The 71,407-nt window shown below is 33.4% G+C and overlaps 6 protein-coding genes across 11 annotated transcripts; 2 read left to right on the forward strand and 4 right to left on the reverse strand.

Annotated features, from left to right (window-relative positions):
• Positions 1-3,422: 3,422 nt before the first annotated feature.
• LOC120212721 (S-protein homolog 24-like) lies at positions 3,423-3,868 on the reverse strand. Its single transcript, XM_039210938.1, has one exon. It carries the CDS (start codon positions 3,853-3,855, stop codon positions 3,424-3,426), a length of 432 nt encoding a protein of 143 aa, XP_039066869.1. The 5' UTR covers positions 3,856-3,868; the 3' UTR covers position 3,423.
• A 1,956-nt stretch (positions 3,869-5,824) lies between these two features.
• LOC120212719 (vacuole membrane protein KMS1-like) lies at positions 5,825-10,822 on the reverse strand. 2 transcript variants are annotated; one of them, XM_039210937.1, is made up of 8 exons: positions 10,547-10,822; positions 9,442-9,653; positions 8,911-8,989; positions 8,016-8,315; positions 7,372-7,529; positions 6,756-6,872; positions 6,323-6,505; positions 5,825-6,113 (listed from the first exon to the last, which is right to left on the reverse strand). In XM_039210937.1, exons 1-8 carry the CDS (start codon positions 10,599-10,601, stop codon positions 6,030-6,032), a joined length of 1,188 nt encoding a protein of 395 aa, XP_039066868.1. In that variant the 5' UTR covers positions 10,602-10,822; the 3' UTR covers positions 5,825-6,029. The 2 variants fall into 2 exon arrangements, with proteins under 2 accessions (XP_039066868.1, XP_039066867.1); XM_039210936.1 differs by having other exon boundaries at positions 5,826-6,188.
• Positions 10,823-24,533: 13,711 nt separating this feature from the next.
• On the reverse strand, positions 24,534-34,813 carry LOC120212722 (protein TIME FOR COFFEE-like). 3 transcript variants are annotated; one of them, XM_039210939.1, is made up of 13 exons: positions 34,803-34,813; positions 31,121-31,470; positions 30,531-31,016; positions 30,226-30,425; positions 29,851-30,145; positions 29,299-29,746; positions 29,158-29,218; positions 28,941-29,033; positions 28,593-28,863; positions 28,450-28,513; positions 28,269-28,335; positions 27,814-28,182; positions 24,534-27,290 (listed from the first exon to the last, which is right to left on the reverse strand). In XM_039210939.1, exons 2-13 carry the CDS (start codon positions 31,227-31,229, stop codon positions 24,882-24,884), a joined length of 4,872 nt encoding a protein of 1,623 aa, XP_039066870.1. In that variant the 5' UTR covers positions 31,230-31,470; positions 34,803-34,813; the 3' UTR covers positions 24,534-24,881. The 3 variants fall into 3 exon arrangements, with proteins under 3 accessions (XP_039066870.1, XP_039066872.1, XP_039066871.1); XM_039210941.1 differs by lacking the exon at positions 34,803-34,813 and having other exon boundaries at positions 28,593-28,667; positions 28,785-28,863; positions 31,121-31,518; XM_039210940.1 differs by lacking the exon at positions 34,803-34,813 and having other exon boundaries at positions 30,238-30,425; positions 31,121-31,518.
• A 12,563-nt stretch (positions 34,814-47,376) lies between these two features.
• On the reverse strand, positions 47,377-50,483 carry LOC120212723 (armadillo repeat-containing protein LFR). Of its 2 annotated transcripts, none has more exons than XM_039210943.1 (8): positions 50,282-50,483; positions 49,971-50,137; positions 49,708-49,850; positions 49,367-49,623; positions 48,744-48,849; positions 48,509-48,647; positions 48,297-48,424; positions 47,377-48,160 (listed from the first exon to the last, which is right to left on the reverse strand). In XM_039210943.1, the coding sequence occupies exons 1-8, from the start codon at positions 50,460-50,462 to the stop codon at positions 47,905-47,907; spliced, it is 1,377 nt and encodes a 458-aa protein (XP_039066874.1). In that variant the 5' UTR covers positions 50,463-50,483; the 3' UTR covers positions 47,377-47,904. The 2 variants fall into 2 exon arrangements, with proteins under 2 accessions (XP_039066874.1, XP_039066873.1); XM_039210942.1 differs by having other exon boundaries at positions 49,971-50,140.
• Positions 50,484-55,076: 4,593 nt separating this feature from the next.
• Positions 55,077-59,509, forward strand: LOC120212724 (protein TIFY 4B-like). 2 transcript variants are annotated; one of them, XM_039210944.1, is made up of 9 exons: positions 55,077-55,271; positions 55,398-55,561; positions 55,662-55,789; positions 56,279-56,369; positions 56,459-56,609; positions 57,091-57,150; positions 57,769-57,832; positions 58,775-58,989; positions 59,395-59,509. In XM_039210944.1, the coding sequence occupies exons 1-9, from the start codon at positions 55,133-55,135 to the stop codon at positions 59,442-59,444; spliced, it is 1,062 nt and encodes a 353-aa protein (XP_039066875.1). In that variant the 5' UTR covers positions 55,077-55,132; the 3' UTR covers positions 59,445-59,509. The 2 variants fall into 2 exon arrangements, with proteins under 2 accessions (XP_039066875.1, XP_039066876.1); XM_039210945.1 differs by having other exon boundaries at positions 57,775-57,832.
• Positions 59,510-62,776: 3,267 nt separating this feature from the next.
• On the forward strand, positions 62,777-64,893 carry LOC120212648 (transmembrane emp24 domain-containing protein p24beta3-like). The gene is made up of 4 exons (XM_039210879.1): positions 62,777-63,001; positions 63,732-63,918; positions 64,111-64,218; positions 64,759-64,893. The coding sequence occupies exons 1-4, from the start codon at positions 62,792-62,794 to the stop codon at positions 64,890-64,892; spliced, it is 639 nt and encodes a 212-aa protein (XP_039066810.1). The 5' UTR covers positions 62,777-62,791; the 3' UTR covers position 64,893.
• The last annotated feature ends 6,514 nt before the right edge of the window (positions 64,894-71,407 follow it).

Genomic DNA, 71,407 nt, shown 5'->3' on the forward strand with positions numbered 1-71,407 from the left:
TGGAGTTAAACTTTATCCTTGATAATCTTTCGGTTGCTCTAAATTCGAGGCTCTTGAATGATAAAGAGATTGTTGATTTTTCGTGGTCGAAATTGGTATGGCTTGGGGTGGCCCTCCTCGGGTGGAAGTTTTTGTTTGGCAGGTTTTTAAGAAGAAATTGGAAGTCAAAGTTAAGTTGGTAAAGCGTGGGGTCCCTGAGATCGTGTATAATTTTTCCCTCTTTGTGGTTTGGCCCCGGAATCCATCTCTCACTTGTTTGTTCCATCTACTGTAACTTGAAGGTTATGGTCTAAGTTCTTGAGCCTGTGGGGGCGTCGTTTGTTGTGCCTGAGAATCCTGCTGATCTAGTTTTTGTTTGGATGAGTTTGGTTCCTCGCTCGACCATTTAGTTGTTTATTCCAGGGGATATTTTATGGTCAGTTTGGAAATATAGAAACGATGTTGTTTTTTAGAGGAAGAGTTTAGATCAAACTCTATTTTTTCCTAACAAGGTATAGGGTGGTTGCATTGTATTCGGCAAAATTTCCAAACCTCCCTATTCCTTTTGATTGTTTGGTGGGAAATCCTTCTTTGGCTGACTCTTGGTCAAACAACAAGAAATCATCCTCCGGTTCTTTATCTTGGCGGCCTCCTCCTAAAGGTTTTTTTTCAAAATGAATGTGGATGGCGCAATGGACAAGCTATGGATTAAAGGAGGTATTGGTGGTTTATTACGTGATGAATAAGGTGTGGTACTAGGGAATTTTTCTGAGAGTGTTGGTTCGGGTCCCCCAATTATGGCAAAGCTTTTGGCAATCAAAGTGGGATTAGTGTTCTTCTTGGAATCTACTTGGAGATAAAAGGGAAGGCTTATCTTGGAGAGCGATTGTATCAAAGCCTTAGATTGGATCAAGAATATGAGTTCTTGTTCTACCTTATTTAAATCACTAGTGGAGGAAATAGTGTCTATCGTAGTGGATAGGAATGTTATTGTTAGGCATATTAAAAGAGTTGTGAACTGTGAGGCGGATGTTCTAGCTAAGTTAGGATTTGGATGAGGGAGTTTTTATTTCTGGTTTGTAGGAGGAAGTGATTTGGTGCGAATGCTTTTGTACGTTTTCCTGTACTGTGTATTTTTGTAATTTGGTAATAAAATTTTGAGGAACTCTTTTCCTTCTTCCAATGTCCGTCGAGATGCTTTTGTATTTTGACGGTTATGAAGGGGGTTTAATGAGACCTCTCTTTCTTATAAAAAAAAAACAGAAGGAAAAGAGGAAAGGAATTTATAAAAAAAAGAAACCTTTCATGCATATATTAGGGTTAAGTTTTTAAGTGGAAGCAATCTTTCCTGCCCTAAAAGAAAGCCTTGCTACCATTTTCTCTTGTTAGTAGTGACCGAAATGGTGATTCTATCCGTTTGCGAAACACTGAAAGATGTTGCGAGACTGTTGTAGGAGATTGTATATGTTCCATGTATCGTCGTACAGCATTAAAAGGTATAGTAAGTTGGTTGCAGGACCCCACCTTTTTCTTTGGAAATTTCTCTATCAATGAAATGCCAATGTAGAACAAGTCTTCGATGATCGTTATTCTAAACAACTGCTAAGACATAAAGTTCCCCTTATGTCGAGAGTTGTTTGGTTTCCGTCATTTACGTCCGTTCAATTAATTTTTAATGGTTTTATAAGTGATTGATTTAATCCCAGAAGATTACTTCCTTTGTTGTTTATTTATAAATGGTGTTGTCATACAAGATATCATATGCAATTCCTTTTGTTGAGATCACATCTTTTGCAGGTTCAATTTTCACAATGTTAACTCGTACTTTCATCGAGTTCTGCATCCTTGGTACAGACAACCTTCCTAGGACTTTGCTTATGTATTTGGCAAATATGCCTTATCCTTTCCCCAATTATTTCCCTACCATCCTTTGTAACACTGACAAGTTCAAGCGCACTGATATAAACCATAGCCTACAGTATGTAACCTCCAATGTATCCTCTTCGAAGAAGCCTTCCTTAACCAATTCTGCAGAATTTGATGCTATGATTCAGAGTGGAGATGCCTTTGCGACAGAGTTCCAGTTTGACGATCCGGTACTCGACCATATCGACAGAATTTTTGAAACGCAAACCCGGCAGAGTTGTACAAGGTGGATGGTGCGTAGGTGTTCCAAAAAACGACACATGTTCATTGTGGGGGGATGCTGATATCTTGAGGCCTGGTCCAGGAGCAAAAAGGCTTGAAAAGCGTATTGTCGGATTACTTTCGGATACTAGGTTTCGGTCCCGGCAATGTCCAGATGAATGATCTGAATGGGTTTGTATGGAGATATATGAAATTGGAGAAGTAAAAGGTAACTGAAAATGATGATGAATGGTCTTTCCCCCCTCACATCGTTTTTAGGTGCCTACATTTCATCAAGCACTCAGTTGTGCTATTATTTTTGTAAAGTAAATTACGATTCATTTATTATAGTACCGATGGAGCTAAAGTAATTTCTACCCTCTATCTATATTATCTATCACATACTTGTTTGGGAAATTAGGCCACTAAATAAACAATCATGACACCTGTCCAGTCCAGTCTTTGCTTGCTTTTGGGCCCTTGTGGCGGCATGGCCTCCCCCCGGTGGAAGCTGGGCATGCCAGTTGTCTTGAAAAGTCTTTATTTACTTGATGAAGTGATGAACCAAATCTATTGCAGACGGATCTTTCTTAGAATTTGAAATTTCTGTTGTGGGTGGATCTTTTAGAAGGAAGCAAGATCGGAGCAACTTCTATAGATCAACTGAATATTATGTGTTGTGAGAAACCCCTTAAGCCACTAACTGTGCATTTCTCTCAGCAAGGCACATGGTGATTAATTTATGAACATAAGACCTTGCATTCTAAACATAGACACAATTGTTGCTGTAAACTGTTATTGAAAGGTTATATTATTGGATAAATTTGTCGCATTGGTGGTTGATTTTGATGTAGATGGAAAATTGTAATTAATAAAATAATCTTAGACTTTGTTCTGACAAGTGTCAAAGGTTTTATCCTATGTACCGTAGTTGATTCGGATGTCATAATGCTCCTTAACTTGGAGGATATAAATTCCTCGAAGGGTCTGGTATTCGGAAATTTTAGTAAATGAAGAACTGATCGTTTCTGAAAATGACCTACAGAGGTATAACAGAGAAAAGTACAATGAAACTTGAAACGCAAACTTCATGGTAAGAACAATTGTTATATTAAACGTTGTTCTCAAAAGCAAAATCATATTTGTTTTCAGCTTCCACAAGGCATGCACATGCCCTAGAACTAAACCAAATTTCGTTCTTTTTTTTTCTTTCTCAATGGACAAAACTGTGGAGCTGTCATATCAACAGCGAAAAGTTGCGTTGGATATCGACAGACAGAGAAGATGTGGTTTTTTTTTATCAGCATTATGCAAAACTCAACACCAGGAAAAGTGTTTCTTCCAGTTAACTTCATCACTGCTGAAGTAGAAGCCATCCTCTTTAACCAACCAAGAACACTTGTTAAGAGGACCACACCTTCGACTGTCTCTCCCAACCCTAAACGCCTCGAAACTCCTCCTCTTCCCATCCCATTTCAACGTACACAAGTAGCCAAAATCGCCCCATATATTGGTCTTAACTCGCCACCCGTAATCGTCGCCTTCCTGTAGGGCACGGCCACCCATGTCCCCATCCTGCTGTGACACGCACCAGATCACCAATGGCAGCGATGAGTTGTTGGAGAAGCCGTTGATCACTCGAACCTCATACTCAGTGCCCAAAAACTGTCCTGCTGTATAATACACTGACATGAAGATGATGGCACAAGCAACGAAAAGCATTAGCAGAAAACGAGTGGAATTCTTCATGGTGGTCAAAATAATGATGATCAACCTTCTTCTTCTTCAACGATGACCACCTCAATTCTCAAGGAACAAGAGGTTTGATTGGAATCCCCATTAATACGGGCAAGTTTTATTCTCTTAACAAGTTACCAAGCTAAGATGAGCTTTCTATGGTAAGTCATATATATATATATATATATATATGGCCGACCATAATAAGGTAACCTTGGATTTGTTGCCTTTAATATCGCCTTGGTCACCACCTTTCCTTTCTATAATCTTTTCAATTATTTCAAAAAAGCATAGTTTTTCTCAACAAAAAAAAATCATACTAAATTTTATATATAATTTATTAATTTCAAATATTTATTTTAAGGTAAATTATATATTCAATCACTCGCCAATTACTTAGTTTATGTTTTGGTTACCCAACTATTAATTTTTAAAAAAATATATCTAACGTTACTTTTTTATTTTATTTTTGTCACATGTCGTTAAAAAAAAAGTAATGTTGTTGTGGTGTTTTTTATTCTTTTCAATGATGAAGTGTCATTACCTTATGATAACACATCAATATCACCATTACTTTTTTTAACATTTGATGATCAAAATAAAACATAAACTTAACGTCAAGCATGACCTAAAAAACATAATAGTTAAGTGATTAAAAAGAAACAAAATAATAGGTGGATGGAGAAATAAATTATTTATTTATTTTATTTAACATGCATATATATTTATTTTTCATGAATTCAAAAACAAATGATTGTTCATAAATTAATCAAAAATAAAATATAGTTTAAAACGAATAATTATAAATTTTATATTATTTGAAAACAAAATCAATAAACCAATTTTTTTCATCCTGATTGCCAATAAACCAAGAATGGAGTGAATACAAAGAGCCGGGTCAAGGTGCGAGGTGTCACATCAGGCATTAATCCAAGAGGGCGACGCAATCTTTTATAGTACTGTCTCCGGAAACTTTGCAATATTTTCCAAATATGTATTGTCATTATTTTTCCATCATACACCTTGTTTACAAGTGCATTGTTTTCTGCCGTTTATTGTACATTATTAGATATAGTCAGTGATGAAATTATGATCAAATATTAGAATAGTATTATTATTTATTTTTAAGATAAATCAAAATATAATTTTATTCTTGATAGGATATAGTTTAATTTATTAAAATTTAAGATCAAATTGATAAAACATATAAGTAGTATGTGTAATTATATTAGATCTTTTAACTATTATGTCATTTTTTTTGTTAAATATTATTCATTAGTAGTTCGATTGCAATACTTAAATAATCAGATAACCTAAATGACAAAATTTTAAAATCGATAGTCAAAGTGAAAAGGACTAATAGTTAAATAATAATAAATCATAATAATTAGAATAGTTGTTGAAGTCAAGGTAATAATTTAAGAAATGGTAAGCTACATAAATGACCACTTACATTTGAGAAAATTTTTCTTTACCCACTGATGTTTTAAAACTAACGCCTTGGTCACTAATGTTATCAATATATAACAAATCAATCACTTGTTACTAACAATTGTAATTGAGGGTAACAAAATGCTGATGTGATGTGTTAACTGACTGACCTGTAGACTTTTCTATATAAGCCACGTCAAACTTTGATCAACAATATTCCACCACCTCTAGTAACGACGGTTAAAGATGAGTGACCGATTTGTTATAAATAGATAACATTAATAACCAAATCGTTAGTTTTGAAACATCAGTGGGGAAAAGAAAAAATTTACTCGAACATCAGTGACTATTTATGTAATTTACCCTTTAAGAAAACATATGAAAAACAACATAGCAAATCATTCATTGCATGCAAAAGGTAACAAATAGCGGAAGATGAAAGCAAAGCCAATTGATTGAAGTCTTGCATTGCCAAAGAATAAATTTCCCAGTGTCAAAACAGTTGTCAACACCAGGGCAAAAACAATGATCACCACCTGCATTACACAGTAATTATAAAACCTGGAGATTCTATTTGTCTGTGTTCCTATTTTTTCTTTATACAAAGCTTCTAACAGGGCAGCGAGTTCTTTCGGAGTTGCTTCAATGGTAAATTATGAAAAAAGTAATAACATGTAGTTCACTAACACTATTCATAAACAAAGAAAGAAAAACGACAACGGGACGCGGTATATCTGCTTCGTGAATTCCTAACCTCAATGCGTTGAAGCAGATAACTTCCTTGGGAGCTGCTTATCTTGCTGCTTTTTCAGATGGTTCTGAGCAGCCGCATTGACGATCTTGACAAAGAAGTTCATAAGCATAAGCCACACAATGGTGTTCCAGATCGAAGAAAAAGAAAAATCCCACTTCCCCTGAAAAACATTTTGCAGAACAGATTTAAAAATCATTTTTACAGAGTTTATTTAGAATGATGTATTCCTAGAGCGGATGACGATTTAAATTCAGGTTAAAATAGATACGTTTTTTGTACCGACTCAAGGAGTACCTTGATATTTGAAGGAACTGGATGTGGGGCAGCCAAGTACTTTTCCTTAACTGCATTAAGTTTTGCAGTGAGTGTGGGCAAGTACGAGTCAAATCCAGGTACGAGGCTGCTGAGCACCCAGATCAATTCGTTCTCTATCCATTCCAGGAGCTGATTATTACAGACAGAGATGATAAAAACCGTCTGCAGTGAAGGAATCGAATACATACACATAAGATGTAGAAGTTTGCGTTTTTCTGATAATAGTCGAGTCCAACTGAATCATTCGAGAATGGATAGATTTTCATGAACACCATAATCAAACGATAAACAATTAAAGTATTATAAGAGCTTCAACTCAGGGGGTAGAAACAAATTGATTCGGTAGAAAAGATAACAATGGGGAACTGATGCTCTGCTTGTATGATAAAACACAAAGAAAAACAACACCAACCTGTATGTGAGTTTTAATAATCGCCTTCCCAATCAATGTTGCTAGAAAGAACTCCCAAAATGGAACCCCAAATTGTCCACACATGATGCCGGCAAGGTCAAATAAAGGATTTGGGACCTGAAACATGGTTCAGTCAATCAGCAGGTTTACATGATAAAATCTAAAAGCAGTGACATAAAAAGCATTTATAAACTGTGGTGAACTTTGATGATCTTAAGTGAAAATAACTAACAATACTTGGTCTTTAAATGCTTTTCAAGTTTCTCCATTATACTCTCACAACATAATGCCACACTTCATAATTGACTCGTTAAAATTTTCACATCAAATTTACATTTATCAAAAAAAAATTATAGGTTGAGAAAACTTTTACTGAGACGGTTATTGTCATAAAGTAGGGTACTACCCTGGAGAAAATGTATCCAAAGATTGATGTTTTTAGGCAACATTGTGGGTGTGGGTGCACATTTGCTTTTTCTCATGCACGTGCAAACAGAAAACAGAGATAACAGAGATAAAAGAAGCTGCAATTAAAATAAAATGTCTAAAGCAGCATCAATATTTTGCTTGTTCGAAACGTAGGGCTATGAAATGAAAAAGGTGAATTATAACTAACCGAGGCAAGCACTAAAATGGTGAAGAAGTTCATGTGTTTGGAGTGGGATAACAACCAGCGCTTGATCTGGTTCAGGCGAGTAGCTATGACTCCATTATTCTCACTTGAGGAAGCATCCAATTCTTCCATGGCGTTAAAATTGCTGCCTGATAGACTGGCTGCATAGAGAAGTAGATCAACTTGAGCTGGATGATTTAACAGTATGGACAAGTAGAAAATTTAAATAGAAAGTAGACAACCAACATTTAGACAAAGAACAGAGAAGGATTTTAACTTCATAATCACCTATCATTGTGGAGTCAAACATCAATAAAGGGAACTAAATTGCAAACTCAAGCGAACTAGATCAACAAACAACGTTTAAAAAAATTAAGGTACGGATCAAGACAAAAATTTAAGCAATAAATCCAATTTTCATGAGGGTTACAGACACAAAGCGCCTGGCTTCATCTTGGAACAGGTCTCAAGGAATTCCTTTGCATATTGCAATGTTAAACCCAAAACCACTATCGTAACCATCAAATTCAATGCTAAAAGGATTACGGCCTCTTCAAGAAATGCTCTCCCAGCCTACCATAAATAAATTCTTCTAACAAATCGTGTTATTCTAATAGAACAATAAAGTATAAAGACAATTCTCTTACCTGCCCTTGAGATGAAGTAAGGAGGAAGTTCTCCAATTGCGGTCCCAAGACCCCATAAGATAGCTTCCATCTGCACCTGTGGCAATATGCTGCTAATGGGAACCCTTGACCCATGTGATGGTGAAAACAATGGGGGCCCAAACTCACTGCAGGGTTTGTCTAGCCATGAAGGACCTCTCTTCAATTGTATTGTATCATAAGGAGCACTTTTCAGGTCTATTCGTCCACATTGCATTGCTTTTATTGTGAAGAAGGCAATATGAGGACCCAAATAAAGAACAAAAGTGTGTAGACCAGATCCTGGAATACCGAAGGTTATGTAGAAAGTTAAAATCTGATCAAGGAATATTTCTTCTGGTGTCCCAAAACTTGCAAGAAAAAAAATGTAGAATAAAAGTATAATCAGATTAGATTTCAGAAAAATTCCTTGGCACAAAAGCGGACATAGCAGAAACCACACAAATTGATATCCTCTCCTTCATCACAAAAGAAATTCGAAAACAAATGGGTAGACCATACATGTCAATTTTAGAAATAATAATTAAAGTTATTCCTAATGATTAAATTATCCCAGTTTATTTGATTAATACAGATCAAGAAAACCTAAGCCAATTTATTTTTTTAAAAAAAGAAAGAAAAAGCAGCAATAACTAGAAAGAACCACATCTGAAAGATAAGGTCTATCTTTCAATGCAGAAGAAATTGCATATTTCCATAAATACCATTTCACATCTGATATGTCAGCCATTGTTCTGAAGAAAGTGTTTCAACAGCCTACATCATACCAGTATAGTAATAACAGCAACAGAAAATCACCAAATCCTTCTAATCATGCTTTATTCATCAAACATACTCCAGGCAACATAAAAGATCTTCATGAAATCAATATTCTTACCAAGACCAATTGAAGATGCAACACCAAGTGCAATCCACCATAATCCAAATTGAATATACTGAGAAACTTCCTCAACATGCTGTGAAAAAATGTAATCGAGACACCAAATGTTGCTTATTGTTTCTGTTAATCTGATCATGATAAATGATGAAAACTACAAATGAAACAGAAACTGTTTCAACTGAACAATGTACAAAAACTCATCATAATCACCATAAAAGCAAAAAGGTACAAATGTATATTTCATTAAAAGGCAACAAGGCACAACCCATCCACCACAACCACCCTCACTCTCCCCACCACAACAGACACAAGAGAGAAGAAGAGGAGGAGGAGGAGGAGGACCAGGGAAACATATTAATAATGCTACTTGCATCTCTCAATTGCATGGTTAAATGGAGCAGACAGTGCACAACAATCACAAAATCTGAACAAAGAAAAACCTCAACCACATACAGATGTATGCTGTACATCGAAATAAATCCATGAGAAATACACATGAAAATACTAGGATAAGCTACAAAGCATTACCTTTCCATGAGGGCCCTCAATGGTCACAAGAAAAATTCCAAGAGCTGCTATTAGGGTGTTTAAAAACACAATCCAGCTGCCCTTTGCAAAAAGATAAAATACTGATTGCTTGAAATATTCAAAGATAGCCAGAATGAACAGCCTTAACGTTTTGAAAGGCTGTGTTGTCAATGTCAAATTCTCTAGTTCTTGTCTCTGTCTCTTACGAAGATCTGCAAAATTTAACAAGCCTATCGGCTATGGGTCAGAAAGAACTCCATGACTCATGATTCTCTCTTTATACAGCACGTGCACATAAAGCTACCTTCATAAAAGAAACTAATGTATCCACGTCTAATTCATTTAAGAAGGATAATATGACAAAAAAGAAGTTTGCGATAGAATTTTACTTGTTCGTGTAATAGGGAGCTCCATGTTAATAACCAAATCAATTCTTAGAAAATATACTACATTACCTTCATTGATAATAGCTAAAAGTGTTTCCCGTAAGTTATTATTTCAATTTCCTGAGTGGTATAAGGATTTAAAGGATTGGAATCAAGAGAAGATAGTTAAATGCACTTATAGTGGTGTTCAATTATTTGAAACAGAATTCCCAAAGAACTTATTAGACAGTATTCAGATGAAGAATATAAGAGAAACAAAGCATGAATACTTTCAACAACAAGGCAAGAGAAATTTTGACCTATCTTCATCAAATTGACAGCATCTCATAACCATAAAAACTTTAAAACAAAGTAAACAATTTCATTTTTCTTTACGCGGCTTTGCCAGAATATGGAAAAGCAATCTTTAATATATTCAACTCACATTGATCTTTCAAATAATCAATCAAACAATTTTTAGAGGTACTCAATTTAATCAATTATTGATTCTTACACCAATTAAATCCCAATTAATCTATTTAATAAACTAGAAAAATAATAAACAACAAGAGATATGGAAAAACCCAACATGATTCGAGTTCTTAAATAAAATTATGAGGAGAAAATAACCAAATGACAGAAAAAGGGGAAAATAATAACGAAAGATTCAAAAATTCAGGAGAGAAAAAAAAATCTATAGCCCAAGGAATAAAAGTTATAAAATGGTAAAAAATGCATGCCTTCAATCGTCCTACGCATCCGTTGAGAAGAAGTCCCGCGTTTGCTTGACCCCATCTCTGAACTTACAAACTACGATTAAATCGATTTACTTATTTCAAATTCTCAATAAATTTCGAAATTTTGGCCAATATATTCCGCTTTGGGGCCAGGAATCAGACGGGTATAATCGAACTAATTGAAAAGGAATCGAACATTTTTCCCTCTTTTCAATCACGAATAATAATAATATCAAAGAATGTTGTTTGTTATTTGAATGAAAATTGAGATTCAGATAAGATGAAATCAAGAGCGGGAGAGAGTAATTTTTGCGTTAATATCTCCTCTCTTCCTACTTTTAGCTTATTTCGCGCGTAATATCAATAATTAAACAAAGTAATAACATTAGGGTAAACTACTTCAATAACCATCAACCTATAGAATTGGTATCGAAATTATCAGCATTTTCAAATTTGCATCGATATGATCACTGAATTATTTAAATAGGTTCAAAATAATCACTAGCCGTTAAAATCTGATGGAGGGGCGACGTGACAGTTAACATAAATTTATATAATTATATATTTGATCCTCAAAATTGTATATTCTATCAATTTAGTCCAAGTTTTAATATAATTCAAAAAATTTAATAGTTACACATGTCATAACCTGATTGGAGAGTTTTTTAATTAATTTTAATATTTTAATTAAATTATTTTCATATTATTACTTTAAACAAGTTTAAATTATATATTATTTAAAAATAATATATAATTTAAACTTATTTAAAATAATTACTTTACAATTATTTTTAAATGATAAATGAATAAAAAAATTTGTGAGAAAGTATAAAATAATATATAATTTAAATTTGTTACAAATAATTATTTTTAAATGATAAATGAATAACAAACATTGTAAGAAAAAATAATATATAATATATTTATTTATTTATTAAATAATTATTTTACAGTTAATTTTAGATGATAAATGAAAAACAAATGTTATAAAAAATAAAAATATATAATTTAAACTTGTTTATAAATAATTATATAAAAATAATATAATTTTAAAATATAAAATTTGAAACTCATTTTTGCTTTTAAACCTTGCATTAATTAATAATTTATTTATTAGAATATTGTTTAAGTAGTCATTCAAATAGTTTATCTTATAATTTATTTATTAAAATATTTATTTTTTTATGTATATTTAAAACAAGACATGTAAAAGGTTTAACAAACTAGTCACAAATATTGGACTTGTTTCAATGGTTACGGCGTGTTCTCCTTATGCCTAAGGTCTCGGGTTTAATTCCTTTAGGTATTAATATTTCACTTATGTTTGTTTTCACTTTAAACAGATCGGGACACGTTTCACCATTGAGTTGTGGAAAATTTCATTTAATTAAAATATTAAAATTAATTAAAAGAAACTCTCCAATTAGGTTATGACATGTGTAACTATTAAAATATGTCTCAATAATCGATTGACACATAGAACATCCTGATTAGAGAATTAATTTTTCAAATTAAATTAAAATTAGGACTAAATTGATAGGATATATAAATATTGAGAATCAAATGTGTAATTATTCAAATATATGTTAACTGCCATGTCACCCTCCGTTAGATTTTAATGGCTAGTGGCTATATTGAATATATTTAAATAGTTCAGTGGATACATTGACGTCGATTTTTAAAATAATCCATAATTTAATTTTTTATTATAATGTATTAAAAATATTAATTATTATAAAAATGCAGAATTTTCTTAATCTAACTCGTAAATTATTATTAATTATGAAATGCATAAAATACCAACAATAATTATCCTAAATATAATTTAGTAAAATCCTATACCACAGGATAAAGTAAAACATGCATGTGTGTGTGTAACTGAAATTAAGATAAATATATGAAACTCAGATCCTTTAAATAACAACCAAATCTTATTATCCTTTAATATCTACAAAGAATAGACAAATGAATGGTCAACTAGAAAACTAAATATAATCTAACGGTGCAGAAAAAAAACACGTTAATTGCATCACATTTTATGTGCAAAACATTTTATATAGTGGTTGTGGTTTTAATATCTAACGTTCGTTATTAATAGTATAAAACTCATTTTGGATTGTCGACACTCATTTTTCATCCCATTTAATTATTATTAACTAATTTTTAGTCTATGTTTACAGACCAATTACAGCATCCCAAATTTGGCCCCAATTACATCATACTCAAACCAAGCCCAATCAACTGACCCATAATACAAACAACAACACGTTCGTTCAGCCCAGGGACGAAGCCCAATGTGAGAACCCAAACAGTTAGGGTTTTCCATATTAGCTCCAGTCGCCTCCTCATCACAGTCGTCCAATCAAGTTGGAGAAGGATGGCCCAAATCGCACCAAAATTAGGGTTTTACCTTAACTCTTTCACAGTCGCCTCCTCATCACAGTCGTCCGATCAAGTTGGAAATTATCCTTCATCATGTATGCATGTCAAACGTCAATATATACTCGGACAAGGGATAACGTTGCTTCTATTTGGTTTTTAGCTTACTCCTTGTGGTTTAGATTTCGTTACTTCAAGTTTTGACAAAGATATAGATAAAGCCAATTTGAATACGCTCAAGATCAACACAATCATTTCAACCTCATTGAAGAAAAGTGGTCAGAAGTTATCTGACATGGACAGATGTGTCAGAAGAAAACGAAACGAGCTTTAAAATTTTTGAAAGGGTGATCTGGTGATTGAAAAGATCTTGTCGATTCATAAGGGTTTCCGTGAGAAATAGATGTCTAAGGGAGAAAATACCATATGTTGTCAATAAGACCTTTTCTAGAGAAATATTATTTTTTATAGAGATTGATGAAGATAAATTGTGTGGCCATGTAATTTTGATTCTTGTTTAGAAATACCACACTCGAAAAAAAAAGGAAAAGAAAAAAAAGAATAAAGAATAAAGAAGAAGAAAAAGAAAAAAGAAAAAGAAAAAAGGATAGATAAGAAAAAGAATAAGGAAATTTGAAAAGGGGCTCAAGACGAGAATCCACAAAGATTGTTTTAAAGCCAAAAGAAGTATTTGAGGTGAAAATCTAAAAGGGCGATTACATTTTGATAGGCACCAGGCAAGTAAAACACCCACAAAAGTCTAATATTTTGAGAGGAGCTTCACATCTACAGATATTTTGGCAACATTTGCGTTCTTCTAGACAGAAGTTTACCTCAGTGCTCTAAATTATATCAAGTTGATAGGTTCAGAAACATTCATGCTGGTGATACTTGAGGCATTTGACTTTATTTATTGATTTTTATCCTTTCCATGATTGTCACGACTTTGTAAAAATTCCAACTTCCTTCGAAATGAAGACAGAACACAAAGACATAAGATGATCAGATGGCTCTTCAGAGTTGCAAGCTTGAAATCATAAGTTGTTACATTGATATCTCAGTAAACCATAGAGAGAAGTGATTAAGAGGGAGAAGTATTGGTTCTCCACTTTGGAGTCAAAGGAAAATTGAATCAACATTTGTGCATGCATGAGAACATCATTTGCATAAAAGAAATGCATTACATTGCATTCGCAGTTTACACATAAACATATGGTTTTTACAGATCTTCCAATGAAAAGAGAGGATTCTTGGTATTAAAATCCCAACAAGTGGAAGCTAGAATTCAAACCTCAAATACAAGGAATCATGTTTAAAGAGGCAGAATCTGAAAAACATGGTGGGCCTAATCCACAGAGGAATCATTACTTTAAAGTGGGGCATGTTACCCTACCACTAAGTCATTTTATAAGTAAAAAAATAAAATGAGAAATGTTTCTCATTTAAATCTAAAAATTGAAATTTTTGAAAAGTAAGAAAGGTTTCTTACCTAGTAAACTATTTCCAAATTTAAGTCTTTCGGGCCATCAGTAAGTCTTTCGAGCATGATGCTTAAATTCGTCGGGTTATCTGTAAGTCTTTCGAGCAAGATGATAAGTCCTTCAGGCAATCCATAAGTCCTTCGGGCAGGATGTTTTCACATGTCTCTCGAAAAATGAGAAAGGTTTCTTATTTAAATCTGAAATTTGAAATTTTTGAAAAGTAAGAAAGGTTTCTTACCTAGTAACTATTTCCAAAATTTATAAGTCCTTCGGGCCATCAGTAAGTCTTTCAAGCATGATCCTTAAATCTTTCGAGTCATCTGTAAGTCTTTTGAGCAAGATGATAAGTCCTTCAAGCCATCCATAAGTCCTTCGGGCAGGATGTTTTCACATGTCTCTCGAAAAATTAGAAATGTTTCTCATTTAAATCTGAAATTTGAAAATTTTGAAAGTAAGAAAGGTTTCTTACCCAGTAAACTATTTCCAAAATTTATAAGTCCTTAGGGCCATCAGTAAGTCTTTCGAAGCATGATGCTTAAATCCTTCGGGTAATCTGTAAGTTTTTCAAGCAAGATGATAAGTCCTTTGGGCCATCCATAAGACCTTCGGGCAAGATGTTTTCACATGAGTATCGAAAAATGAGAAAAGTTTCTCATTTAAATATGAAAATTGAAATTTTTGAAAAGTATGAAAGTTTTCCTACCTAGTAAACTATTTCCAAAATTTATAAGTCCTTCGGGCCATCAGTAAGTCTTTCGAGCATGATACTTAAATCCTTCGGGTCATTTGTAAGTATTTCAAGCAAGATGATAAGTCCTTCGAGCCATGCAAAAGTCCTTCGAGCAGGATGTTTTCACATGTCTCTCGAAAAATGAGAAAGATTTCTCATTTAAATCTGAAATTTGAAATTTTGAAAAGTAAGCAAGGCTTCTTATCTATTAAACTATTTCCAAAATTTATAAGTCCTTCAAGCCATCAATAAGTTTTTCGAGCATGATGCTTAAATCATTCGGGTCATCCATAAGACCTTCGGGCTGGATGTTTCCACATATCTATCGAAATATGAGAAAGGTTTCTCATTTAAATCTAAAATTTGAAATTTTTGAAAAGTAAGAAAGATTTCTTACCTAGTAAACTATTTCCAAAATATATAAGTCCTTCGGGCCATCAGTAAGTCTTTCGAGCATGATGCTTAAATCCTTCGGGTCATCAGTAAGTCTTTCAAGAAAGATGATAAGTCATTCGTGTAACACCCCCAACCCGTACCCGACCCGGATACGAGTCTGAGGTGTCACATTGACTTTTTAAACTTTGACTATTGACAAAATTCAAATAAAATTTAAATCTTTCATTAAAGTAAAAGTGGTTTAGATACATAAATTAACCACAATACCCAAAATCAATCAGAGCATAACTAATTCAACCAATTAGTACATGCCAACTATACTCAAAATAACCAAAAACATTTAAATCCTCTATTTTCTGATCTGAAATTTTGTAAGGGAGGTGCTGACATGTCTTACTCTTCTTCTCTTCTCTTCTCGCTTCTTTAACCTATGTGTGAAACAATGTCATGCTAAGTCGATGACTTAGTGAGGCATAAAAAAACACATATAATGAAATTCATACCCACTAATCATGCATGACTGTTTTATGCTATCAAATCATATAGCTCATTTATATATACATCAACATATATATACACTTGTACCATGTCACGAGAAACACACATATCATTATATCAAAACATACATATTTATGTACAATCATTTATATTATTATCAATTTGTACATTAGTCCTTATAATTTTATACTCTTATCCATAATATCCTTAATTATCACATCATAGCACATATATCAGTTCACAACGAAATAAACATATAATCATACCAAGTTTATTTATCTTATTATTTTTATTAGCCCATGAACACATGTGAGAACTATAGATATGTGAGTCTATAGAGGTTGTGCACTAATGCTGTCACCATAGCTCGTATAAATGCACCGAAGTGCCACGTAGAATTGCACCGTAGTGCCGCGTAGAAATGCACCGAAGTGCCATATAATAATGTCCATAAGGACCACATATCATTCCTTAAGAATCATATACATATACTAGGGATCAAGTATGTATCTCACAATACTTCACACATGTTCCAAAGAATATATATATGTCCCGAAGGACCGCGTAGACCCTCGACTCTTGGCATGCCAACTATACCCCTAGCTCTCATGACACATAACATGGGCATTATCATTTATGTCATTTCACATGTTCACATATTCATATTACCTGGGCATGTAGTCTCATAGTTTTTGAACATAGCTCATTATCATATTTTCATATAATCACATAGTCACATAGTTCACTTACACGTAGATCATTTCCATATAATTCACATGTTACATATCTCAGGTTCTTGTATTCATATAACATATAATCACATAGTTTACTTTCACATATACATGTTCTCATATAGTTTCTATCATTTCTCACACAATCACATTTATTCATGTTTAGTATTTCATCTAAACCGTATAATAATGGCATATACTCATATCACCGAATAACTTCACCTGAATATATCTTTTGTTCATTTCAATGCTTAAATCATATAACACATAAGTTTTCCTTATGTCATTTATACTACTTATTCATATAATCTTATGTTATCTCCGAGGTAAATGCTACCTAATTTATCTCATTTTCCATTTATACCAGTTTAATCTATTTATTTAGTTAAATTTTACTTAAATCCTATATCATAATTCTCTTTAAATATAATTCTTCTCTATAACACTTATCTTATAGTTTGGCATCATCATTTATACTCAATTCCCTTCACTAATATATTATTCTCATATTATTCTATAGTCTAATCTTATTTAACTCATCACCCTTCTCTTGTAGTCATATAAATCTATTATATTGATTCTTATAATTGATCACATTTACTATGTAACATGTATGGTCACCTATCATATAACCTATTTCACATTCTCATGTAATCATATAGATCATTCATATTAATTCCTATAACTTATCACACTGCATGCATTCACACAAATCATTTAATACATACTATAATATATATATATCACATATACCCAAATCAAACATATGCATATGATCATACATTCAGGCCTTCTAATATAGGAAATTGACTTGTTGCAAGTCTTATTTCCGTTAAACATCATAAACTAACTTGTATGCACTCACCTAGCCTCACTAGTCAATTCCAATCTCTTATCTTTCCCCTTGATCGATCTTACTTGTCAATGATTCCGGAACTTGATTAGGCTCTGAATCTACATAATTATACATTTTAAGACAATTATTAGATACCTATACCTTGTAATTTGATACTAACAACTTAAACGAACTTATTAAACCAATATTCACAATTTTCCTTTAGGGGAATCGGTTCCCTACTATGGGGGTATCGATTCCCTCATGACATTCTGGAAATTTTTGTTCGTTTGAAGGGGTATCGGTTCCCCTTGAATGGGTACCGATTCCCCTTACCCAGAAATCGTATTTTTAGCTCGAAAATCACTTCATTTTCAGATCAACACTTCATACTTCACTCCCTTTAATATTCATAACTTTCATACACATACTTAAACTCATTTATACTCCATAATCACTTCTTTAAACTCAAAATTCTATCATTTACATGGCATTCAAGAATCATACTAAATTTCCAACATGTTCTAAAACCCATTCTATCACTTCATATCTCTTAATTTAACCCTTGACAAGTCAAATTAAACTTCAAAATCTATTAACTCCTTCTATTTCAAAAATTCACTTAAAAACTCATTTTTCTTAATTTCTCATAACTTGCTAATCTTTGAGTTTTAAGCCACCTAAAGCTTTCCTTAATCTTTCTTAGCATCCCAATAATCAAAACAAGCTTTAAAACGAAAGAATTAACCAACTGAAGACCTACTTACCTTATACAAGGCTTCACGGTGGAGAGGAGGAAGAATAAGACTGGAGAATACTCTGGAGAAATTATCTCATTTCCCACGTTTTTATATCCCTTAAAAAGAGAATAAAAAAATCTTCTCTTAGAAAAGACCATAATACCCTTGTTATTTCCAAACTTTACCAATAAATCCAACATCAACTTTCCTCAATTAAATCCATGAACTTTTAACTTATTTCAAAATCGAGCACATAGTTTTTAAAATTTGTAATTTAGTCACTGACCCTGATTTAGGATGTTACAATTCGAGTCATCAATAAGTCCTTCGGGCATGATGTTTTCACATGTCTCCCGAAAAATGAGAAAGGTTTCTCATTTAAATATGAAAATTGAAATTTTTGAAAAGTAATAAAAGTTTCTTACCTAGTAAACTATTTCCAAATTTGGTAAGTCCTTCGGGCCATAAGTAAGTCTTTCGAGCAAGAAGATTAAGTCCTTCGGGTCATCTATAAGCCTCTCGAACAAGATGATAAGTCCTTCGGGTAGGATGTTTTTGAATGAGTTTCCAAAAAATGAGAAAATAATTTCCAAAGTTTCTCATTTAAATATTTTCTGAAAATGAATGTTTTGAAAAAGTAACTGATTCAGAATCCCAAAAAGCGAGAGATTCAACTGACACTCAAGTCTAGACATACTCCCATATTCGGTGGCTGCGAGACAAATTTGCACAAGAAAAATTGATTTTCAAAGATTATGTTGAAATCCAAATCTTCAAGTATGCTCTTTCAAAATTTTCAAACATATACTAATAATTGGTAATGTTTAATTTTCATATTTGATGTTCTTGAAGACAAGAGAAGCGAATCAAACTCGATTCAATCTTCCCTGAGTGATAGTGTAATTGATCAACTACCCATATCTGATATTCCCTCCAGAAGAAGCGGAACAGATCCATCTCTATCAAGATTTGATATTCCCTGAGTGATAGTGGAACAAGTCTACCTCGATTCAATCTTCCCTGAGTGATAGTTAAATGAATCAACTCCCCCATATCTAATTTTCCCTCAAGAAGAAGCGTAACAGAAACCTCTCTTTCAAGATTTGATATTCCCTGAGTGACAGTGAAACAAGTCTATCTCGATTCAATCTTCCTTGAGTGACAGTGGGATGGATCAACGTCCCCAGATTTGATTTTCCCTCAAGAAGAAGCGGAACAGATCCCTCATCATATTCCAAAGCATGAAGTTGACCGAACAAAAACTCATTGTCTCTTCGTCTTTTCCCTATTCCTGTTGACACAAGAATGGGCAAAGAGGGGTAACCGTCGACACTCATTTTTTGTCCCATTTAATTATTATTATTATTATTAACTAATTTTTATTCCATGTTTACAGACCAATTACAACTGCCCAAAATTGGGCCCCAATTACATTATACCCAAACCAAGCCCAATAAGTTGACTCATAATACAAACATCAGCCTGTTTGTTCGGCCCAGGGATGAAGCCCACCGTGAAAACCCAAACAGTTAGGGTTTTCCATATTAGCTCCAGCCATCTCCTCATCACAGCCGTCCGATCAAGTTGGAGATGGAGGGCCTAAATCACACCAAAATTAGGGTTTTAACCTAATAGCACTAAATCCAGCCGCCCTCGCTCACCAAAATCAGCCACCCAGTCGCGTGTATGGTGTACGTGCCAAAATTCTTGGCTTCCCGCCACGTGAATTGTCCGTTTCACCTATTCCCCCGCCACCGTCGTTTCTGCCAATCTGAAGCCCTGCAATGTCAGAAACTCAGATCAAATACACAAGCAACCAAACACCAACACAACACGCAAATGATAATTATTTCATTTGTAATCATTTCATTTCAGAAAAGCAAAAAAAGCAAAAAAGTTATAAATTTTGGGTTATATAAACCCTAACCAAATATGTAAAAGGGTACATACTCTCCAGATTCAAAAGTAATAAAAGCAGATATTTGAAATTTTTTTCAAGGTGTATTTTTATTTATTTTATAGTTTCGAAAAGAAAAGAAAAAGTAAATAATTAACTACTTTGCTTGTAAACAAAAACGTGAGGATAGAGTGGTTACCTGAGTCGTAAGGAGAAGCCTTCGTCGCGGTCGGAGTGCGAGAAAGCCGAGGGAGTTGAACATTTGGTGTTTTTTAGGTTCGGTTAGGGTATTTTTTAGGGAGTTTTAGTCCTAGCTCTAAGCCAGAGGCTGTTTGAGGCGGCCGACAGTATGTTGGCCAAAGCAGTTAAGAGAAAACAAAAAAGAAAGGATTTTTTTAGAAACTAGGTTCAAATGAATTAAAAAAAACAAGTTATTTAGATAGAGTAAATTTCGAGGGATATTGCACATAAGTCCTCCAATGTTTAGTGCCTTTTTGCATAAAGGTCATTGGTAGGGACCATTTACATAATTTACCATTTTATGTTTATGTTATATAAATTTTGGTTTAATATCAATTTAGTCCACTGTCTTTTAGCGCGTTTTTGCATATTAATCTTGTAGGGGATGAATTAGTAATTTTACCTTAATTGTTCAAATATGTATATTTTAGGCTAAAAATTGGAATATTTATGAAGTAGTCCCTAAAGTTTCTGTATATGTATACTTCAAACCTCAAATATGATTTTTTATTTATTTTAATTCAACAATGTATTTCTAATTTATTTTAATTTATGTTTTATTTATTTTTCATTCCTTTTAATTTTAGCACTTAATATTGAAAATGTTCATTTTAGTCAATTGTATATTGTATTTTGTTCTAAATTTGGAATGATAGTTTGATTATTTATGTTTTAGTCCTGCTTTTATTTTATTTTAATTTTTTGCATGTTGTTTGCATATTAATTCATTTTAGTCCTAATTAATTTTGTATGATACCCTCATAAGCATAACTTGAATTGATTCGAAATAAATTGACTAAGGGTAATATTCGATCATTTTAATATTGTCGTAAAGTGACTGTCTTAACGTATAAGAAAGTTACTTTCAGTAGTTTAAAATGCAAGTTTATCTCATTTAGTGACATGAATTAAATCGATTTTATTTATTAAAATTCAGGGTTGAGAAAAAGATCATATTCTTTTAATTAAATTCATCAAGAAAAGACTTTTAGATCGAATATAAGGTATCGTCTTGAGATACTTAAATAATTGAACATCCTTATTCTCATTAAATATTGATAAAGTAAATAATTAATTAATTACTTGTTTGTTATGCTTATAATTCGCTTTAGTTTTGCATGTGTTTTCTCGATAAGTTCTCAAAATAAAAACATTTGAATCGATATTGAGAATAATAATATTTTTTCATTTCTGTCAGAGTAATAAATGATTGCTTTAAGGCATGAAAGGTCATTTATTCTCGATTGGAAATAATTAGATATTATTGTTTTCACTTGAATCAATATTGAATTTTAAGACAAAATAGTAATATCTCTTTATTTAAATTGAGGTAATAAATGATTGTTTTAATGAACGAAAGGTCATTTATTCTCGATTGGAAATAATTAGATATTATCGTTTTCACTCTTAAAATTATTTTGGGTGTTATTATTTTGAAATTAATGGTGAAATGTAGAATGAAATTTTAATATTTCTTTATTTCGATTGGAGTAAGAATCGATTGCTTCAAGATATGAGAGATCGATTCTTCTCGATAGAAAATATTTAAATATTATCATGTTTCGTCTAAGAATTCAAAGAATGTTATTTTTAGGGGATCTTAAATTAAATTAGACTCAAACTTATAAATTTAATTGCAAATACAATTAATTAATGTACTAGGTACCGATTTAGGGCGTTGTGGGGTGCTAATCCTTCCCGACATGTAACCGACTCCCGAACTCGAATTTTGGTAACGCATACCACAAGTTTGTTGTTTTAATTAAAATTAATATTTTATTAAAATGACAAATATGTTTTTGGGTGCCCAATCACACCCTAATCAAATATTAGTGGCGACTCCTCGAACCACGTTTTTATCATTAACCGATCATTCAAAGAATTATTTTCGAAACGAGACTCCCTTTTCTCCCACTAGGAAAAAACCGTTTCGACATGGTGTATAGTTACCTCGTCGATGCTTGAGTTGACCAAAATACCAAAATTTACGATTCGTTATAAAAGCTATTAGGAAACTTATGCGTTTAGTACCTAAACTATAAATTTTAGTACGTTTAATACTTAAACTTTCATTTTTTTTAAAAATTATACTTAATGTTTAGTTTTTATTTTATTTTAGTATCCTTGTTAAAAATGTAACGTTAAGTTTTGAAAAAATAAAATAAAAGCTTAGGTACTAAAACAGACTAAAACTGATGGTGTAGATACTAAAACGTTAAGTTTTTAACAACCGGTATTAAAATGAAACAAAAATTCAATGTTAGGTATATTTTGAAAAAATTAAAAGTTGAAGTACTAAAATAAATCAAAACTGATAGTTTAGATACTAAACGTGTAATTTACCCAAACTCATAAAAATCGATCGAATGATTGTCGTCATATGTAGCATCTGTTACACTTTATACTAACAAAAAGCATGGGAATTTTACGAGACTTGCATGAACTACTGTTATCTGTACATTGAATCAAAATCATAAACATGAAGCATTTGATAACAATAAAACAGGAAACAAAAGTGTTTAAATATGAATAATATGAAAATTTAAAATGCATAAAATATGGGTAGGGATGTAAATCAACAGAATCTTCGATAAATAGTTCGTGAATCACTCATATAATATGTATTTTATCGAGCTAGATAAACAAGTATAAATAAATTTTTTATGTTCATTTAATAAATGAATGAACACAGACTAATGTGTGCTATGTTCGTGTATGTTCACAAATAACTTCGTTTATATGTTTTTTTTCGACTAGCTTATAAACTTGTTTACTCCATTCTCCTTTTCTTTTTATTTTTTATATTTTAAATATTGATGAAAGTATGAATTAAATTGAGCACATGGTGAATTTTAGAAGTCCAATATGTAAAACCTAAGGTGCTTAAGAACTAATGACAAAATTTAACTAATTTTTTAATAAACAAATACTAATTAACATGTCGATAAACGTTAAATGAACCGAACACGAACACCTTATAGATAGATAAACGGATATAAATATAATTTTAAAAATTTAAACGAACATAAACACATTCAAATACAAATAAGTAAATATTAATAAAATCTCTATGGTTCAAGTTCGATTCATTTACATCCCAAAACATTGGTAAAAAGTTTCAACCGTTTAATAATTTGTATATATTTTGCTTGCATCATTGGAAAAAATTCAAAACAAAAGGAATAATCAATTATTTGAAGTCAAAGAGAGTGATAAAATATCTGCATTGTATTTGTTTTCTTAAAAATATGTGGATACTATTTAATAGTGTTGTTCTTTTTATAGTTTAAAAATGATGAATTTAGTTAATCTTGGACCCACTTTTTCTAGAGGAGTGGGCCCATTCCACCACATAATACTATGTATATTATTAGGTTTATTTTTGGGGTTAAGAGTGGAAGAAAGTGCCTTCATTGGTGGGGTCCACACCCACACCAAAATTTGGAGAAAATTGAGATACCCCCACTTTGGATTTATGCACTCCAAACTCCCTTTTTGCTTTTTATTACAACGTATTGTTTCTTTCTTTTATTTTTATGCAAAGTTATTGCTCAAATTATATTTTTCATAAATCTAAGACGAGTAGAAGTTATCATCTATTCAATAATACACACATAGGCCATACAAAGGGTTGTGAGCAGCTGCATGTACATATACAGTTTGGGACCCACCCATCTGAGACAAAAGATAAAGGGTAAACTTGGAAACGTAAGAAAAATATAAACTATTAATACAGTTCTTTGAACAGGTTTGGGACCCACCAATCTTACATGACAGAGAAAGTTGTACAAAATTATTCTTCAATATTTATTCCATTGTGTTACTCAACATAATTGCAAAACAAGATTTGAAGTGCTTATTTAAAGTCATGTTCATAGTTATATTAAAATTAAATAAAAAATACTACCCTTCTATCTAATAGACTTTAGTGTTAAATCATTTAGGTCAGTCAAAAATTTTATTATAATAAATTATTGACTTCAGTAGTTCCTGCAAAAAAGAATGACGTTTGATCCCGGTAAAATGAGCAATCAGAATGGAAATGAAGACACGGTAGATGAGAGAAAAAATGGAGAGAATTACTCTCAAATGGCATGTGCAACACATATACATATACACATACATCCTTCAGTTGCATATATGTTCATGTCAAAATATTTGTCTACTCGTCTATTCTGGAAATTTCAAAAATCCCAAATGAGAAATAAAAATTAAACAAGGAAACGAGCCTCCATTACTCCCCACAATAGATGGGAAAGTAGGTGTTGCCCTCCTATTTCCCCCCTACAAAAACATTTTTTTACCACCACAATTAACAAGCAGCAGCAATACAAAAACCTCCACTGCTGTATCTTTTTCTTTTTTCCTGTACGGTACGTGATAGAGATACGAAGCACAAAGGGGTGCAATCCTACTCACCCGCAGGTTGTTTCTGCTCTGCCGGTTTCACCTGAACAGCACCGGGAACGGCATGGACATACGGCAAACCTGGAACAAGCTGATATGGCTTCCCAGATGACTTAGTAGCAAATTGAGCAGCATGGATAAGTCCCTGGGGTGTTATGCCAGTGGCAACTCCCTTCATATTGCCTGCAGCTGCTGCTGCCTTTGCAGGATCAGTGGTACCGGTGTTAGCAAGAGTAACTGGAGAACATAACGACAACATGGACGTTGAATTTGTTGATGATCCCGGAGGCTGTGCTTGCAGTTGCTCATTACGGTGTCTTTGAATGAAGTACCCACTTGGAGCTGTTGTACTTGCGGAGTGTTGAGCTTGGGCCTGCTGCATGTAAGCATTTGAGAAGAACAGCTGCGCAGGATGCATTGCATGCTTTTGATGCTGATGTTTCTGTAGCACCACCTGGGGTTTGGTACCCGTATTTGACGATGAACTTATGTGGGAATTTCCCAGGACCGAAGGCACACTCCTCCCACCAACAGGAGATGACATCTGACTAGGCACTGATGGCGAGTTCTTGGTCTGCTGAGATGATAAACTAGGTGCTTGACCAGCTTTGTTGGCGGTAGAAGCGGAACCTGTTGTCTTGGGGCTACCACCAGCACTCCTGGATATTGAAGTTGTGGGAGAGCCAACCATCATCAGAGGGGAGGGGGATGGATTGCTATTGGGAGGCTGTTGACTTTGTGTCGATTTAGGATTAGCTGCAAAAGAAATCTGTGTGTGGCATTGTTGTGACCGGGCTTGTTGCTTGGAAATATTTTTAAGGGTTGGTGAAGTTGAAGAAGATAGCGATGGAGATACTTGAGAAGCAGTTGTTCTTGCAGAATTCTTCCACTGAGAAGATTGAGCCGGACTGCTGCTTGTTTGTGCTATATTTTGAGGAAAAGCGGACAGAGCACTTGGAAATTTGGCAGCCATGGAAGATGAAGGGAGGTGATCAGAATAAGCACTTCCACTACTTGTTGCCGGCAGCTTACTTTGAGAAGCAGCAGCGGTCCCAAATTGGTGCGACTTCTGAAGCTGAAGCATTTGCTGCTGCTGCTGCTGTTGATTCCGCTGAAGTTGCTGCTGAGCATTAGGAGAATTTACACCACTAATCGAAGCTGGCATAACAGAACCTGAAGTTCTGGCAGAAGCAGAGCCAAGATTAATTGTACGGGCAGAACTATCAATAACATTGTTGCCTGGAAGAGTGGAAACAGACGAATCAGGAAGATCCGGCCTGGATAAGGCAATGGACTGCCCAGCAGTAGCTGAAATCTTTCCTGCTATTGCGTTCCTCCCTTCTTCAGCACTACATGCATTATTAGTTCCATGACTCCCTTCTTCAGAAGCATGATAATTCTTCATCTGTTGTGCTGTATGGGCAGCTACTGCCATGATCTGTTGATAGCCTTGCCTTGTACTCTCTGGAAGGCTTTGAAGAATTGCCTGATCTCGTGCAAAGGAAGAAATATCAAGGCCAGGAGCAGTAGTACCATTAATGGAGGCAAATGGCATGGCAAAAGATTGAGATGTAAGAGGCTCAACTCCAGGCTTCGAACCCAGCTGTTGGGTATGTTGCTTCTTTTCGCCATGGTTACCACCAGAACTGGTGGAACCACCCAATGACGCAGCAGTCATCAAAGTGAAGTTTGGAGATTGCAAGGGCATGGCAAAATTTTGACCATAAATATTCATCTTAGCACCAGATACTCTGCTATTGGCAGTGGATGGGCTTTCTTTGCCACCTAATTCACCCTCAAGGTGCCAAGCTTGGTGGGAAGCATGCTGACTTGGCTGTAGCTGCCGTTGCTGAAGCTTTGGGAGATGAGGTGACTGATTTTTTGGGGTAGGAAAAACTTGCAAGTTTCCACTGCCACTACCCACCACACTCCCATGAGGCCTCTGCAAATGCTTCTGGGAGGAGGATGCACCACTGGACATGCTAGGGTTCTGATGACCTTGTTGGCTTTGCTGTAACTGGATTGGCTGTTGTTGTTGTTGTTGCTGCTGCTGCTGAATTTGTGCCTGGTGAAGCATTTGGGAAGAATAGAAAGATCCGGGAATAAAAGGTATAGGCTGTGCATGATTCCCTCGATATCCGGCCGGTGCCCCAACATGTGCAGGAAATGGAAACGGATATGCATTATTATGCAGAATCGCCAAGTACTGGGTTTCGTTGCCTGGCATATTTGCATAGTTGAAGCTCATTGCCGGGGCTGCAGTTGCACCAGCTGGGGTGGTACTCACTGAGGCAGAATTAGATGTACTAAAAGTTGTGCTGCTAGCACCAGGAGATTTCACAGACGTGGGTCGGACAGATGCAGCAGCAGCAGCTTGTTGTTGGCTCAATGGGAAAATAAAAGCAGGGCCATGCTGAAATAGAACACATCGAAAAGAAAAAAATATCAAAACAAATCTTCAGCTGATATAATTATATCCTTAAAATATCAAAACAAGTAGTCAACCTAATTCGTGTTTACACCATTAATACCTTTAAATGATCCACTACATTGAAACTGTTTTAAAATTTTAAAATTTAAGATTTAATCCGCAGCATTCAATAAAGAAAAGTAAAATTAAATTTTTCATATAGTAAACCAAATTTTAAAGTAAACAGATTTGATCCATTAAACAGCCAGTGTGAACGGCAGTCAATAAGAATTTAAATTCTAAAATGTTTCCTATATTATTATATATAAAAAAAACCTTTACAAGTGTTGCGTCAGTTATACACATGTGCCTCCATAAAAACAAGATAAAGTTTAGATATAGAGTTTTTGCGCCACTTTTATTGTCTGATGTTAAGTGCAGGTATAATGGGATTTTATATGAAATAGGAATTTATTACTTAATAAATGACAGAGAAGGGAAGAGGTTTTCTCAGTCAAGAACATACCAGAATATTACTGGGGGACCCAGGGGGTAGAGCTGGCTGGAGCAGTATTTGCTTTCTCTGTGCAGCATCGACGGTATTGGTAGCAGCCTGCAAACTTTTATCTTTACCAACATGACCAGGGAATATTGCAAGACTCTGCCCCTTGTCCTGTACAGAGTTCACAGCTCTCCCAGGAATGTTCCCATTCATTTCTGAAGGGGGCACAATATTTAGATTTGTCTGTGGTCCATAGAGTGAAGCTGATCCAGATGCTGCTGACCAGAAAGGATTCATCTTCATGAATTGCTGGTGATAGTGTACATTACGGGCAATGTAGCAATGGGTTGCACATCTCTTTGGCCTTGGTTGATTAAAATGCAAATGCGGAGGCTGCAAAGACCAAAACTTTAAAGATAGATTAGAACCAAAAAAAAAAAAAAAAAAGACAGGCAAACATAAAGAATATAGTAACATGCCTGAATAGATGCTGAAGATACAGCATTCCCGTCCATGGATACAACACCTTGTTGAGGTGGCATGTATCTGTTCAGGAAAAGAAAAAACGCATTACTCCCACTATAACATATAAAGCAAAGGCTTATACCATCTAATGTCACAAGAAGCACAAAAAAACGATATTAAATCAACAATTTATACCCCATTGGAGGAAGTCCACCAGGCCAGCTAGCCAATGACATCGGCAAAGGTACACTAGATTGTGCTGATCCAATAACAGAAATCCAAATCAGAAACTAGAGAGGATAAGTTCAACAAGAAAATAAGGATAGGATAATTTATACCAGATTTCTCAATATCAGGCTGTTGATGCTGCAGCTTTTGAGCATGGTGATTGAACTTGTTCGCACAGACACTACCTGTGCCACTATCTCTATCAGGTTTCTTCAAATCATGCTGAAGATTAATATTACTTTCATTATTTAGAACTGGATTAGTTGATTCGGCATCTTCAGCAATCAGTTTGGGCTTCTTACAATCATCAGCTTCAATGAAGGTATCTTCCTTCCCGACTTTCACTCTTTTATCATCTTTCCTAACTGTAGACTTCATTTCCTGCACATGGAAGCAAACCAAAAACCATTAATGACAAGACATCATACAGATAGACATGTGACAGCTTGGTGACTCACTAATTCCATATCTCTGGTCATTGGTTTAGGATCTGAAGCCCCAAAATCAATCTCATCGTCCCTTTCTGGTGATGATCTAGATGAAGGAAGAGCCTAAAACCAAAGAAGAAAAAAACGGTGGAGAAACTAAGAATTCCATAGTCAAGAATCAATTAGATGGAGATTAAAATAAAAGAAACTTGGATCTTTTAAGTTTTAACAACAACAGTATTCATACCATCAGATCAATCTGAAATTTCTCTTCCCGCTGACTCTCAATCTCATAAACTGTTGAATTCCTGAAACACCAAAGCTTTCCAGACTTATAACACCCCCCATTAAAAAAATAAAATAAATGAGCAAAGGAAGCAATGCTCACGCTTTTGTCACAGTCACATCATCAAGCTCATCATCCAACCGGAGACCAGTGGAAGAAGGATTATTATTAGCAGGAGACGAAGTTCCCTTCATAGGAGATTGAGACCCCTCTTTTTTACAGATACCCAGATCTCTACTCTCAGATTCTTCAGTCAAAGGCTTAGAATCTGGTACCAAACTGATCTTCACGTCCTTCATTGGTTCAGCCTGATCCAGCTCTGATGAAACCGGTACGACTTGAGAAGAATTCATCAAATTTTCAGCCATGGATCCAGAGTTCTTCTCAAAATGGGGAGATGTAGCTTCAATTTTAGTAGGTTGATCAATTTCAACCTTAGTTGTAGTAGAAGAAACAGAATTGTTCATAATAGGGAAAATAGAAGGAGACGGTGCTATCGGCGTAGTTTCATCTTCGTACTTCACTGGTCTTGGTCTTTTCCTCTTTGGAGCTGCAAAAAATATACAAAACAGAACAATACCCAAATCAAAATCCGTCTCCCAATTGCTAAAAGAGGTACAAGCTTCCATTTCTTCTAATCTGGAAGTTACTAACCAATTGCAGACATTGGAATAGCGGAAGAGTTGGAATTTGAATGTAAAATGGAAGACGGTTGACGAATGGTTGATGTGGAGTTAGAGATAGGTGAAGAAACTCTTGATTTAGAATCATTACTGAGTTTATTCACTTCTCTTGAATCATTCCCATTTATATCTTGCTTCAATGGGACTTGTGGCTGCCTCATCAAACCATATAAAACCTCGGCAATCTCCATCTCAATCTCTTCTTGAGCTGAAGATGAGGATTTCGACGACAATTTAAGTGACCTTTGCTTTGCCCCGTTAGGCTTCTACATAAAAAAAAAACCAAGTTCTCGTCAATAATTTGAATCAATTGAAAACCCACAAAAGCACAGAACAAAAGATTAACCAGATAACTGACAATCTTCTTCCTCGCAGAAACATTGGAAGAAGATGGAGAAGCAGGAGCCAGCGACGGTGATGTTAGCATCGCAGCTACACCTGTTCTCACCGGCGAAGTTGAAGCTTGACGGTGAATATGTTCTCCACCTACTACACCAACAGCACCACCGCCACTTGATGCCCATTCATGAAACCTTTTAGTAGAAGCTGTAAAAAACAAAAATTAAAAGGAGAACACAACAAATCAGTGACTTCCGAAGTAGAATATGCTAACAAAAAGCTGAATTTCATTGATCTCTTCCATCTCTCTACCTGACCGAGCTTTTCTAGGAACCGACACGCCAATCATCTCATCGGCAGCCTTCCATGTAGACGTGGTAGTTGTTGTGGTAGTCATAGAAGGGCCTGTCGTTCTAATAACTTTCACCGGTACCGGAAAACTCTTCCGGTGCTGATGTTGCTGTTGATGGTGAATGGACAGAGACCCGGCGACGTTGTTTGGCGGAATCATCCGAACAGAACCTCCACCAGCGATGGTTCCCCCGCCTTCTAACTCGTCATCGTCTTCATCATCGTTTACACTTTCTTCGGAACTTTCATCAGCTCCATCTTCTCTGTTACTTATCAAACTATCCCCTCTTCTTCTCTTACTCGCTCTACTCAAGCGATCTCTTTCTCTTTCTCTTTCCCGTTCCATATCTCGCTCTCTATCCCGTTCCCGTTCCCTTTCTCGATCTCTATCCTTCTTTCGATCCCTTAAACGCGTCGTTTCTTGTAACTCCACCGGCCCATCATCCTCTGCACCGAACAAAAAGGGAAAAATAAACCAAACGAAATCAGAAAAACTCACTTTAATGACAGCAACAGAGATGAAAAGGGAGACCAGATCTGATTTAAATAACCTGGTGAGTCTCTAATAGAGCTACTTCTATGCCGCCGCCGAGAAAGGCCGTGTGTGGTGGATGCAACGGCAGCCATAGTGGCTCTCCTGGCTTCTCTGGTTCTATCCATCTCTGTAAATTACTTAATAACAAATCAGTTGAAACAGAAACACCAGCAATCGCATCACTCATCAGTGAATCGTCTCAAATCAACCATAGTACACCGGAAAACAGCGGTGCGGTGACTATCTCCGGCGAGAATCCGATTTAAATAGCTTTTTTCAAAGATCTGGTGTTGAAACAATCTGTCAGTCTCAGACTTGAAAGATTTTAGCTTTTTTTCTCTCTGCCCTTCTCTCCCTCTTCTTCTCCTTATCTCTCTCTTTCCTCTTTTTGTGCTCTAAATGTCATCTTCTTTTCGCTAGTTCACCCTTAATGAAACCCACTCCAAGCCTTAGTGAACGGCCACGATCACTGATTGCCAAATAATGACCGAATCTTAACCCTTCATTCCTCAACAGATCCAACGATTTCCATTGGGTTTAAACCAACATGGCAAGACCTCAACCGTTGATTAATTATCTCTTCTCTCCCTTAACCTTTTTTCTAAATTATTCCCTATTCGCAACGTGTCATTTTTTATTTGCCTTCCCACCTAAGCTTCCGTATTTTTCATCCCACTCGCTACTGATTTGGTAACAAATAATTATTTAATTTGTAATATATAAATATTACTATATATTTTTTATTTTATAGGGTAAATTACATATTTTTTATCTAACTATTTATACATTTTCTTTTTTATCATTCAACTATATTTTTCAAAAGTATACATAACATTACGCTTTAATTTTATTTTGATCACTCATTGTTAAAAAATTAAATGTAATATTAATGTATCATTATAAAATAATTACACATCATTATAAAAAAATAAAAAAAATATCACGTCAGTAGTTACGTTCATCTTTTAATGGTAAGTATTCAAAATAAAATTAAAATATAATATTATATATGATTTTAAAAAATAGATAATTTACCCTATTTTATATAAAGAATATAGTAGTAGGATTAGAGAGATGAATAATCTTGATCAACAAGGAATGGGCCCCTCTAGGATTTGCCGAAGCGAACGTCCTTGGTAGAAATGCTATTGAGTTTGACCATCTCAAGGTATGAGATGACGGGAAAAAATATATGCTTATAACCGGTCAATATTCATTACAGGTACATCGATTCTCGTTTGATATCATAAAACATTCTCCTTATTTAACTTTTTTAATATATATATTAATGTTAGATGTAATATATATTTTAATTACTTTTAAATTAAAAAATTTGGCTGTGGTGTTATTGTAAATAAAAGTACATGATCATTCTTATAATAGATTTATGTAGTATCGAATTTGAATTATTCGATAAATGAATCAAATATAAATAATTATATATATATATATTAGTATATTATTAACAATTTTTATAATATTTTTTTTTGAAATTACAAAAATAAGTCTAACATTTGACTAAATAGTTATTTTGACCTCATTCATTTGTTTTTTTAGTATTTTGGATTTATCATTTTTTGAGTGATTGGGTCTAACATTTTTTATATTGAGATAAAAAGATCATTCTGTGAATGAAAATAGTTATTTAATAAATGGTCTAGAATAGATATTTTTCCCCTAAAATGAAAACGTTACGGGTGAAAATACTCAAAAAATGGATTAAACTGAGTATTTAGTCAAATGTTATGGGTTGATTGAACTGAAATAAAATGTTGAGATCAAAATATCAATGAAATAAATATTAAAATAATTATTTAGACAAATATTAAGGATATTTTTTTATCGTTGTGCATATTTTTATTTAATTTTAATATATGGCTATAACTAATACATAGTACACATATATTATCGTTATAAATATTTATTTATGTAAATATGTATTATAACTGAAATATTATGTATTAAATAACAACAACAACAATAACAACAACAATAACAACAACAAAACCCTATTCCCATATGTAATGGGGTAAGGGGGAGGTAGGGTAGTAGGTTGTCCCCCAACGCCAGGTTGAGAGAAGCTTCCGTGGAGGACCTCCGGCAGTCAAAAAATTAAAAATAAAGATAAAATACAATGCATACTTAAATAAATAAATAAAATACGTAGTTGAACAATCTTCATATGCAGTCCTCATATGCACGTCTGTAATGGTAAGTAATCCCTGCAAATAAATCCCTGCATAAAAATATCTGCATATAGACAGAAACGTAAGACCCGGCCAAAATTATAAAGAGGAAACATGTTGAGCAGTATACACAAAATTCAACGATAGCAGGCTTCGAGAATGGATAAAGTCAAATGGGTTAGAACCTAAACTAAGGTAACACTACTCCGCTACCTTAGTTCTAGGCCTTCATAAATTCCAATGACAGAAACGTATAAAAAGTATAAGTAATGAAATTACTACAAAGGCATTAAAAGAAGACAAAGATGATACACGGATGTGACTCGCCCTACTCGGCTTCCCTGGTCTTAAGTCGCCATAATTTCCTATCAGAGGTCATGTCATCGGTAAGGGCTAAATCCTTCAAATCAGATCTCAAGCAGTCTTCCCATTTCCGCCTTGGTCTACCTCTCCTTCTGGTACCGTCGACTGTAATCGACTCTACCCTCCTAACCGCATCCGATGGTTGTCGTCTTTGGACATGCCCAAACCACCGTAGTCTTCCCTCCCTAAATTTTTCGGATACAGGCACCACCCCCAAGGACATTCTAATAGCAAAGTTTGGTGTCATGTCCCACAGCATCCTACCACATACCCATCGAAGCATTCTCATTTCTGCGGCCTCCATCTTCCTTACGTGATCCTTCTTGATAGCTCAACATTCTGATCCATACAGCAGCGCTGGTCTTATTGCCATTCTATAAAATTTTCCCTTAAGTTTTAGAGGTACCTTCTTGTCACACAAAACTCCAGTAGCAGCCCTCCACTTTAGCCATCCCGCCTTTATACGGTGAGAAACGTCTTCATCTACACCCCCATCTTTACGTATCATAGACCCTAGGTACTTGAAACAATCCTTTGAGGGGAGAACGTGTCCTTCTATGCATATTTTTACATCTTCATCGTTTTGGTTCCCACTGAAGTTTGAACATAAATACTCTGTCTTTTCAATATTGATCCTTAGACCTTTTTCTTCCAAAGCTGTTTTCCAAGTAGACAGTCTACTATTCAGCTCAGTTTTAGTTTCAGCCACTAAGACAATGTCGTCAGCGAAAAGCATACACCATGGCACACCGTCTGGTGTCGCACAATAGATGTCATCCATAATCAAAGCGAAGATGTAAGGGCTAAGAGCCGACCCTTGGTGGAGTCCGATTTCCACCGGGAATGCCTCGGTGTCACCAACTGTAGTCCTGACATAGGTAGTAGATCTACAGTACATATCACGAATCGCGCGGATATAAGCAGTTGGGATCCTTCTCGTTTCCAATGTCTTCCAGATCGTATCGCGGGGAACGCTATCATACGCCTTCTCAAGGTCAATGAACGCCATGTGAAGATCTCTATTTTTTCCCTATATTTCTCCATAAGCCGTCGAAGTAGATGAATCGCCTCCGTAGTAGACCTGCCTGGCATAAAGCCAAATTGGTTTTCTGAAACCCTAGTAATATGTCTCAACCTAGCCTCTATCACCCTTTCCCATAGCTTCATGGTATGGCTGAGTAGTTTAATACCTCTGTAGTTGCCACAACGTTGGGGATCGCCTTTATTCTTATAGATTGGTATCACCGTAGACTCTCTCCACTCCTCTGGCATCTTGGCAGTCTCTAGAATAAAATTAAAGATGTTGGTCAACCACTTAACTCCCTCTTCTCCTAGGGCCAACCACACAGTGATAGGAATTTGATCTAGACCGACAGCTTTGTCCCTTCCTATCTTTCTAAGAGCCATTTTGACTTCCTCAAACCCAATCTTACTTGTAGGGCAGTCAATGACCGTTGTATGATGGTCGGCTGACCCATCAACGGTACTATCTCTACAGGGAGAGGCACCGTCATTAAATAAGCCAAAGAAGTAACTACCCCAAACCCTCTTAATATCATGATCTTTCACTAAGAGGACACCATTGTTGTTCTTAATAAACCTAATGCTACCTAGATCCTTTTTCCTATTCTCCCTGGATTTTGCAAGCCTGAAGATGTCGTTTTGACCTTCCTTAGTGTCTAATCTCTTGTACATTTCCTCGTATGCCTTATCCTTTGCTTTAGCCACCATTTTCTTGGCTTCCCGCTTTGCCTCCTTGTATCTTTGTTTAGCTTTTGATCTTTCTTCGTCGTCAGTGCATTGTAACAACTCCTTGAAGCAAGTTTGCTTTGTCTTCACCTTAGTTTGGACTTCGTCGTTCCACCACCACGATTCTTTATGTTCCTTGACCTTCCCTATCGACAACCCAAGGGTGTTTTTGCCTACCTCTCTGATGGAATCTGCCATATTTTTCCATAACAAATCTGCATTTTTTGAGTTTGAAGTTTCAAAACTTGTATTAGACAAAACCTTACTCCTAAAGTCATCAGTTGTGGCTCCATGTAAGTTCTTCCAAAGGATCATAGGTTTACCAAGCTTAGCCCTCCTATGAGTGCTCTTCCCGTGGCGAACGCGGAACACCAAAACCAACAATCTATGTTGTGACGCGCATGCCTCTTCAGGGAACACCTTACAGTCAGTGCAAGCCCATCGATCCCGATTTCGAACCAGGATGTAGTCGATTTGGGTACAATGTCCACCGCTATAGAACATAATCAAGTTCATATCTCTCTTGTTAAAGAAGGAGTTTGTGACCACCATATCGTGTGCAACTGTAAATTCAAGCAACGTACGCCCCTCCTCGTTCCTACTACCAAACCCGAAACCCCCATGAACACCGTCATACCCGTCGGTTCCCCTACCTACATGGCCATTGAAGTCTCCCCCTATGAAAACTCTTTGGTCCTCCGGAATGCTCCTAAGGACATCATCTAACTGATCCCAGAAGCAACGTTTCTCCCCCTCCCCTAGGCCAACGTGTGGGGCGTACACTGAAAGGACATTCACCACTTCCGCTTCTATAATAACCTTAATCATCATAATCCTATCCCGATATCTATAAACTTCAACTACATTTTCCTTGAGCCTAGAGGATACCAAGATACCCACCCCATTTCTAGCGTTATCTACGCATGAATACCACAACTTGTACCCATTACACTCTCTGGCGCGAGCCCCTTTCCACCTAATCTCCTGAATACATGCCAAATCTATTTTCCTATTACTAAGTACATCGGTCAGTTCCAGCAGCCTAGCATTTAATGTGCCTACATTCAATGAACAAACTCTAAGTCTAGTCTCCTTGACACCACTCTGTCGAGCCCTCCCCCTATACGCCCTATGGAGTCTAAAAGAAGGACATGACCTCAAGTGATCATCTAGAGCCAAAGCTATGAGGAACTATAAAAAAAGAAACAAAAAAAAGACAAAATATGCACCAATAAAGCTCTAGAAAATTAAGGGGTACTAAGAAGCCTAGTTGGTTACTAAAAAGGATTTTAAGACAAAATAACACAATCTTACTTAACTTTAGGGAAAAGAAAATAATAAAACAGATCCCTCAAACTATTAGAACAACATATATAAATACAAATACCCAAAAACATATCTAATAAGCTTAAAACTCGCAGAATCCAGTGTGATCACGTAAAAATCACTAACAAAAATATTTTAAGACTAAAAAATAATCAAACTTCACAACAAATATTAGCAAGGAGAAAAACAACAAAAATAAATTTTATTTTGAAAACGAAAAGTGAAAATAGCAATCGTGCTTAATCACAGAAATGAAAAACCCAGAAAAAAAATCAACATGTATAGTTGAAAGGTTTACACTTGCAAGTAAATCTTAATCAAAGAAACACAAGTTTTTGTCTAGTTTCTGGAAAAAAAAATGGAAAGTACATATCTTAAGAATGAAAACCCACAAAGAAAACCAATAGGCAGAGTATAAATATTGCCACTAACAGGTAGATCTGGGTGAAAAAAAATGAAAAATGAAAAATCAAAGTTGAACTTAAGAGAAGTTAATAAATAGGATGATAAGCAAAGAGAAGCAAGAAAAAGAAATACAAAACCGATGATGCCCCAGCTGCTGCTACAAATAAAGATGCTCCGGAAGAGTCCTGTACAAAAGGATCGCGGCAACAGCTTGAAGAATCGAAAGAATTGTCATATTCTTTGATATATTTTATTATTAGGTCTTTGATATTCATTAGAATTATAATTCTATATGGTATCTACTCATTATGTCAGTAAATGTAAAGCTTAGAAAAAAAATATTATACACATTTTGTATCAATAAAATAATACATATTTTTCTCCTTATAATTCAAAGGAACTGGGAAATTAAGGTGACAAATAGCAGACTGCATGGCCAAACTCAACCGACCAGGGAAGCTTCTTGTGTCAGTCAGATTATGGATGGTAAACGGACGGGTCGGGTGTGGATATCTTTTCCTCCATTCTCATACACATCTAATATTTTCAAATCCACCACCCATGATGGGTAAATTTTTTCAAATCTACACCCGCCCACACGGGTGCATTCTCAAATCCATCCCCACACCCACTACCCAACTGGAGACGTGCCCGGCTAGACCCACCTGACAACAACCTTAAGTTATATATAAATAACAAACATAAAACAAACACGTCCATTAAGAAACATAATAAAATAAACCTAGAATTATCTGAGTTAAGTGTTTACATAGATCTTAAATTACATAAAATACCATAATAAAAAACATAATTAAAGCCTAAAAACATAAATGACAAACACATAATATTTTTGTTCTTTGGCACACATAAACGACAAACCCTAAAATTATATCTAAATTTATAATGGTCTAAAATTTAATAGGTATTTAGTGGGCGGACGGATGTGGGGTAAGCAAATGCGGGGCGGGTAAGGTCTCAAACCCATCACTTGCTCACTACCCGTGACGTGTACCACTTTCTAAATCCACACTCACCCACTACCCACAAAAGTTATACCCATCTTCGCCCCAATTAGAATATATACGGTACAAAATTCACGAAATTATACCCGTTTATCATCTCTATGTTAGACTACTTCAACCTCCAACGGAACTGGATGCAGCAGTGTTGGAGGAGGCAGCTGCTAATTAGTGTTGCTAAAGTTTTTATTTTTCCTTTTTTACTAAAAAAAATATAATTTTTTCTCCTTATTTTTCTATTTTTTCTTGTTGTTGTTATTATTATTTTTTCCTTTTTATGTTCTAGTATGTTATCGACATAAGTTTATTAAAAAATATTTGATTAGAGATACAATTTTATCCATGGTTTTCAGAACCGGACCGATTAGCGAACCGGTCATGCTATCGGTTCACTAGTTCAACCGGTCAAACCGGTCCAACCGGTCGGAAGAACCGGACGAAGTCATAATTATTTAAAAAATTAAATAAAAATACCAAAAATATTTAATAAAAAATAATTTTTTATATCACAAGTCATATTCAAAGTAAGTCATAACATATATAAGTTAAAAACCATAAAATCAAGTGAAACAAAATGATTCAAATTAACTACAACATAATATTTAAGGTAACACATATTAAATAATAAATATAATTATATAACTATAATTAAAAAATAAATTTTGGGTTAAAAAACCATAACAAAATGATATTGTTTGGTTTAATTTTTTTTAAAAACAATCTCACATGGCTAAGAAACATAGAAGAACATCCCAAAAGTCTAAAGAGTAAAAATATGAGAACAAAATAATCTCACATTGCTAAGAAACATAGAAGCGCATCACAACTAACTTCTATAAATAATAGAGGTAATTTGGCATTCAAAATCATGGAGCCTTTTGGTGAGCATTGAGTGAACTATTCTTTCACTTCAATCAAGCTCGAATTTTAGGCTTCAATCGAGCTTTTAATTTGTTTTGAGTTCAAACCTTTTTGAGTTCAAGTTTCAATATTATATTTCGAGTTTGAGTTGAACTTAATAATTTTTAGCTTGTGACTTTGAGTTGAGTTGAGCTTACTTTTAAAGTTTTCAAGTTCGAGTCGAGCTCAGCAATACTCGAGTTCGACTTGGCTTGTTCACTAATAACGGTTCAACCGGTTTAGATTAAACCGAACTAAATAACGATTTCCGATTGAACCGATCGGTCCGGTTCAATTTTCAAAACAGAGATTTTATCCCGATGAATTTGAGGTAAGTTGTCCATCTCTCCTTACCCTTTTCTAATGGTCATTATACCGCCTTTATTTGTCCTCAGTGGTATTATTTCTATGTCACACCCTAATCTTTCTACTTCATGTAATCAAGGACCAAAATGGGATCTTTCTGAATTATATCATGTCCAAACTCAATAAATCATTTTTTATTAATCTAGATAAGTATAAAATAGTATATGTTCAGAGATCACTTTCAATCATTTAACATTAAACGTTCATACTTCTGACATTCATGTTGTTCGAATCTGAGACCTCAAAAAATAATAATAATTCATTTATCACCGAAGTCGTTTAATTCGTGCTCAATAAAACATTTTTAAATTAGAACAAAGTTTTACGCGAGATAATTATTCTATCTAATTTAAATAAAATTTATTGAATTTAATAAAAATCTATTAATAAATAAAACAATTATAATAAAAAAATTATCCTATTACTTGGTGAGTTATAAGGATGGCGGAGAAAGTGAGACGGTCATTTAGGGGTGTTCATTTTTCGGTTTTAACTGAATTAACCGACGGAACTAAATTAGTTTGGTTAATTCGGTAGGCCACCGAATTAATTCGGTCAAGGAACGGTTAACAATTTTTTTAGAATTCGGTTAACGGTTAATTCGGTTCGAAATCAGTAAATATTAAATATATTATATATAACATATAGGCTCAGCCCAAACTATGTAAAATCTAATTAATAATTTAGGATCCAATAACTTTTAAACCTAAATCAATATTAATTAATTAAAAATTCCATATAAATTTTTATTTTATAATTATATATAATTTAAATTAATTGTAAATTGTTTTTTAATTAAAAAATATTCAATTTTTATATAATTTAGAAAATTTTAAAAAAATTTGGTTAATTCGAAAATTAACCGAATTAACCGAAATTTATTTGGTTCGGTTAATATTTTCAAAAAAAGTTCGGTTCAGTTAACGATTAAGAAAAAAAAGTTCGTTTAATTCGGTTAATGGTAATTCGATTCGGTCGACCACTCTTTTAACCAAATGAACACCCCTACGATCATCCCTCCTAAGATTTTTAAATTTTTTATATTTTAACTTTTTTATATTTTTATTAATAATATAATTTCATTCTTCATAAATTTTATAAATACGTTTCTTTAAAATTTAATATATTTTTACTCTTAACATAAAATCTTATATTTATCTTTATTAATTAGTGTGTATCTAATTAAAGTATTCAAATAAGTTATTAGTCCTTCAAAATTACAAAAGTAAAACACATGAGATATTATAAATTTTTGTCAAAATTGAAAATATTCCGTAGAGGTCTATGCTCTAAACTAGTATATATACCCAAAACTTAAAATCCTTTTTTAAATAAAAATCGGTATCTAATGATACAATAAAAAATATTTAAAATATATTATTGTACTCGTTAATGTAATAAATTAATCATTTGATATGATATAATGATTATACAAAAAATATTAAGCACCATTTTAAAATTAAAAAAAAAGATAGATACGAACATATCTGATTATATCATAAAACTCTAATACTTTTACACTTTCACGTGTTTTAGAAATTACTTTGAGCACTTCAATCGTAAAAAAGAAATTTGATTTCTCTACGGGTTTTTTCCCTCTCAATTTCAAGGTTTTATCTTGATTAATTCGGACCGATCCGCGTCGCACACCTAATCTTAGTATGTGAGTCTCCCAATAGGGTTTTTCTGCATACATAATGACTCAAACCTGAGACATTGTTTAATCAGAATCAAGCTACTTACTACTTAAATCAACCCAGCCATGAATTCTTATTTTTTTTTTTTAATTTTTAGATCTGTCACTGTATTGTAGCTAGAGTAATCTTCCTAAGAGCCTATAGAGATAAAGAGCTTTGAAGTTAGGAAACTCATAAATATTAGTTGTCGACAGAGACGAATCTCCTTAACGCTTATCTAGCAATAGGTTTTAGCATAGTGTAGTGGTATTAATCTGCTATTAAGGCTAAGTCTTAACGGTCCTGTGTCGTTTCCTCCATCACCATTCACCTCTGTTAGCATAGTTTTGGCCTTTGTCTTTGTTGTGGTATTTTAGATTATATTTGTTCCTTTATTTTCATAGCTCTTAATATACTTCATATCTCCATTTGTCACACTAGTATTATGAAACTAAATGGTGATAATCTAATTAGATTGTCATCAAAGCAACCATCGTAAAGATAATACTCACTAATTGTTATATTATTTGATGGACGTGTATACTTACAAAATTGCATAGCATATTTACACAAAACACTCGTGTCCATTTTCTTCGGATGGTGCTCGACGATTTTAACATGTTTTAGTTAGTTTGTGTGGACCCTTTCTCCAGTTTTGTATATATATTTCCTTATGATGGATTCTCGATCCTTGATTTTGAGATCAACTTAGTGTGGTATGGAGGTAAATGATAAATGTTTCCAACCTCAGTGGATGCATCTTTACTCAATTTGGCTAGTGTGAATGTTTAGATATAGTATTTGTAGGATGCATCTCTGCATTGTCGACAAATGGAGGAGTCAATTTGTCACCCTCGAAGGAGTCTAATTGACGGGTAAAGGTTTCTTTTATCGTTAATAAAAGTGATGGAGGTTTATTTATGTTTATAATTATGGTAGAGGCATCTCTATACTCATAGTGGTAATTGAGAAATTCTTGTTGTTGTATAGAAGTATCCTATATCTTTAGATGATTCACGGAACTATGATAATTAGAGTAAGGGAAAGTATTATCTGATATAAGTTATGTGAAGGCATCTCAACACTTTCAAGTGAAGACATTTACACCTTATAACGTGACAATGGAATGGTTTCTATTGTCAGGATAAAGGTGTCTTAGTTCTTTCATTCAACATTTAGTATGAAAAATAGAGAGAAGCATGAGAGTCTCAACATTTTCTACCGGTAAAGAAGGTAACTCAACACCCTATGAGGAATCTAGTTATCAGATGAAGGCTTCTTTGTTGTATGAAAAAATAATGGAAAGATTTATGTCGTCTCAGTTGTGGAAAAGACATCTATACACTCATAATTGCAATGAATAAATTCTTATTCTTGAATAGAGACATTCAACCTTCTTTAAAGAATTTATACAATTGTGACAGTTAGTGTGTGAGGTAACTTATTCCTGATATGAGTATGTAGAAGCATCTCGATATTTTCAGGTGGAAGCTCCTATATCTCTTGTGAAGTGGAAATTTAGTAATTCTTATTGTAGGATGAACTTTATTAATTGATTTTAGAAAGATTTTATAGAGGAGATGAGACATCTCAACGCCATCGATCAGTTATATGAGATAACTCAATCTGTAACAATTCAGATCATGATTAGCATAGATGTCTTCATGCTTTAAAATTTTACAAGTGTGATTGAATCATCTTTGTCTTGAAATAAGCAAAGAGTTAGAATACCTCTCGCTAAAGCAAATGACATCTCGGGACTCATTAAGGTATAATAAAATCACTCTTATTGCTTGACTGGAGGTTCTCCATCCTTTTGGGTATTTTTTATAAGATGTAAGCTTGACATTTAGGTATCTCGACGCCCAACGAAATCATGTCAACAATGCCCCATTATGGAGCATCTTAGTTTCTCTTGGATAACAAAGACTTCCTTCGATTAGTTAATGAACAGGCAACTCAACACATTCAACCAAGGAGAAAATATCCCCACTATAATAACACAGTAGAGGTGTCTCAATGCATTCGGTCTAGTTTTATTTTCAGAAGTTGCTAAGTTTTAGTCCAAGTCAAAGACAAAAACCTAGCTAGTAAGTTTTATCTAAACTACTTCCTAGTTTGGAATACTAATGGAGAGGCAACTCTCGTTTTCACTGGTCACATAAGGACTATTTATTTTTATCTATGTGTCTAATTGAATTTATAGAAGCGATTGAGAAGGAACTGATACAATGGTTTACTATAAAATTATATGGGTAGTTTGTTATTGTTGTCTATTTGGTGGGGAGGTAGCACAGTGAATGGTAGATCGATCATTGATTGATGTTTTAAATATTGTCTTCATGAAGAGGTGTAGAGGAGATGAATAAAACTGAGATGATTTTATTTAGATCGTATCGTATCTCTCAGTTTTGGTTGAAAGGTTTTATAAAGATCATCGATATGAGTATAAGATGTAAGGATATAATAACTTTGTATATCTGTAAGTTAGGAGGATACACTCATATGACAACAGATTTAATTCTAATAAATCATATGAATCTATTAGAATTCATGTGAATAAATTACGATTTCACGATGAATAGTAAATATTTGATATCCTTCTTCTAAAGAAATGTCTCCCAAGTTTCCTAGGTGCCAAAGATATTTTTGAGTTTTTTAAAGATTACAAGGTACGAGAGGTAAATAGAGAACCTTTGGCGGAGTAGGATAATATTAAATTATCTGATATTTAAAATTTAATCTTGAAAGATAATCTGATATGTCAAACAGATTTCTTACGGAAAAACACGTAGGAGCTGCGTGAAGGAGGGGACTCGTAGATGAGGATCAGCAAACGGATCTGAACCGTCCGACGAAAGGGATACGATGGAGTCACGGTCGGCCATAGAACTTCCGAGAATGTAGGCCTCATAATCAGTTGCCTATCAGATTATTTCCTCTTGTTGGCCTGTTGTCACGCTTACGAAATGTGGGCAACTAATGATGACGTGTAACAGGACCCACCCCCAAATTTTTTTTAATAAAAAAATCAGAAACTTGCCTTTCCGTCAAATCTCACCGCGAATATGAAATAAAAGCGCCGAGCCCTGGCACGCATTTACATCACGCGCTACGCGTGGGACTCACATTTCAGGCAACGTGTAAAACAAAAAAATAGTTGTATACTAAAAAAGCAATCCGACGTGGCAATTCGCTTTCGTTATCTGTCGGACTTTGAAGACGACACGTGGTCTGTGTTTCCCGCTTTATTCGTTGCCTCCGATCTTGTTATTAGATGCCCTTCCGCTTTTCCATAGTCACAAAATTTATAATAAAATATCTCCAGATAAAAGGGCAAAAATATAAGATACTACGGCAACGGTGTTTTTTTACCCAACTGATGACGTGGTAATTTTAATTTACAGGTAATTTATACCTTTAATATTTAAATTATTAATTTTGATTCGTTTCAATACTTAAATTTTTAATTTTTTTAAAATTATACTTAAAATTTAATTTTTATTTCATTTTAATATTCTTAATTAAAAATCTTTTTTCATCTTCCACCCTTACCCCCATCATAATTTTTTTATATTATTTTTCTTCTCTTTTCTGTCAAGGAGAATTAACGGTTAATGACCATTCTTGCACCAACTACGGCTCTTTGTTCATTTTAAGAGGGAACAGAGGCGGAAGGAAGGTAATGGGTATTAGTGGGGCCCCCAAAATTTTGAAAATTAAAGTTTAGATTTTAATTTTTTTTAAACATTTAATTTGGTCCCCACAATTTTTAGAAACCTATATTATTTTTTTAATATTTTTAGTTAAATCCCTCCAATAATTTTTAAAAATTCTCATTAATCTTCTCAAAATTTGAAAAATTATAATTATACCCTAATATTTCTAAAAATGTAAAGTGAACCCTTCAAAATTTTTGAAAATTTTAATTTAAACTTCTAATATTTTTAAAATGTTAAGTTGACTCTCCCAAACTTTATCACTAAGTTCCACCATTGAGAGTGAACCATGCATTAGCGCTGGTCAGAACTCATTTATTCCTATCAAATAATATTCAAATGGTTGATTTAAAATTCAATAAACAAGAGATTATGTTTCAAAATTATAAGGAGTACAGAGACAGATAGCAGAACTAGACGTTTTATTACATAATATTCACCGTCTCCAGACTCCGTGTCGTCCACTTTGGACTTTCTGAGTAGTTAACAAAAGCGGTTCAATGCACGAGGATGTCGTTTTATGGAGCAATAAAAATAAAATAAGAAGAAACTCAATTTTAGGAGAATCATGGGACCCACCTTAATGGATCCCTAATCCCTTTTCTCCTCCTTTTGTCTCCTTGTGATAGCTTTCATTAACTCGCTATCGTGAAATCCCAAAGCTATGCCACGCGTGCAGCCGATGTGCCACGTCATCATGATTGCGTGGCAGTCTTCCTCACCTTGTGTTTATTAAACCTAGCCGTCAACAACAGCAAGCCAAACTTCCATTATTTATCTAATTAGTTGCCAGTGTTAGCGTCATTGAATTAAATTTTGAGGATAAAGAACATAAATCATCAGTAAATTTCCTTTTTCACCCTTGTTTTGATAATTTCAGTTTATCTTTAGCCAACTTAAGTTAACAAACAAGTTTTTTTTGGGGGTGGTAAATTACAACATTTATCACTGAGTTTTATTATCTTTCCTATTTTACTCAATGTATTTTTAATTTTTTAATTTAATTATTGAATTTTTAGATTATTCATATTTTGATCACTCTGAATTATTTTATCATTATTTTTCATATGACATGATATTTTTTATTATTTAATATAAAAATAATTTGTAATATAAAATAAAAACAGAAGGAGGTCGTCTACTATTCATTGGTGATGGGTGCCAACGATCGTTGTAGATGGGGTCGTTCAGTATTCATGTTCTATTCATAAATAAAGGTATAATAATCCATGTACTTAGTTCACATCAACAATGTATAATAATAAGAATTCCATGTTATTAAAGTGTTGCAAGATATCATATCGTGTTATAAAAAAAATAATTCATTGTTGCACTCTATGGATATTCATGTTTAGCATGGAGCTATTACTCATGAATGCAATTTATAAGAATTTAATTGTCCAAATAAACTAGATAGAGGTCATATGATGCAATGACATGTCTAAGATCGAGGAACTATATCTTTACACCTTTGTTTTTATCCACCATATACGAGTAATTATGTTGGACTTTCAAGTTCGTCTATCTTACATGAGTGTTTCACTTGATGTTAATCTAGTGCTATGATGTACATGGGCTATTAGTTCTTCCACCCTTGTATGATATGTTCTATATCATATTAGTGTTGAGTTCATGGTATTAATATTAATATTATAGCTTGTATCACTCAGACAGACTCTTATACGATATAGTTAGGGTTATTATTTAATATTATTCAATGATAATTAAAAGATCATACATGATAACTCAATGTTAATGATACTCAATGACATGTTATCATTATAACTCAATCTTATTACAGTTTTCGGAATTTCAAAAAGGGCCGTATAATAGAGCGGGAGAGCAAAAAGAAAATCATTAACAAGAACCACTTCAACCCAACAAGTTTGGATTGAAACCTCCCGATAATGGGCTCCCAAGTTAAAACCCTTCCGAGGATCAGCTCTCAACGAAATCCCTAGATAAAGGCAAAGAACCCACCTTACAACCAATCTGCAAAGCCAAATTCTCGACCTTCGACATCAAAACTCCCACCCCCACACTACAAGACTTGCTGAAATTAATGCAAACACCCGAACTAATCTCAAAACACCTCAACATGCTCTTTAAATTACTGATATAATCCTCCTCTGGCTCAAGGGTTACACTTTCCAATGTCATATCTCTTAAATGGAAATTGAATACAAATACCAATTGTGGTGACCTGGACTCCCATACCATACATGGTCGACAGAACTTCCTCAGTGCGATGGTAAAGCATCGGTTTTCATGTGAAGAACCTTAAGACTTCAAAACATATGCTTAATGAAATGCAGGACCGATCTACCTTGTGCAACAGCGATATACATACTCAAGGTCAAGAGGATATAACCAATTCATTATAATTTAAACTCAATAAAATTTTACTCTACTCGTACCAAAAAAAAAACTAAATTACTAGTTAAATTCGCCAAAATGTTGCCTTCTTTTTAAAAATATATATCTAAAATCTAATAATACCATATAAATCTTGATATAAAGATAAGCAAACAAGTTTAACATCAACAAAAATCAAAATAGTATATGAAACAATTTCAAAGTCTTAACTCCAAAATAATAATCCACAAATATACCAAACCACCATATTACAACAAAAGTAACAATCCATAAACACACTAAACTAACATATATCATTCTTAAAAAAAGTTTAATAATGCATAATTAATTATAGATATATTAAAAAATTAACGAGTTACTCGCAAACTTATCGAGTCGAGTCTTGTCCGACTCAACTCATTAAGATCTCGAATCAAGCTCAAGTTTGAGCAGAGTCAAACATTGACCAAGTTTTGACCTAGTTAAACTCAAGCTGCTCGCGAACTGATCAACTCAGTTAGCACAACTTAGTTAACTCAGGCATGGCAATGCTACACATACACCAAAGACTATAGGTAGCTTCATTAGGTTTAAAACTTGTAAGACCAATTCAAAACTACAAGCAACATTTTGACAAGGCAAAACCTTTCTACAGCTCGTTCACAGCAGTTAGCTGAGGTCATGTCCAGATAGAACAGTCAATTAGAGTTGAACCATCGAAATTGTAGGGTCTTGATTACATGCCCCAAATTCCACGCACTGCTGCAATTTTGTTGTTTGGTTTTGAAGTCAGTTCAAACAAAATTCTCGCAAAGGTATCAGAATGTCTACCATCTGAAAAGAGTATCTCAGCAAAAGAATTTTCATAAGCTAGCAGCGAAATCCGGTTCTGAGGATCAGATGCAAGGTGCTCTATTATCATTGCAGCTTTCCGGCAGACTTCTGGCACTGGATGTGGTGTCTTGATCACTTTCAGCATACGATCAACAGCCCTAAATTGGGTGAACATTGTACATAAATAAGATAGCCCTTTCAGCTGTAAACTTCAATAATAACATGACTATGTATTATCGTAAGTCACCATCACTATGTCATTGGACAAAATTAAAAATGAAAACAAAAACTTACCATCTCTCACTAGCTAGCTTCAACCTGCAGTCCATGTTGACATCAACAAGGTTATAGAGTGCACCAATGGCAGCAGCTTGTGCATCAAATGCTTGCAAGCTCAAAATATCTACCAATCGCTTGTACATCTGCAATTAATCATCAAGTTTGTCTTACTATTAATATCATGACGAGGCATTTAATTGAGAAAATATTCTAGCAGAATGATTTACCTGGGGAACAAAAGGGAGGAAGAGAGGTTCATTATCGGGGTTTATAATCATGCGCCCAAGAAATTCTGAAGCCGCACAGTGCCAGGCTTTGACGGGAGATCCTAGCATCCCCATTATAGCTTGAACTGCACTTTTTTCTCTGTTTGGTAAAAGAGTAGATGTAATCAATGACCAGAAGTTGGGAATTAGAAAAGAAAAATATGCACTCAGGCAATAAAGTAGATCGGATTCTCACGTTATTTTAATGTAAGATGGCTTTGGAGAACTAAAAATTCGAAGGTCAAGCAAGGGGGCCAAATTTACAATTGTCTCAATAGCATTTGTGACGAGCTCCTCATCCTCTGTCAAGAAAATAACTCTTAAAAAAGCACATGAAGACAGATTGAAAGAGTTAACGTAACTTCTGCAATTAAATATTAGACAAAAAATACCATTACGCACACAAGAAAGGCAGCCTTTTTTGTAGAAGCAGAAAGGGGAAATAAAAACAAGAAAAATGAAAATATTTTCAACAGCAGGAATATATCAGAGTTCTCATTCCACTACTGATGATTCACCTTTGATGAACTCAGTAAACTCAACAGCACACATTTCAAGACCATTTAAGAAATGCAATAATTTTCCTTCTATACTATTAGTCTAGCAAACTGTTCAGGAATGTGGCATCTGATGGGATGATTCAAAGATCCTGATCATCCCTGTCTATTCAATGAACTAATAAATATCTACCATCTAAAATGCTTGAACCCTACCATAAAATCTAAAAAAGTAAATAATTTTAATGGCATAAAGACATACAAACAAAACACTAAACTATACAGGACTAGAGAAAAGATGGGAATGGTAGTATCATTTCACCTATGATGTGATCTTCTATACACTGAAAAACAGTTTCCAAGCAATGCCGATGTTGAGCCATGGCAATTTCATTCTCTGGCATGAAAGAAAAGTTGCGTATAATGTTAGAAGCCGCAACAGCACACTGCTGTTTCTCTGCTCGACCCTCATCATCCAGATTAAATAAACCATCTTCATCAAGCCACCACTCCGAACGACGGCGTTTGCTTGTATTCTTTTGCCCAGGTATTTCAGCAGCAGAAGAACCTGACCCCAAACTGTAATAGCATAAAAATAGTCCAAATTTATTTCCTTCTACATAAAACCAACAAGACGACAACAAAAACAGTGTTAAAGCCTACCCAGACTGCGGCAGCAAGGTATTCGATCCCAATGCCTCATACTCATTGCCAAATCCTGTTACAACAGAATTTGCACCCAATGTTCTAGCCCTGTGTCCCTTTCTATGTTCCTTAGGCAGTGCTATATCACGCCAATCGTCTATCTGCTCCATATCATAACCACCATATCAAATACATAATTTATTTTTATATATTATAAAAAATGGCACCAATTTATACCAAATCATAAAATTGAAGTTTATCAAGTCGTAAAAAGAACCTACAATTTGAAGAAGAGCATCGAGCAAGCCCGGAATTTTGGCCAAGCAGGCATCTTTACGGATATCGTCTTTCTCTTTGAAAGAGAGCAATGTGAGTGTGTTCAAAGCCCAAGTTAACTCACTCTTCAACCCACTTTGAAGCGCTAGAACTATCCTTTTATTGTTCTGTTCTACTACCAGTAGCAATAACAAATTTAATATTCCAACCTTAAGACGAAATTACTACGAAATTAATTTCAATTAAGAAAAAAATGCTAATTAAAATAGTGAACGGACTGCTGTTTCTTTGATTTTAATTATAAGTTAGGGTTTACCAGAGAAGGAGTTGTGGACTTGGAGGGAAGGACCGAGGAGAGTGGACGGAGCCACTGAATCAGCGGCGGAGGCGGAGGCTACGCTAGCAGCTGTGCTTCCAAATGGTCGGCCTCTCTTCGGTGGTGGCGTGCCGTTGCCAGCCGCCGCACCACATGATTTACCCTGCTCTCTCTTCTGCATACTTCGTTTTTTTTTTTTTTGTCGATTTGCTCTGTAATTAGCTGGAATTTATACACAGTGATATTTATAATAATATTATAAGACTGGGCTGACCAAAAGAAGGCCCGAATTAATCCGGGCCGATTTTTCCCATGTACGTAATAAAGGACTTAAATTGTATTTTAACCTCTGAATGTATTTAATTTTTTATTCAGTTACATTTCTAAATTTTTAATTGTTATGCATAGATTTTAATTTATTTTTATTAAAAAAATTATATGAATCTGTAAGAATGTTAATATATTTTAAATTTGAAAAACATCTAGAATATTCATAAAAGAACTTTAAAGATCGAAAAATCTAAAAAATATCTTTAAGTTTTTCTTAAATATTATTTTTATTAAAATTCTATATAACATATATTAGATGTCACGTGACATGCTCCTAAAGTGCCACAGTTTTTGTAACCTTATTTTTTTTGTGGTACAAAAAAAAAAAGTTCAAAGCCAATACATACCTAAAACTAATTGGAATTTAGATAGAGATTCACACATTGCAAATTGAATGTTTAACGGGATGTAATCCTAGGCGCGAAGAATAAAAATAAAAAAGGGAGAGTTCCTTGCTTCATTTGAGTGTTTTATTCCAACACCTCATTATGTTCAAATTTTGCGGATACTGTTATTTATCAAACCGTCAATCAATTCTTATGTCATGAGCCAATTCATCTCCTTAATGATTGACTTCATCCCCTAAACTTTTGACTGATACTATAGACAAAGGTTCATTCTCTAACGATCTGTATGTTTACAAAAACCCAAACACCCACTTCAGCAGCCACCATGACTAGCTATCTCATGTCCTTCAATCCTGTAGCACTGAATACAGCATCAAAGTTTGAGTACTTTATCCTTATATTTGACCTCCTTGATATTGATATATCTTACGGACCTGATATTTAACCTTCGATTGAAATGACTATTAGGCGAGCTTTTATGAAAAAGTTGGGAGTACAGTGAGCAACCCCAATTCTTCATGGTTTGGGTTAGCCGGTTAGGATAGGCATGAGATTCTTAATCTGGATCACGGTTAAGACGAGGCTCAATGTGACGACCAAGAGGATGTTCAAGAACCAAAAGACACAATTACGTACTTCGAAATTACACTATTGAAATCTTTACATGGAAAGTAGGGATGGGTATGGGTCGGGTTTTTGGTCCACCCGACTTGACCCGAGAACAAGGAAGCCTCCACCCGAGACCCGACCCGAAATAATAAAAAAATTATTTTTATTCAATAAAAACAGTGATTTAATTGAAAAAATTATATATAGAGGGGTATTATTATAATTATTCCTAAATATATAAAGTAAAATTATTTTTTTCGGGTCGGGTATTTTTTATCATAAACCCGAACCCGACCCGACCATAATTTTAAAAAAAAAAATCATATCTGATCGGGTCGGTCGGAACCCGTCGGGTTCGGATTGAGTGACCATCCCTAATGGAAAGTAATAAAATCTTAAAATGACAAGTACAAAACATGGATTATAGGCCCCAAGTAATTCAACCAAATAAACCTTGACATGGATGTTTGAAAGGGTTTGAACTATTAAAAATAACTGTATATATGTTCCGTACTAGTACATAAGTATCCAAGGAGTAACAGATTGTCTATTCAATACAATACTAAGCAAAATCTTACCCATACCTCTCTAATCTGGCTGGACTGAGCATAACAAGTGAAAGTTAAAATATATAAAGGCATGTGAGCTGATAAAATTCCATTACAAAATGCGATTATACCTGTCTAATCTGACTGGACTGAGCATAACAAGTCCTCTTAACCTGGTTTGGGCGTCTCAATGTAGAACACTCTCAAAGTGTAATTGTCAGTTTTCTTCACATCCACATGAGCTTCAATCAGAGTTTGCCATTTGCGCACCAGAGACCTTGGTTTGTCTGTTGTAAAATTCATGCCCTGGAAATTTGAAAAAGGAAACAAAGCAAATTTGTTAATTTATCAAGAAAAACAACAAAGGAACAATGGCATAAAAAAGATACTTGTATTTGACATACCCAGAAGTTGGTCAACACGTTTTTCCCTTGAACATCTTCAGCTCTTAAATGAATCTTTCTGAAATCATGATCCTCGTCGCCTCCCTGAAGATCAGCCAGTGAAACCTCAAAGACACGGAGTTTGAGTCCTTCCGAAGCAATCTGCCAAAAAATAGAAAAGGCCAAACCATTTAATATACACATAAAAAATACAAAAAATAATGAATTTAGCAGGCTAAAGTAACACTGCTACAGAAACATGCTAAATATTAAATACAAGGAAGATTTACCCAAGGTCTCAAACCCAGATGGCATAAATGGAACCAAAGTCTCTAAATAACTTATGCGGACCAATAACGCAAAACTAAAAAGAACCAAGGAAAAAATAAGTTAATAATTTATCAAAACTGATCCTTTGAAAGGTAATCGTATAGTTTCCCACAGTTTCTATCATAATCAACTGTTACATCCTCCTCTTGGTATCCATGAAGTAAAAGGTCATGAATTGAGGTTTCATACCAGACACAGCACAAACTAGAACTTCAACCATTGCAGAGCCAATTTGCTTGATAATATAATTGGCATAAAGCAAAAATAAGCCCCTGAACTATGTATCCCTTTTTATTTAAGTCCATAAACTATTTTTCGTTCAAAAGAATTCCTTAAACTATTATATATATAGTAGTTCCAAGTATTGTCATATTTTCAGTTAGAAAAAATTCTTTTGACCAGTGAGATGTTGACATGTCAGACAATTTGGCACTTGTTTTGGCCAAAAATAGTGTAGGGAGTGACTTAAAAAGCAAAAAAGGAGCATAGTTTAGGAGCTTATTTTGACCAAAAAAATAGTTTAGATAATTATAATGTTTACATATAATAGTTTAAGGATTTATTTTTGACCAAAAAATAGCTTAGGGACTTAATCAAAAAGGGTTTATTTTGAGTTTAAGCCAATTTAATATATCAGGTTTTTAACAGTTTATCAAATGAACGAAGTAGCATTTCAGCTAACAAGAATTATAATATCACTCAAAGAAGAAAAATACACATAATAATCGGCTTATAGATACAACACTAAACAAGCAATAAAATTATATAGCTAGCTAGTGTCACTCCAACTACTCAACTAACACTTCAGCTACCTCCAGCTGCCTTTAGTCTTCAACTCAGCTACACTCCAGCTAAGTTCAGCTTCTTTCAGCTAAGTCCATGAGCTGCCATAAGTTGCCTTAGCTTCCAATGTACCTAGGTAAAGCATGCAAACAAGTACTTAGATAGATAATGAGCTAGGAATGCAATGATAATATGTCGCATGCTTATGATAATTATGCAAATGATATGCAAGCTTATTTTAACAATGTGAAACATAACAAATGCATGAATTAAGCTAAGTAAATATTTGATATCATAGGATATGCATGAATATCAATGCAAGTAAATGAAAACATATGAATATTAAAGTATAATCTAAGGTGTCAAATCATGTATATGTCACATGTAATGCATAAATAAGCCAATAAATAATGAAATAAGGAAGAACTCCATTAGAATCAACTTGGAAGAATTTCAAAGTTGTGAGGATGCTCTGAACGATTTTGGTGCTCGGCAGGATCACATCATATATATAATGTTATTTTTGTAAATATTTTAAATATTAATTTATAATTATATTAAATCAGATCGGGTTGGATATTTTTACTTTAAATCCGATTCCAACTCGAATTTGATATTCTTTCTCGTGTATCACAATCTAACCTGACCTAACTCTGATTTTAAAAAACTTTGACCCAGTAGGATTGGATGAAAATCCGCCTGACTCAAATTAAATGTCTATCCCTATTAATATATATTGATTATTTTTTCTAACGATATTCATTTGATTCACGATACTATTATTCCTAAATGATAGAACAAATTAAAAGTTTAATGGAACATATATTATTATTATTATTATTATTATTATTATTTTAATTATATTATGAAAAATAATAAATTTTAGATACTTATGAATTTAAGTTGAAAGAAACATAGAATATAATATTTTATTAATTAAAATAAAAACACACTCTTGTGTGTTAAGTAATAAATATTGACAATTAACACATAAAAGAGAACAAAATTTGGAAAATATTATGGGTGAGGAACAAAAGTTTTGAAAAGTACAACCGTTCAAATTTTGTTTGGAGATGAGTTTAAAAAAATATATTAAAAAATAAAGCTCATCATTAGACGACAAATATATAATTTTTTTTCGTGATGAATTTTAATTATTTATTATATTCTATAGAACTCATAATTTCTTTACGATGAATTTAGAAATTTTGTAATAATTAACATAGACCTTAAATTAATTAATTAATTTTTTGATTAATTTAAAAAAGTTTAAGAAATAATAATAATAATTTTTATACTTGAACTCAAGACTTGAATAATATAAATTTCTTTATCACACAAGATGAGGTTGTACTTAAATTAATTTTTAAACACTTATATTTCTCTAAATTTGTTTCGTTTGAATTATTTACGATATATATATTTTCCCTTATTTTTCCTTGTTTTTTATTAGCCTTTTCCCCTTTGTACTTTAGCAAGAGAAAGTGATGCCACTATTTTGAGTTTTCCGGCGACGGTTAGATGGAGGCTGTGGTAAGGACAGAGGCGACTACAACGGTATCATTCAGTTCGATACTTAATAAACCCCTCATCCAATTAACCGAAGAAGACATTTCTCAACTCACTCGCGAAGATTGTCGCAAATTCCTCAAAGAAAAAGGTGCTTTTCCTTAGACATCCCCCTCTCTTTTGGTTTTCATCGTTATTTTCTTTTTTCTTAACCGTATCTAGAAGACCGCGAAACATGGAGGGACATGAATAATATGTAATAAATAAACCTTGACAGGGATGCGAAGACCGTCATGGAACAAATCGCAGGCAATTCAGCAAGTGATTTCGCTCAAGGCATTGTTGGAAAACAACGAAGATTCCACCGCCTGTGCTCTCCGGAAAATCGTCCTTTGTCCACCTCCTCCACCAGTTCCTCCGCAAAATGTAGTGGCGCATGATGTGAGTTCACTCCTCTTTCATGTATTTCTACTTTTTTGTACTGTTTGTTTACAATTGTTATTTGGATAAGTAGATAATGATCTTGGAATGCTATTTTTAGCTAGCTTCAAATTCTGGTAATTCAGCAAAAGAAATCGTCGTTGGAGAAGAAGGTCCTTTGAAAACTGCTCCGGTGGTGGAGATGAGTTGTCAGGGCGGTGAAAAGGATAAGAAGATTCGTTCTCCTAGGTTTAATTCTATTTCCTATCCTTAAGTGTACTTTGAATTGATGGTTTTATCCGGTTTCTTTGGTATTGATGTACTTGTATTTTACAGTCTATTTATTCATTTATATGTTTTACATAGATGCAATTGAATAATTGGGTTTTCAGAAGGAATAATATTTATTGACTCTCTAAAATTTTCATTCGGCTTAGAGTAGTTCCGCCTTTATGGAAAATCCTGCAGTGCTATCATCTTTCCCTTCAGTTAATCTATGGAAATGAATCTATAGAATGTTAAATGTCGAGAGTATAATTTTGTATTTTGTGTGGATATTACCTTAACACTGGTAATATGGTCAAGGCTAACAGTAACAACTTGCTTCAACATATATGTATGTATATATGGATAGGCTGTGTTAATTACATTCAATTTGGATTTACAAGGTAATGCATGGTTGTATACTCTTGTGTGTATTCTTTAGTTTAGGCTCTCAATGGAAGCATTGTTTGACAGAAATCAGTGTGAAACAAATGAGCTGGGTGGGCAAATGACGATTTTTTACTGTGGAAAGATCGATGTGTATGATGGAGTACCGCTTGCTAAGGTAATGAAGCTTCCTCCTTTTTGTGGATATGTACCTGGAGAACAATGCTTGTTGGCCTTCTTCCAATGCATCCAAATATGAGTTTGTAGGCACACGAAATCATGCATCTTGCAGCTTCTCCTATTGATTTTACCCGGGACAACGCTGACCTTAGGTCCTTTATCGGCCATGTACAAGAAGCTGGAGACAAAAATAACCTTGTTGCTTCTACTGCCTTGAACTCTCATACCATTCAAACTGGTTAGTGTCTTCAAATGGTTAAATGAATTGCTTTATTTGGCCATTGCAAGGAAGCAAATTATGGTATTGAAAAATATCTATGCTATACTTTAACTGTAGCAGATTAGCATTTCTGATTATAGAAAAGAAAACCCTTGGAGCAGATTAGCATAATCTGTTTGCACTTGAAACATATCTCTTTGCTATCTATATAGAAGGAAACTGACTTTTATCTCTTTTATGATTTCCTGTGGGCATGATTTTTGTAGATTGTATTTCTTCCCTTCAAATTGTATGTGTATAAAGAGCTAGATGCAGTGTGTAAAAATTTTGGATCTTATACTAAACACAAAAATATTGTATTGGCATTAGAGTGGCACATACTTGAATGCTGAGTTGTAGTTAATCCAATACCATTACATGGTTGACCATTTTTTTAAATCTTAATGCTGAATTAACTAACTTGGTGATAATCTAATGATTGTGATTATTGCTTTTGCAGGAAAGATGATAGAATACCAGCAGCAGTTTAGGGAAAAAGGAAACATCAGTCGTGACTCTGGTATGGCATTCCCCACCCCCCTCATTTATAGTTTTTATAGTGCTCTTTAATGTGTAAATGCTATCATAGCTCTTGTTTCCTAGAGTATAAATAACTTGAATAGAAAAAGATCTTTGAATTTCAGTGACTATATTTTGAAGCCAAATGCTAGGGTCTAGCCAAGCGGTCCATTATCATGATGAATTATCTCAAATGTGGAGAAATTGCCTAAGAGATAAAACACTATGTTTTATCTACTATGAACTTTACCTATTTTCTGAGGTATATACTTGGTTATAGATAAAACCCGAAAAGAATGCCTATGACCTAGCAAGGTGATGGAGGAGACTGATCCTTATTTTTTAGTCATCATTATGAAGCTCAATTCTGCAGTTCTGGAGTTAGTTCCCACTTTTTTATGCAACATAAAAGGAAGTGATCATGTTAGTCATGGTCAGTATAAATGAACTCTTGAAAAGCATATTCAAATGGTTGCTTGAAAATATCTCAGTTAATACCTTGGGGCATTCATGATACTCCATTGATGATTGGGGAAATAAAAGTTCTTTTTTACTGCTTGATAACATATGATTATTGGTTCTTTATTTCCTGTTGTAACACTTGCTGCTCGGTCTTAAGATATAGATGGGCAGATGAACAGAAAAGTATCATTGCAGCGATATCTTGAAAAGCGAAAAGACAGGTATCTATATTTTACCTAAGATATCATTTACTAAATGTAGCCCTAATCTCAAGTTGCTACACCTGTCAAGCTACTGCATTTCAATTTTTAAGTTTTAAATATGGACTAATAAACAACGTATCTGCTAAGCTATATCTTTTTTTCATGGTTTAGTGTCTGAATTAAAAAATTACGATTAAGTATCCAAAATTTACTTCTGTCAGTCATGTTAATCATCGACCATAAGCTTTTACTGACATGTTAGATTTTTACCAATATAAAAATGTGACACGTGATCAATTTCACACATTAGCAAAATTTTATTTTATTTTTATTATCAAGTTTATTTGTTTTAATTTTAATTTTATTCTTTTGAATTAGAAAACTAAATATAAATAATATCATTTGGATTGGATTTTTTTTTAATTTTTTAAAAACTATCTTAAGAGGATGAAAAGAAAAACCTGGAAAAACGGGGAAGGAATCAGACAGAGAAAGGGAAAAGGGGAAGGAATCAGACAGGGTAATGGCCAGCCCAAGGTAGACCAGCTATCAATCAGCCGCTGCAGCCGCCTTGCCCTCTATCTTCTTCACTCTCCTCTTGCACTTTTCTTCCCCAGCCTGCCTCCAATCTTGCCAACTACTCCTCTCTCTCTCTTCTTTTCCTAGATTTTTTATTTAACCTTTTAGTCCAAAATTTTTAATTTATTATTTTAAAGTATGACAAAAATTTGCTGGCCTGGAAATGCTGTTGTGTTTCACCTTGGCATATGACCATTTATCAGTTGAGCTACGTTGGCATTTATGTATGATGTTACTCACTTGGACAACTCTTGTTTGATAGATTTAGGTATCTAACGATGAAAATTTTTCTTCAGGTGCAAAATCATGAAAGGGGTATGCTTCAACGACCAATTTGTGTATTAACCCTTTAAATTTCTTTCTGGATTATGTTTCTGTTAGGGGAAGATTTTTTAAAGGCAGGAAGCATGCAGGACAAACTTCTTCTAGCTTTGAGATGCATCTGAGCCAGCTGATAGGAACTCACTACTCAAATGAACAATCAAGTCGGAGTGGAACAAGTTCTCCGCCACAATCTACAGTGCCACATGCATTTTGTAGCTCATCTGACAACCAAGCAAAGCTTGTGAATCTTTCTGTAGATCTCAATGATGAAAGTAAGTTTTGAATTTAACTTCGATATATTTTAGTGATATAAATATGCTACTTAATTTGTATTCATACCTAGTACTGCACTATACTCGATACAGTCATATAAATGAGCAAATGTCTGGTTTTTGTAAAAACTGCAGCTGATGGATGCCTGTATTGACGCACGAACACACGCATATTAGTATTAGAATTATGTTAGATTTCAAGTTACAAGAGACCACCATGATATTGTCAACCTTGTGAAATGATTTAGTTGCAGTTCTATTTGGGGAATGTCCAAGTTACGTATTTATTTGATTTGGATAATGTTTATATCTAATTGCTCGTAAATTATTCATATAGTTTACTCTCCGGTCAGCCTTTGGAGTATGGGGTGTGGAATCATACATTATGTTTTAATTTCCATGCAGGTGGTAAAGAACACCGAGTCAAATGTGCCTTTTATGCATCATCATACTAATTTATTGGGGCTTAAGTAAAGAGAGATGTTCTTTAGGTGCATTACCCATAGCGGACATAGGAGAGAGGGAAAGTAACTGGAGAGAGCCTTTGACATGCCTTCATATATGCACCTATATATGTTGTGAATGGTATATGATGGAGTTGTTTGATCAATTTTGTACTTTGCGATGCTGAGGAGGATCATCTTCGGGAATTTCTTGTTTCTGATGTTGAGATCTCTTCTTGGCTCTAAGATATAGAAGAGAGCCAGTTGTAGCGGCAAGCAATGCTTTGCTTTTAACCTTGATATGTATGTATATTTTGTGTTAATTACATTATCTGTATCTGCTTCTTACTTTCAATTTCATTAGACTTTATAACTCAGCTACGCTCGAGGTTCCCGCACCTGCGTTGGTAAAGTATGTCTTATCGATTGAATAATAAAGTTCTGAATTTGAAAAATTAGTTATATTAGTTAAAATTTACATATTTAATATTGTGTACCTTATGCAAACAACTTTAAAATTATTCTGTATAATTTTAAAAGTTATGCAAAATATGAGAACGTTGAAGTTTTTTATTTATTTATAGAAACCCTTGGTTTTATTAAAAATAGAAAATATCTAGAATTATAATAAAGATTTACAAGTATAATTGTAAGTGTAAACTAAATTATAATTAGGACATTTTCCTATAACCATTGATACAAAAACTAAGGACCAAAGAAAGAAAATGTTAAGAACCTAATCAAAATACTCGAACAAAATAAAGATATAAAAAATTTGATTGCATCGACTGACGAACCAAAAAAAGGATGAAATTATTGAAAGATTATCGATAAATCACAAATCAAGGTCAAACAACACGATAAAATTATTCACGAACACAATGCGTATCCAAATCAATCTGAGTGTCCAAAGCTGGGAATATCAACATGATAATCAATAAGCGTCATCTTAATCAGTCGTTGATGTCAAATCCAACCCTAGAAAAACATAAACGAAAAGCAACGATCAAAAAATCAAAAAATGCCAAAAGACATAGATAAACATTAAAGACTTAATTATTCCTAAAAAACTAAAAAAACAAAGAGAAAATACAGCTGACGATTGGCAACAGTATTAAAATTAGTGTTGTCGTCAGTTAAACAAAATCAAATAAGAAAAAGTTGATTTGATCTGTAAAAAATAGCACAAAAAGAAAGAGAGAGCGGCTAGGGTTTTTCTATTTAGGTATATGAGACGCGTTGAAGTTTAAGATAACAGTCACGAGTTTTTAGAGAATTTTGAATCATTTGAAATATGATTTTTCATTAAATTTTAGGGTAAACTATATCATTGACCACTCAACTATGTAGCACTTTTACTTTTATCACTGATCTTTCAATTTTGTCAAACATACCACCTAACTATTTAATTATTGACAATCAAGTCACTTGCCGTTAACAGTTGATGGAAATATTGATGTGACAGTTAACGAAATTGACATAAATTGATATTAGAGGAAAGATTCACGCAAAAGGTGTGGCTGAGATTCGAACCCACATCTACTAAGATAAACATCAACACTCAAACCACAATCCCTAATTGTTTCCAAAACACAACATATGAAATATAAAATAGTGTAAAAATGGCAGAAAAAAAAGAAAGTTAAGAAAAGAAGTAATAATTTTAATTTTTTTAATAATCTCATATATATATATATATATAACTATTTTTTTACTAACAAATATATCAAATTATTTGAAATTAAGTTAAAAAGATTTAATTTGATGATTGTATATATAAATTATTCTTAATGTTATCAAATAATTTCATATACTTTCAATAAAAATTGATATATATATATATATATATATATATATATATATATATATGTGTGTGTGTTAAGTTATTAGTAAAAAAAATTAAAATTATTACTGAAATTTAAAAAATGTAATGATTATATATAAGTTATTGTTAAATTTATCAAATAAAATGATATATTTGTTAGTAAATATATACATACATACATACATATATATATATATATATATGATATTATTAAAAAAATTATTACTTCCTCTCTTAACTTTATTTTTTCTGCCATTTTTACATTATTTTATATTTTATATGTTGCGTTTTAGAACCGATTTGATATTTATCCCATTAAGTGTGGGTTCAAATCCCACCCACCCCTTTTGCGTGAATCTTTCCTCTAATACTAATTTTTCATTCAATCTGATGGTGACATGTGTCACCGTTTGATTGAATAAAATAATTAAATTTCAAAAATATCTCCCATTCATGTTGTGACACGTGTTGTAATATGATTAGATGATTAAATTTATTAAATTAAATTAAAATTAGGATCAAATTAATAGAATATATAAGTATTGAGGACTAAATATAGAATTATGTCAATTTCGTTAACTGCCACGTCATCATTTCTGCCAACTGTTAACGACAAGTGGCTTGATTAACAACAAGTAAATAGTTAGGTGGTCTAATTGATAAAGTTGAAAGATCAGTGATGAAAGTAAAAGGGCTACATAGTTGAGTGGTCAATGATATAGTTTACCCTAAATTTTATAATATTTTAATAAATAATAATATCACTATTATTTTGATTGTTATGGATAGAAAATTGCGTGATAAAACTTTTTTAAAAATTAATATTAAAGTATTTAGATAAAGTTAAATTGATTAACAGGAATAATCAATCGATAGCTAATTGTTTTAATCACTTGTAAAAAAATATCAAAACTATCATTTTATTAGAGCTTGATTGAGGAAGGCACCAGTTAACCGGTTAGTAATTCAATTGGGAAAATATTGAAAAGTCTTTTAAATATTATAGTGATAAATATAAATATTAGAATTATTTTATTTAAAGAATTTATGGTCTCATCATTCTAAATTAATTTATTTTTTATTTGTCTTTTCACATATGTGTTAAAAATTCTGTAGAGAGCATATTAGTGTTAGATGCATTTTACATGAAGCACCTAATAGCATAAAGATCCAAATAATATTTCTAACATGTTTTTCCATCATCTCAATCATGGTAAATCAAGAAATTTTCTTCTAACATATCATATCATCACTTAATAATAATTAATGTTTTGAATGTTTAATCTCTTTTCTTTATAGTTTTAAAAAATTTAAAAATAAATAGTGATCTAAACATAATTTAGTGTCTTTAAATATAGTTTCCATATATATATTTTTTGGATGTGGTTCTCAATGATACCGAGACAGTCGTGAAACTCTAAAATAAAAAAATAAATAAAAGTAGAGGTGTTTAATTTCTTTACGAGATTACAAGTCGTTGGGAATCAAATCAGGGGGAAAAGAATCCCTTGAGATCAAAATTCTGGAAAAAAATATGGAGAAGAGAAGGGGGGACATGTGGGCGTTGATGTGTTTTCTTCTTTTGAATTGGGCGGGTAACGGTTCCTCGCTTTCTGTGACCGTTACCGACATTGAATGCGTTTACGAATACGTGCTTTACGAAGGCGACACGATTTCTGGTAACTTTGTTGTCGTCGACCACGATATTTTCTGGAGCTCTGATCATCCCGGCATTGATTTCGTCGTAAGTATATTTTACCCGATCTCTAATTTCGATCCTTTTTTTCCTCGTGAAATTTGCATTGATTTGCTATATGGGTCCCTTTTTTATGGCTCTCTTTTCAATTGTTTTTTATGTCTGGGTCTCGAATTCCAATCGTTGATGGTTGTTTTTTTATTGGGATATTTGCATATTTTAATTCAATTTGGGTAAGTGTTGGTTTACTTTATGAACTTCGAGAATTCACTTATATATATATATTAGGATGGTTTTGAATTTGTAAAATTGTATTCAACGACTTGTTGGTGTTTGATTCTAATGGTGTGTAGGTAATGTAATACGCTTTCAGTGTGCTTGATAGGGGCTTATTGTTTAGGTTCATTTAGGTACGAATATAAAATTTTAGGGTGGTAGATAAATTTATATAATATAAAAAATATGAAAAATTATATGAAAAATTATATGAAAAATTAAAATTTTCATAGAGCCGCATCTTATGGGCTGTGTAGTTCTGTTGAATTATAGGCGCTTGTGTTTCAGTATTATTTCCAGAATCCTTTTTTAATAAAATTGATTTTTGTTTTTAAAATTTTTTATTTAAGATTTAATTAATCAGAATTATAGTTAAAAGTTGCTTTTGAAAGACAATGTTTATTCAAACATTATATTATAAAATTTTCAAAAGACGATCATCCTGGTCCCGTCCATCACTGGATTTAGCATAATCTGTCTTCTTATATTTGATTGAATGCAGGTAACTGCGCCTGGGGGTAATATAATTCACAGTATGAAGGGGACAGCAGGGGACAAGTTTGAATTCAGTGCCCCACTAAGTGGAATGTACAAGTTTTGCTTTCACAATGCCTACAAGACACCGGAGACCGTTGCTTTCCATATTCATATCGGCCATATCCCCTCTGAGCATGATCTTGCAAAAGATGGTCTGTTATCTTCTTGTTGGTGTATTTTTATGTCTAATTTATTTGTAGGCAAAGCTGTTAATGGCTGTTAGCCTGTTACTAGCATTTAAATTGACGATTTTTCTCCCATGTTTGCAGATGAACACCACATACTAGTATTTTGTTTTCCCTCACATTTGATCATTTTCTTCTTCTTGGTTCTCTTTGTTACAGAACATTTGAACCCAATTATTGTTAAAATTGCTAAGCTGAGAGAGGCTTTGGAGTCTGTTACAGCAGAACAAAAGTACTTGAAAGCTCGCGATACTTTGCATCGTCATAGTAAGTTGAGACTTATAATTATGGAGTACTACGTTATTTCAATATTAATTTTCTAGCTAGCACTAGTATTATCTAGGGATACATTAATTTTTTTTAAATAGTCTGAGGTGATTATAAGTTTGTATCTGTTCAGAATTTTTTTAGTCCATTGACAATGCACACACATCCTACAAGCGTAGCCGCACGAATCGAGATCCTCTAGGAGAAACAATATTCTAGGCACACTAGATCTTCGTGCCGATGAGTCGTTTTGTCATTTAAATATGCTTTTTGTTCATTTCTCATTGCTCTGCTGCAATGTCACCACCGACCTTGACCTTCACCTGCATGAGATCTAGAGTATTGTCAACTTTGCCATTATCATGGACTAGATTCTTTCCAGCCACCATAGTCGCCAATTCTGACTAAAATCCATGGATGTGACAAAATGCACTTACTTGATGGTAAATACCATGAAACGTGTCATTTTAGTGCATTTGCAGCATGATAATAACATTTTTGTAAATGTCTGATAAGCATAGTTGATGGTGATTGGTGCAGCAAATGAAAGCACAAGAAAGAGCGTAATAGGATACACAGTAGGAGAATACATTCTGCTGGTGGCTGCAAGTGTACTACAAGTTTTCTATATCCGTCGTCTCTTCAGCAAAACTGTTGCATACAACCGAGTTTGAACAGGAACAATCCTTGAGTTCACAAATCTCTCAATCAAATTTTGTTTTTTGTTGTTATTCGAGTATTATATTTCCATACACTTTAGCTTTGGGAAGTGATTGTTTTTTTAACTCACTTTTTTTTATAAGCTTCAGCTACACTACTTTGCTTTCAATTATAGAAACCTGTGTCTTATTTGCAGCGTTGCGTATATATTAAAAGTGTACCAATTATTTGTCTTGTACGTAATGAATACATCCAGAAAACCCGTACAAATTCGAATAAAAAAATATACTGATTTTATTAAAAAAAAGGTTTGAAGTTTTTTACCAAATTACCTATGATAACATTCTAACTGAGAAAAAAACCACACCCAAAGCCAATTGAAATAAATAAATAAATAAATAATGTTCCTGGTTATTTATTTTTTTTATAAATGATTTGTCTAGTTCAAATTCAACCTGATTTTAGTAGATTGAACTAAAAAAGTTAAAATGATTCGAGGAAGGATTAAAAGGAAAATTGAATTCCAAATGACCCAATCTAAAAGCACAAGATCTAAATAAGATACGTAGATAGGAATAAGTTTATTTCGTTGGTCGTATCTTTTCTAGTTTAAATAGGGAGTCACTAAATAGAGGAAATTAATGACCAGAGTAAAAAATGAGAGAAAATTATGTAGAATAATAGACATTCTAATCCTTTTATAGGTCATGTTAAGGGTATTTATAGTAATTTTAGTTCATTGTGTTAGATAGGGCTGACCCTGAGCCAGGGTAGAAGGGCACACATTTAGGGCCCATAAATTAAATTTTTCTATAGTATAATTTTTTTTGATTTTTTGATAATAAATTAAAAAATTGTAAAATAAAATAGGATAAAAATATACATTTAGTACCTAAACTTTCGGCTTTGATCTATTTTAGTATTTAAATTTTAATTTTTTTAAAATTATTTCTAACATTTAGTTTTTATTTTATTTTAATACTCGTCGTTAAAAACTTAACATGTTTAGTATATGAACTATCAATTTTGGTTTGTTTTAGTACCTAAAGAGTTTTGAATTTTTTTAAAACTTAACTTTAAATTTTGGTTGGAGTAAAAAAAATAAAATAAAAAAACTAAAGTTTTCAATGGTGTGTACTAAAATGAAACAAAAACTAAACTTTATGTATGGTTTTGAAAAAATTGAAAGTTTAGGAACTAAAACAAACTAAAACCGATAGTTTATGTACTAAATACATAATTTACCTAATAAAATAATGAGGGCCATGGATTTATTAAGGTGTCAATTGTCATCATTGAATTTTATATTAACGTTGATAAATTGTTCTTCTCATAAAATTCAAATTCAAAATTTATTTCCCTAAACTAAAAAAAAAATCAATTGAATCTATTTAATTTTGGTCTTTCTAAATTCCCATCGTGAATTCACCAAATCTCTTTCCCGATTTTTCATATCAATGAAAAATTTTATTAAAGCTATTTTTTCTTCAAAATTTAATGGTAGTTTTTTTTTTTAATTTATCATATTTTTCACACACATAAAGTCATAATTGTTTATCATCAATTGTGGTACTTGAATCATATTGAAGATTGTTCTTAAAATTTTAAGTAGATCACATTTTCAAATTCTTTCTTTTAATTGTTATATATTTTTCAAATTCTAGATAAGATCCTTCTTTTATTTTCAAATGATATGTTATGTATTGAGAAAAATTTGTTGGAAAACATTGATGCTAACACTATCAACAATAGTTATGCATCAAGAAATGTTCGAGTGTAATTTTTTTAAGAGTATTTGTATGTTAAAATATATTTTTTGACATCTTTTATATTGTAATGAATTACTATTTGTTTAATTTAATAAAAAATTATATTATATATTTCTTAAATATTTTTATATTAGAGGTCCATTTTTTTATTTTCGTCCCGAGCCTAGAAATGATCAGGATCGGTCCTGGTGTTAAATATAAAGTCATTATAATTATTTTTCTAGATTAATAAAAGCTCTGATTTTGATCTCCTTGGACCTTACCTCTCATCTGATATGATTGATTTCCAAAATGTTATTCAAGATCTTTTCCTACAAGATCACCCTTATTTTGGCTCAACATTCACTTGGAGCAACAAACAAAAAGACTCATTCCTTGCAAGGAAACTTGATAGGATTCTTATAAATTCTCCTTGGGCTACTACTTTTCATAATTCTTTTGTTGAATTCACTGCCCCAGGACCTTCTGACCACTGTATGGGTTTGGTTTGGATCAATAAAGAGAATCATACAAACATACCAAAACCATTTAAATTTTTCAACTTTTGGGCTTCTCACTCTAATTTTCTTGAAGTTATTAATTTCTCCTGGTAGCAGCCTTGTTATGGTAATCCTATGCAGAATTTATACACAAAGCTCAAACGTCTTAAACCTAGCTTGAAGGACTTAAATAAAAATCACTTTAGTGATATTTCTGCTAGAGTTAGACAAAAGAAGACTGGGTTAAAAAAAATCCAGATTGACACCCTCAATGGTATTTCCTCTATGGAAAAGGAATTCTTAACTTAGAGGGAACTGATTGATCTTGAAGCCTCTGAATATCTGTTTCTAAAACAGAAAGCCAAAATTCAGTAGATTAAAGAAGGTAATAAATGCTCCAAACTTTTCCATTCTGCCATTGCTTCAAAGAATAAAAGAGATACTATCAGAATTCTTGTAAACAATGAAGGTAAAAGGCTTGAAACTTATGCTGAAATGACTTCTGAAACCATTGATTATTTCAAGACTCAATTAGGTTCTTCTGATCCTAAGGTTATCTCATCTGATCATGATTACCTTAAGAGCCTTCTGAACTATAACATTCCTAATGAAGTTGTTTCTGACCTTATTAAACCTGTCACTAATGAAGATATCAAGGAGGCTTTTTTAACCAAGGGAATGACAAAGCTCCTAACCCTGATGGTTACACCCCTCTATTTTTCAAGAAATCTTGGTCTATGGTTGGTGAAGATGTTATTAATGCTGTCAAATATTTCTTCCAAGAGTCTCTTATTATTCCAGCTTTCAACTCTACCGTAATATCCTTAATTCCAAAAATTCAAAACCCAAGCAAAGTCAAGGATTATAGGCCTATTTCTTGTTGTTCTGTGGTGTACAAATCTATCACAAAAATACACCCCTCTATTTTTCAAGAAATCTTGGTCTATGGTTGGTGAAGATGTTATTAATGCTGTCAAATATTTCTTCCAAGAGTCTCTTATTATTCCAGCTTTCAACTCTACCGTAATATCCTTAATTCCAAAAATTCAAAACCCAAGCAAAGTCAAGGATTATAGGCCTATTTCTTGTTGTTCTGTGGTGTACAAATCTATCACAAAAATTCTTGTCAAAAGGTTAAATGTTCTGCTGCCAAATCTTATTTCCCTTAACCAAACAGTTTTTGTGAAAAGAAGATCTATCATTGACAACACTTTTTTTGCTCAAGAATTAGTAAAAGGTTATGATAGGAAAATTATTTCTCCAAGATGTGCTCTTAAGTTTGACCTTCAAAAAGCCTTTGACTCTCTTCATTGGGATTTCTTATCTTGCTGCTAGAGGATTATTTGTGTACCATCCTAAATGTAAACAAATTCGCATTACCCATTTATCTTTTGCAGATGACCTTCTAATATTTTGTAAAGGCAATCTGGAATCTATTGTTGGAGTCATGACTGTGCTAAATCACTTTTATGATTTGTCTGGCCTAAAGCTAAATGTTAGCAAAACTGAACTTTATTCTGCTGGTATCTCTGCTAGAAACCTGGATATTATTAAATCTGCTACTGGGTTCAAACATGGTTTTTTATCTATTAGATATCTTGGAGTTCCTCTTGTCACTAGGAAATTAAATGAAAAAGACTGCTTGCCTCTTATTGACAACATTAAGCAGAGACTTCATAATTGGGCTGGAAAATTCTTGAGCTATGCTGGTAGACTCGAGCTTATAAAAATTGTTTTATACAGTGTTGTCAACTTTTGGAACTTCTAGTGTAGGTAATTTATCCTTCCCCAAAAAGTTGTTAAACGTCTTGAACAACTATGCTCTAAGTTTCTTTGGAAAGGTTATGATATAGCGGCTTCAGGTGCAAGGATCAGTTGGGACAAAATCTGCTGCCCCAAATCATAAGGTGGAGTAGGGTTAAAAAATATTAGTTCTTGGAACAAAACTTGCATGGTTCACCTAATCCGGAAATTACTTGCTGGTCAGGGATCTCTTTGGGTAGCATGGGTTCACTGTTATGTCATTAAAAGTAAAAGCTTCACTTAAATTAATGAATGCCCATATTTTAGCTGGTGTTTTAGGAAACTTATCAGACTAAAGAGTGAAGCTTTGCCCCTTCTTAATTATGGTTTAATGAGGACAAGAGATTTATGGGAGAAACTGAGAGTTCACAAAACTAAGGTTCCTTGGCACAGAATAGTCTGGTTTCCTCTCCATATACCTAAACTCAGTATTATCTCTTGGATTGCCATACTTGACAGATTTCCAACACGGGATAGGCTTATTAAAATGGGGATTGCTTCTGATGATTTGTGTATCTTATGTAATGAGTTTCCAGAAAACAGAAACCATCTCTTTGTGCACTGTACTTATGCTACTTCACTGTGGAACACAATCTTGCGTCTTACTTCTTTGAGTAACAATCACAACACTTGGGAAGCTAGGATTAATTGGGTTGTTCTTGAATGGAAGGGTAAATCCCTTCTTATCATCATTTTGTAATTAGCATGGACTACTTTTATCTATTCAGTTTGGGAAGAAAGGAACAGAAGAATTTTCAGAGGAGAGTCGAGAACGATTGATCAAGTTTTAAGGGTTATTAAAGACTTTGTTCGAATCAAACTTAACGACATGAATCTAAATAGAATTGATAGAGTTAATATTAACCTTTGTAATTACTGGGGTATAGATTAACTTTTTTGTTGTAAATAGTGTATACTCCCATATGAGACTTTTGTTGTTGTACTTCCTTCTTGGATAATATAATCTACTTATCTAAAAAAATTAAATTTTTTTGAAATTAAAGTGTAGCAAGATGAATAACTTGTATATTAAATAAATTTTTAAAATTTAAAAAATATAAATTAAATTTATTTTTATTTTGTTTTACATTAAAATAAATTTTTTTATATTTTTTTTATTTTAATGTTATAATAGTTTAAAATTAGGTAAATTATATAAATAGTCCCCTTTATTTTTAGTCTAATTAAGTTTGGTCACTGGTTTAAAAATTAAGTGTATGTAATCTCTTATATTATTAGTCCGTTCGGTTTAAGTTCTTCGACCGTTAACCTTGGTTAATCCCTTAACCAAAGTGTTACGTGACAACTCATCTTCTTCTTAAACCAGTGATCAATGTCGATCAAACTGAAAATAAAAGTCGATCAAATTGAAAATAAAAAATAAAATAAACTATACGAATAATCTCATTTATTTTTAAACTGATCGAATTTGATCATCAATTTAAAATTTAAGTGTGTTTGATTCTTTGTATTATCAGTTCGTTTGTTATTAAAAATTAAAAAATTAAAATAAACCCACGTCTTGCACTCTTCTTCTTCTTTTTCGCCATTAAGGTTTGCTCGCCGGTCACGGCTCTGTGTTTGGATAAGGGTTGAAAGCAACGTTTCACAACCTGCTTCATAAAAGGAGTGCAGCAAATGCCTTAGCTCCCCAATCTCCATCTTTGTAGGGTACCCTAAACACATCTAACTTTCCATCTTTTATTATTGCCCCTTCCTCTGCCACATTACCCAAGTTAGTAAATTAGTACTAATGTTATAATTTTCTTTGGCTGTTACATTTTCAAAATCGTAATTTATTTAATCACATTTGATGGTTTACGTGATGTTGAATGCATATACACTTGAAAGCTCCTCCAGGTGGGGTTGCACGTGGAGCCCTTTTATGGTTAAGCAGTTCATGTAAAAGTTATGGAGCTGCAGACTTCACATGATCCTTGGTACCTGCTCGATATAGCAAGGTGATTCCTCGATGTCGTTGAAATGGAAGTTTCCGGGGGCTAAAACTGCTGAAGTTTATGGCCATGAGAGGTATTCCGGCCATGTTTGGGAAATATATTTGTGTGCCAAATTCAAGAAATCGTTTAGAAAATGCTTAGTTTTGTGAGAGAATCACAGAACCCAGCATATGCCTAACCTCCTTGGTTATGCAAGATACATCGGTTCATTCCAAAGGCAATCCACATCCATGTTCTCCGGCCATTGATAAATTAAGCAACCCTATGCTTTCTGAGCTTCCTCGAGATGTATTGAAGGACAATAAGAAGAAGACACCCAACGTGTTTTCTTTTAATGATTTTTTTTTTAAATTTTAATTGTCACGTGAAATTTTTTTATCAAAAAATAAATCAATAATATAAAATATCAAATATATTTAATTTTTAAATTAATTATCAAACCCGATTAGTAGGAATATAAAAATAACTCTGAACATAATTCACCCTAAAAATATTATTTGTATAGTTCATCTTTTAAAGT

The sequence above is a fragment of the Hibiscus syriacus genome, unplaced genomic scaffold (genome assembly GCF_006381635.1).
Source record: "Hibiscus syriacus cultivar Baekdansim isolate YM2019G1 unplaced genomic scaffold, ASM638163v2 tig00110015_pilon, whole genome shotgun sequence".
NCBI lineage: Eukaryota > Viridiplantae > Streptophyta > Magnoliopsida > Malvales > Malvaceae > Hibiscus > Hibiscus syriacus.

Coding starts and splice junctions, on each gene's coding strand:
- LOC120212721 (XM_039210938.1), bottom strand. CDS start 3,855: ATGAAGAATTCCACTCGTTTTCTGCTAATGCTTTTCGTTGCTTGTGCC.
- LOC120212723 (XM_039210942.1), bottom strand. CDS start 50,462: ATGCAGAAGAGAGAGCAGGGTAAATCATGTGGTGCGGCGGCTGGCAAC. Junction 49,851..49,970: donor TCGATGCTCTTCTTCAAATT/GTAGGTTCTTTT, acceptor GATATGGAGCAG/ATAGACGATTGGCGTGATAT. Junction 48,425..48,508: donor TCCTCCCTTTTGTTCCCCAG/GTAAATCATTCT, acceptor GATTAATTGCAG/ATGTACAAGCGATTGGTAGA.
- LOC120212724 (XM_039210944.1), top strand. CDS start 55,133: ATGGAGGCTGTGGTAAGGACAGAGGCGACTACAACGGTATCATTCAGT. Junction 56,610..57,090: donor CTCTCATACCATTCAAACTG/GTTAGTGTCTTC, acceptor TTGCTTTTGCAG/GAAAGATGATAGAATACCAG. Junction 57,151..57,768: donor AAACATCAGTCGTGACTCTG/GTATGGCATTCC, acceptor CTCGGTCTTAAG/ATATAGATGGGCAGATGAAC.
- LOC120212722 (XM_039210939.1), bottom strand. CDS start 31,229: ATGGATAGAACCAGAGAAGCCAGGAGAGCCACTATGGCTGCCGTTGCA. Junction 30,146..30,225: donor AGAAGATTGTCAGTTATCTG/GTTAATCTTTTG, acceptor TTTTTTATGTAG/AAGCCTAACGGGGCAAAGCA. Junction 27,291..27,813: donor GGTCCCCCAGTAATATTCTG/GTATGTTCTTGA, acceptor GTTCTATTTCAG/CATGGCCCTGCTTTTATTTT.
- LOC120212648 (XM_039210879.1), top strand. CDS start 62,792: ATGGAGAAGAGAAGGGGGGACATGTGGGCGTTGATGTGTTTTCTTCTT. Junction 63,002..63,731: donor ATCCCGGCATTGATTTCGTC/GTAAGTATATTT, acceptor GATTGAATGCAG/GTAACTGCGCCTGGGGGTAA. Junction 63,919..64,110: donor GCATGATCTTGCAAAAGATG/GTCTGTTATCTT, acceptor TCTTTGTTACAG/AACATTTGAACCCAATTATT.
- LOC120212719 (XM_039210936.1), bottom strand. CDS start 10,601: ATGGGGTCAAGCAAACGCGGGACTTCTTCTCAACGGATGCGTAGGACG. Junction 7,530..8,015: donor TTACTTCATCTCAAGGGCAG/GTAAGAGAATTG, acceptor TTCTCTATGCAG/CCAGTCTATCAGGCAGCAAT. Junction 6,873..7,371: donor CCATTTTAGTGCTTGCCTCG/GTTAGTTATAAT, acceptor ACCATGTTTCAG/GTCCCAAATCCTTTATTTGA.